This window comes from Dicentrarchus labrax, unplaced genomic scaffold (genome assembly GCF_905237075.1).
Source record: "Dicentrarchus labrax unplaced genomic scaffold, dlabrax2021, whole genome shotgun sequence".
NCBI classification, from domain to species: domain Eukaryota; kingdom Metazoa; phylum Chordata; class Actinopteri; family Moronidae; genus Dicentrarchus; species Dicentrarchus labrax.
In genome coordinates this window covers 18542039-18594468 of record NW_026136707.1, presented here as the reverse complement: position 1 = coordinate 18594468, position 52430 = coordinate 18542039, and the positions used below count along the sequence as shown (strand labels likewise).

At 39.5% G+C, this 52430-nt stretch overlaps 3 protein-coding genes across 5 annotated transcripts; 1 reads left to right on the top strand and 2 right to left on the bottom strand.

Annotated features, from left to right (window-relative positions):
- The first annotated feature begins 892 nt into the window (after positions 1-892).
- Positions 893-8432, top strand: zgc:110410 (uncharacterized protein LOC553618 homolog). Its single transcript, XM_051406859.1, has 11 exons — positions 893-967; positions 1942-2064; positions 2385-2553; positions 2953-3031; positions 3488-3541; positions 3827-3917; positions 4065-4102; positions 4734-4821; positions 6543-6632; positions 7225-7272; positions 7837-8432. The coding sequence occupies exons 2-11, from the start codon at positions 1960-1962 to the stop codon at positions 7987-7989; spliced, it is 915 nt and encodes a 304-aa protein (XP_051262819.1). The 5' UTR covers positions 893-967; positions 1942-1959; the 3' UTR covers positions 7990-8432.
- A 104-nt stretch (positions 8433-8536) lies between these two features.
- Positions 8537-41201, bottom strand: LOC127367186 (ankyrin repeat and IBR domain-containing protein 1). 3 transcript variants are annotated; one of them, XM_051406841.1, is made up of 20 exons: positions 41031-41201; positions 37313-37586; positions 36422-36722; positions 34796-34978; positions 33918-34035; positions 30483-30691; positions 26987-27075; positions 26705-26849; positions 25973-26139; positions 24374-24462; positions 23511-23641; positions 20253-20387; positions 19005-19091; positions 18613-18679; positions 17816-17961; positions 17156-17334; positions 16956-17007; positions 13251-13362; positions 12526-12569; positions 8537-11816 (listed from the first exon to the last, which is right to left on the bottom strand). In XM_051406841.1, the coding sequence occupies exons 2-20, from the start codon at positions 37498-37500 to the stop codon at positions 10908-10910; spliced, it is 3351 nt and encodes a 1116-aa protein (XP_051262801.1). In that variant the 5' UTR covers positions 37501-37586; positions 41031-41201; the 3' UTR covers positions 8537-10907. The 3 variants fall into 3 exon arrangements, with proteins under 3 accessions (XP_051262801.1, XP_051262803.1, XP_051262802.1); XM_051406843.1 differs by lacking the exon at positions 41031-41201 and adding an exon at positions 40533-40550; XM_051406842.1 differs by lacking the exon at positions 41031-41201 and adding an exon at positions 37757-37829.
- A 955-nt stretch (positions 41202-42156) lies between these two features.
- eomesb (eomesodermin homolog b) lies at positions 42157-47627 on the bottom strand. The gene is made up of 7 exons (XM_051406850.1): positions 47534-47627; positions 45546-46242; positions 45171-45325; positions 44729-44850; positions 44118-44276; positions 43751-43812; positions 42157-43483 (listed from the first exon to the last, which is right to left on the bottom strand). The coding sequence occupies exons 2-7, from the start codon at positions 46067-46069 to the stop codon at positions 42697-42699; spliced, it is 1809 nt and encodes a 602-aa protein (XP_051262810.1). The 5' UTR covers positions 46070-46242; positions 47534-47627; the 3' UTR covers positions 42157-42696.
- Positions 47628-52430: the final 4803 nt, after the last annotated feature.

The window sequence follows — 52430 nt, the reverse complement described above, 5'->3', positions numbered from 1 at the left end:
TTTTGGCAACATTATACCATAAAACCTTACCTTCAACTGCTGACACACTCATTGCTGCATTGCTGATTGTTTGTACATAAGGTACAAGGTCTGTTGGATTCTTTGATTGTTAATCCATACTATGAATAAAGAAGCAGTATTTAATTATGTATCTGAGGCATAATCACTTTAAATATCACATTAAAACACTAATTGTTTAGTGTAATCAAGGCTAAGAAGTGGAAATTACCATTTACTTGAGCACTTTGCTTTTCTTCATAGAAAATGGTTTCATCCTGGACTAGTTTGTAATTCATGGAGGAATTCTTCACTAGATCCTTTCAGTAGCGATTCTCCACGGAGAGGCATTAAGACTGTGTTGACCCATATTACATATATTTTTGGCATACAGTAGGACTATAGCTATTCTCTGACTCAATACCCATAATCCCTTTGTGTAGGTTGGATTGATGCCGTTCATCATTCACTTGTCTCTCTCTCACTGGCTGGTTGCTATCAATTTGTAACCCAGGTGAGTCAGGAAGGTCATGTGACTCACAGGATTTCAAAGGGTGCCATTGTGCTGTATTTGCCCTTTCTTCTAAAACAAGATGAAATGTTACAGGCTTATCACGCATAGCAGGCTAATGGTGTATCATTACAGGGAATTGAAATGTAATTCAACTTTGGTGAAGTGTGTGAAAGCACCAGTATTAAATGGTTCTGAAGGCCTGTGTGGATATGTATTAGTAAAAGAAAAAGGTAAAGACACAATTTGCTCTGACAAAGTGCCAGCCTGGTTGGTTTAATGACATTTTAAGAACTTCATCTGAATATCCCATTGAGCCTAATGAGGGATACAGCCTTTCCCCTGGAGCTAAAGTCCTGTCTCTGTGGGAACCAACTGATAGCAGGTAGACTTTGCCCTGTAGGTGAACTAACACTACAGGAAGAGTTGCAGGGCAAATTCTGGGCCGTCACAGCAGAGGTAAGACGCATTTTAATGGATTAGAGCTGTAATAATTCATTTATGTGAACAAGACCCAAATCAAACAACAATTGATCACTTGTTGAAAACTTGAAAAACATGGGGGGGTGCTTTTGAAAGAGCTTTATTCATCCTATCTCAGAAGTGATGTTCAAGCCTTCCTGGCTATGTAGGTGAACGAAACAAAACTTGATATCAGTCAAATATCTGAAAGTATTTTTAAAGATATTTTAACTTTGTTCTGTCCATGACAGGTTTTAGTTTTGGGGAGCTGAGTTTACGAACTTGAAGTAGGAACTGAAAGACAAAATGTGGTTGTAGATGGCAGATGATTTGTCACTGCCAAGAGTTCAAAAGTTGTTACTAATAACTGGTATAGATAGTGATAGTGTATTATTTATTAAGCCAGAGAATTTACAACAAATTTATATGCATTGATAATATATTATATTATATAATATATTAATATATCCTTGATACTGGACTCAGTTCTTAATCTACAAGCAGTATAGTTATTGCTTCACCACAGTTTCTTATCATACAGAGTTGGCCGTTGTGAGGCTAACTATAACTTAATTTCTTTAATGATTAATGCAAAACCGAGGACCTTACTTTGTTTCTCTTATGTCTTCACTATGTATAAAATAGGATCCCTGAGTTGACTGTATGTCTGTTCTTCTTGATGACAACTGCCTTTCCTTTGAGATCAATTAACCACAACCTATTTGGCCATTAAATATACATACAGCTCTATTAAATGGAGACTTAAGGCCATAATTATGAATGTTAGTCATGGATGGCTCTCTGTGTTTGTGTGATGCATCATTTTGTAATTACACATTTATTTGTTCCACACTGACATTGCCCCAATTACCATCACTGATGAAAGCGCTGACGGGGCTCAATAAGAATACTTTTGTGTCTCAGCCATGACCTTAACTTACTTGTAACTTTGACATTTCTTTTCTGCTCAGTTGCCAGGTTTTGGTGGAATGGAGCAAACTAAAGACAGCAACAATGGTGGTTATGGAGCTAACCCTCCTCCGTACAATCCTCAGGACTATGGACACAGTTCTTACACAGGCATGAGCTATCAGGTTAGTTGAAATATTAGAACATTTTTGTTGGCCCACATGAGAAAAGAGAGGCGGTGAGCTGAGTTTTTTTTCCTATTCAGTTTGTCAAACTTTTAGCATTAGCCACACACACACACACACACACACACACACACACACCCACACACACACACTACCAGCCTTTGATCATCCTAAATCCTTCTTAAAACAATTTTGATTACACATGATTGATTTTCTTTCATTAATGCACTTCAAAAAGAACACAATTCATGATTTATGCTCAAAAGCAGAATTTTCTAGAAGTTTCACCTGTTGTGTTTTTGTTGGTTTGGATGAACCAGGTAGGGAATGGGAATGTTGCAGTGGTCTCCCCTCCTGGCAACTATGATAACATGGTCCAGCCTGAGGAACTGACAGCAGCTGGAGGCAACCAGCAGTACGGTCACGCTCCACCTGACTACTCTCAGGGCATAGAGGATAGTAGCTTCAGTGATGCTGCCATACGAAGAGGTGAGGACTGTAGGGAGTGAGGAATGGGCGCAGGGAGAAACAGAAATCGAGAGAAGCTAATATATTTTTTGTTTGCATAGTCAGAATTGAAAAAGGGATACGCAATATTTACTCCCTCATTTGCTTTGCAGGGTTTTCTCGAAATTGATTTGAAATTGAAAATTGTTTTCTGATCTCTGCTGTACCCTGCCTTAGCTCGTCACCTCCCACGCAACACAAATCATTTTAAATGAGAGGATGAAATGCAGTTTTGATGAAAACAGAGCCATTCTGAAATGTTATGCGGCACAAACAACCCTATCAACGGCTATCTTTATCAGTCTGTTTCCATTTGTTTTTGTTGTTGTCTATATTTCTCCTGTCTGTCTACCTTTCTATGTGTCTGTATCCTTCTTTCAGGATTCATAAGGAAAGTCTACTTGACCTTGATGATTCAGCTGCTTGTGACTGTCGGGATCATCTGCACTTTTCTTTACTGGTGAGGCACCATTATACAAGAGAATTCCCTCCAAAAAGAGATGAATCCATGTCAGGAACCTATTCATCTATCCACATTTAGTGTAGTCTGTCAGCATGTAAAAGCACCCAACATCACACAGGAGCACAAGTACCATAGTTGTCCCCAAAAACTTGCATGCAACCCAGCACTGCTTAAATCATCACAAATATGTGAGATGAGACAAGATGGTAGAGAATAAAAGTGAAAATTCTGCCACATTATATTTTTGCTTGCAGTAATTTGAAAGCTTTATGTATTTTGTGTAATGGATGTGGTTGAACACATCTGCAGTCATTTCTTTTCATGAATTGTATTCAGCTCCCATGTGCACAATGCCCTGTCCTCTGTTAATATTTAATATAATAATTTTACTGCCACTATGAAATAAATGGTCCCTCTATTAAACACTCCTTTCTTTTTTTTGTTGAATAACAGGTACGATCTCAGGAGATGGACATGGGAAAACTTCTGGTTCACCTACTCCATGATGTAAGCTGTCAAACCATTCAGTTAGATTGTCTAGACGCTGCACACTTTATTCTTTTACTCATTTGACCACCTACAGATCTCCTGGTGGTGAGTTACTCTCCTGGAACTCCATGGAAGTAAATCACAAACTGTCACCCCAGTCTGACTCTCAATCCAAGAAACTGCCAGCTACACTGTGCATAAATAATGCACTCAGTGGATTCACATATTGAACACAGTGCTTTTTTCTGTTCATAGCCTGTTTATTTGCTATTTACGATACACTCTATATTCTCTGTGAAACAGGGGAGTGACGATAGTGCTCATTGTGGTCTTGTCCTGCTGTGACAACATCCGCCGTCGAGTCCCCCTCAATTTCATCGCCCTGGGCCTGTTTGTGAGTAGAAGCAGTACTAGCCAGGCATCAAATTAAACCCCCACCACACCTGCTCTATTTCACAGATTTTTTGTCATGTATTTACTTTCCATTTGTCTCTCCCTCTCCCCCCTTCTCTCTCTCTTTCACTCTCTCTCTCTCACTCAGACTGTTGCAGAGGGCCTGATGCTTGGCTCTGTGGCAGTGTGAGTGTTTGTTTCCAAGGATAAATCCCCACCTGATGCTGACTCATTTACACAATAATATCCCTATTTGATGCATATCTGGTAGCGTTTTGGATGCCAGCTATGAAGCCATCAAACCCGATAAGATGTTATCAGTGCTGGTTTACTAAATTAGAATGGTTTTTCAGCTGAAGAAAAATCAGAAGCATTACAAATAGTTAAAAACCAATTTTTCTGTACCGGTGCCTGTGTAAACACGAGTTACTGTTTCCATCTGTGAGACATTTCTTTTTTAGCAGCTTGTCACTGTGACAGAAAAAGGCATCAGTTGAAGCCTGGCTATCAATAATACATTGAAATTATCATATTTATAGGACATTGCCGTAACTGAAGCTGTACTGTAACTGCAATGAAATAAGCAATACATTATGCAATGCACGTCCAGAGGGGGGTCCCTGCCATCAGACACATTATACAGACTATTAAATGTAAAAATATCAAATTTCTTATAAGAAAGTAATGTTTCCCTTTTAGGGTAGAACACAACCCTACTGTTCATGTACTATATGCACTCTGCCTGCTGACTAGTAGTAGACATGATACTGTGGGGTGTCTTTCCCACTGCATATCTGTTTGATATTTCTGTCTGCAGGTACTTTGAAGCCGAAGCAGTTCTGTGGGCTGTGGGGGCAACAGCGCTGGTGTCCTTCGCCTTGACTCTGTTTGCTATGCAGTCAAAGGTATGATCTGTCACACACTCTGAACTCAGTTTGCACGGCAGCCAAAAGTGAAATTTCATAAACTGTGGCGACTTCTGCTATGCAGTCAGTGGTGAATGTCCATATTCTGAGCTGTGTTTCCTGTGCAGTTAAAGGAAAAGTGTTAAGCTGAGTGGTTGGCCAGGCTTTCTCATGCAGTGTTTGCTATATGCTGTCACCAGCAAAGGTTTAAAACTCTGATGAGTTTGCTGTCCATGATTACTGCTGAGATCAGTGTATTTGTCAATCAAGTTAATTCCTCATGTCCAGTGGTGGGACAGAGTTAAGCCTCTGGGCTGTCCTCATGCTGGCTGAGGTTCATACCATAAATCTTGAGTTCAGAAATGGCCTGCAGCCTTTTGTCATTTGCTAAATACCTCCTATCTTGTATTTCCTTCCACTCTAATAAAGCAAACACACAAGATTAATCTTTCAAAAGTCCCTTTCAGGGATACATGATGCTCGTCCATTGAGATATATTTTAATATTGAAAAGGTAATTTCTGGTGCGTTTTGTGCAGAGGCATGCACATACACTTAAAAGGCAGAAAATCCAGTTGACTTGCATTCTTGATTTCTCATTAAGAATCTAATCTAAAAATTACAACAGTAATTGAGCAGCTCTGATATTAAAGTGGACCCTAAAGTAGATTCTCCTCCCAGATCATTTCATCATTTTATTCTTTGCAAAAAGTACAGACACAAAGTGTCCATTGATGTCACTCACTTCATATAAAATAGCTTTGCTTGTGTAAGTGACATTCAAAAGTTGCAATGGTTTATTCAACTTTTAGAATCACTTCATTGGCAGTTTGGCATGCTGCTTCAATAAAAGGCTCATATTCAGAACAAAAGTAATCATACAGTCAGTGGGGCAAAAAATTAGACAAGTGAAATAGATGTAGGCCAAATTCAAATTGCATTTAGAGTCCTTATTAATTGCCTCTAAATGGAGTTTGGCATTTCACACATTTTGCCACTTATTTCATCTGAAGGAGCTGCAGACATTTATTTCTACTGCTATGATTGGATAAGACAAGGCAAGCAGGTGTCTAATGATTATACTGAGAATATATCTCTCCTTAAATGCTCTCTGCTCATTAACCCGTAGAAAGAAGCTTTGAAGTTGCTTGTAGAATGGGAATACTGTGATATGAATAGAAAAAGTGGCCGTAACCGTAGCCGTTTTGTTTTATTTTTTATTTCATCGTCTTCATTTTGCAGAATCCAGCACCTCTTGCTCTGCAGATCACACTGTGTGCAGAGCTTTTTTGTCTCTGTCACTGTGATATAAATGTCATACAGGCAGCCTTGCGTGTTCAGCTCATAGCTTGTCAGGTGATCAGTATTAGTGATTATCCTGTAGTCCTGCAATCTTTTTTCAGTCTATCTGAAAAGGGCATGCAGGCCAAAAGGCCACCTCACCTCTCCTCCTCCGTGCCTGCGTTGCAGCTTGCTGATTAATTATCCTGCATCATTATATCCAGGATCGTTAGGATTTTCTTGTGTGTTGGACTGCAATGTGTCTTCATCATTTAGTAATCTGTGGCGCCTCACAGCACAGCTGCAATGCAGACGACCTTGAGCGCCCTGGCTTTTATGGCAATGATGAGTGTAAAAGAGAGATGTTCTATCTACAGTTTTCTGTTTAAAAGGCTCATCACATTCACTGTCTCTCTCTTCTTCTCACTTTTCTGGCACCAGTGGGACTTCACCGGAGCAAATGGGAGCCTGTGGGTGTTTGCCTGGACCATCTTTTCATTTGCCATGCTTTGTGCAATCCTCCGATCGCAGGTAAATCAAGGAGCCACTGTGTTTACACCCATGTTTGCAGTGAGAACATGTTTGAAATGAATTGCAGTGGTGTGCAGTTAGAGGCAGATAGTACGGCCTCATAGCTTTTATCCACAGGATGTACTGGCAATGACCTGTGCCCTGAGCAGACTACAAAGGAGAGCGTGCACTCTCAAACCTCTCAGGAGTTGCTGCTGTAGACTGTGGTGGCTTTTAGTGTTTAAGGAAGGAATTTGCAGAAATAAGAATACTATTGATTTTAAACTGCTATTTTTACACAACCACAACTGGACTGGAAAATAAAATAAACAAAGCATAGCGAAAAAGCATAGTGTTCACCCATTATCAGCCTTTACTATCATATTTACTTTTTCTGCTACTGGGTTATACAGTGAGGCTGAATTATTGTGTCCACACAAAGCCAGCTGTATCATTATACTTAGATAGAAAAAACCAATTCATTCTAAATGGTAAAATAGTTTTTTTTAGCAACATATTACCCATACCCATATTTGATTTGTGAAAGAAGTAATCAAACATGAATAAAAAGTCAATAATTCTGCTGATTTTGTGTTTCTGATTCTTTCCACAGTATCTTTACATCCTGTACGCCTGCCTGGGAACCTTGCTGTTTTCTTTAGTAAGTACACTCAGACAGAATATGTTTTTCTGCAACACAGGTAGATTTGAAACTGAAAATGACCTTTTAAAATGAAAGAAACCATCATTAAAGATGGCTTAATGTCAAGTGAGCGAATGCGATGTACAAGGCCCAGGCAGCCTGCCTCCAGTGACTGTCACAGTAGTTAGTGTATAGAGAGAGACTCTGATGTCCTCATGCCCTTTAATTTCAATTATGCACCGCTTAACAGCAGTAGGCTTCATTTTCACAGCCACCTCTCTGCGTGCCTTTGGCATTAACAGCAAATGTTGTGACCCATCCAGTCAGCTGGTGGAACAAACTGCGACTGCACACAGAGCTGAACAGGCTGTCAGCAGCAAGTCACAACACATTTTCAGCTGCACAACTCTGACTACACGATTATTTACATGGCCTTTTTATCTGCACAGTCCCCTCTCTCAAAGATAAAGAAATACTGCCCATGTTTTCTTTCACACCGATTCTTGTAACCGGCTCTCTGTCTCTTTCATCACACTAACACGCTGTCTTCAGTGTTGAAGCATCTCATCTCTCTTTCTGCAGTATTTGGTGTTTGATACCCAACTTATCCTGGGTGGGAAACACAGGAAGTATGAAGTCTCTCCTGAGGAGTACGTGTTTGCTGCACTCAACCTCTATTTGGACATTGTCTCCCTGTTCCTCCTGCTGCTGCAGCTCATCAGGCTCTGCCGCTAACACTCAACCTCCATGACAAGTCTCCCTACTGTTCAGTACATCATGTATCTAGATTCACAGCCCACAAACATCATACTTACATAAGCAGAGATGAATGTGATGTGTTTGTATGCACAGCAATATGCTGTGTACAAAATGTTTTGCTATATTTTAGATTTTTATACCACACTAGCATGTATTTTTACTTATAATTCATGTGTTTAGCTTTAACTCAAGTGCTAATTTCAATTTTCTGTGGCAAGAAACTGAAACTTTAAAGTAAATTCAAAGTGTCTGATCAATTACTAGTACTTTGCAGTAATATTATAATGTGCAAAGTAGTTCAGACATCCTGTGATCTGTGCCACATTGATACAGTTTTGCTGTTGGGAAGATCACATTGTCATTTGTTCTGTAGTTAAACCAGAAACCAAACCAACTCCATTAAAGGACATCATTCGTCAGTCCTAACACTCCCATAAAAGTGGGTGCTGTGATTTCTTTCTCTTCAATATATAATGTTTTCTTAGAATGTAGGTATCTCAATAACAATAATAAAAAAAACCCATTAAAACTCAACACAGTTTATTGGCATTACACATCAAACATTTTTCATATAAAGAGGGAATGTATCAAGTATAGACTATGAAAGTGCAAATAGCATTTCAAGGATTAGTTGCTTTACAATAGAAAACCTCAATGAGTTACAAAATGTTATGTCATTTTAAAATAAATCACCTGGACAGTATTGGTGAAATACAAAGGAAGTACAAATTCCATTATACCCATTCCATGCACAGCAAACTGTTACACAAAAAGGGCCACATATGTTATATCCTGTTTAACCCACATACATTAACCAAGCTCACCTAACCCTATGGCACTCAGTTTCACAACTTCAAGACACTTATTAAAGTAATCACTATCCTTAGGTTTAATGTGGCTCTATACGTCTGCTAGAAAAAAAAAAGCTAACTTACTTCAGTCAGACATTAGTCTGTGCAAAAACATAATTAGGTCTTACAGGTAAAACACTGATCAATGTGTTTCATTTTATATTGGTTATTCACAATCCATCTTCTTTAATGGATCAGATTTATTTTAAATAAATACCTACTTTATATTGCAACTTTCCTCCATTTTAGTGTCTTCAGATAAGATACATGATACACATACAGTAGGTCAACTCATTCCAAAGTCAATACAGTGATTTTAGTTTCTAAACCACAGAAAAACCAACTGTTTCAAAATGCGGGTCAAGAAGCCCTTCTGCACACAAAAATGAAAGAAATAAAAAATATTTGGAAAAGATTTGAAATTTGACATTAACCCATTATACCAAATCATATAAAATCAGTGTTAACTATTAACATAATACTACTAGAACCAACAAAAAGCCTCATGCTACAAATATTTTGATGGAAAAAAAAAGAAATTAAGATCTCATATTTGCCCACTATAAACTTTATGAGAGAAATAACTTTAAGGTAACAGGTGTTTGTTTTGTTTACACTGTAAATACTGTGTAATTAGCACTCAGAAAAACGTGTGAAAAATAATTAAATAATGGTGATTGACATAAAGGCACTATATCTCTAAATGCGTAGAGAACCGTTTCAAAGACATGGTCCCCCCCATGTGTTTGAGATGCAATACACATTCATGAATTCTCCATGCATTACCCTGCAGCCCGGGACATCTGCAGAGCTCTAACAAGGCTTTGCTTACATTAACACTTAAATAGAACCCAGAGATAAATTACAGTGACTTGGGCTTGATTAATTAATTCACCAAAGTCTGAATGTGATTGCCTGATTATCTCTTTCACTGGCCTTTCCCACAGTGTATAAACAAGACCACTCACTGTCTACTTAGTCTGTCATGCTCCACAGTCAGCTGCAGTACTCAAACATTAATTTAAGCAACAATGGGATTCAGAACATACTGAACTGAATGTCACTGAGCAGCCACTCTGGGCCTGTCAACGTTTGTGGTTTTTGAAGATCACAAGACGTTTCCCATTGAAAGTGAGACTGAGGCTTTGGGATGAATAACCATTGTCTTCTCAATTTTGAAATGTTTTTGAGCAGGCCACCAACTTTTCTTTAGAAGAATAATGAATCTAAATTGTTTTGTGTGAATGTTTCACTAAACGAAGTACTAAACCATTGTGGTCTTTCACTACAGATTTAAACAGCACACCACAGCTTTTAGATAGTGAGATTTGAAAATATATCTCAGCCGCAATCTCAAACAAAAATATGGCTCGAGACTTTCACATTTAAGTTTAGCTGAGTTGTTGAGATTGTAATAAGCAGGCACAACTTGCTTTGAATCCACTTGGTGACTGCAAATTGTGCTTTTTGCTCGTCAGTGTTTGGCACCTATAAAGTAGGCAGATTTGGACAGGTGCAAGAGACAACTTTCCAGCCTGTACCCCACAGATTGAATGCTGGAGCTAGATATTAATCTGCTCATATGTACAGTTGAAAAACCTCCCTCAGACCTGATTCAGACACATACAGTAGGCTTTTACTCCAGTGGAGGAAAAAACAAATACCTGCACTACGCTTAAGTCTCTTAATCTCTTATGTCCTTTAAAATTGTTTTCAGAGAAAGCAACATATTCACTGCACAATTATTTTAGGAAACATATCCTTGAAAATTGTAATGACATGTAATCTTTCCTACAGTTAGTACTTTCTTTGCAGGAGGGCTGGTTGTTGGGGGACTGACAATACAGTAAATGCATATAACCGATCTAACTGCAATACTACACTAAATACTTCTTCCCCCACTTTCCAATGAACACATTCTTCATCCTGTATACATACCATCTGAACAGCTACAACAAATATTCCTCAACTATATTCAATTTGCAATCTATAGTGTTTTTTTGGCCTTTCCAAAAAAGCTCCCTCCCATCTCAGCCAATCACTTCATACCAAGTGCACTTGGTCCTCCCACTCAGACGAGCTGGTGCTGGCCAGCTGATCGGATATGGAGTCACACTGCGGAGTGTCGACATGGCCTCCCCGTTTGGCATGGTCTCCACTTGCGTCAAGGGTGGCCATGTAAGGTAGTGGGATGGTGTCAAGCCCCACTAGATCTAACTGGGTCGGCCTCTCAGGTACAGCACACTCCTTCTCCTCCATGTTGCTCAGTCTCTGTGAGCAGAAACCCACATCTGCCATCACTTCCTGAGGTTTCCTGTTTTCAGCTAGGACGGCCCCGCCTTTCTCATCATCCTGCAGGCACCCACCTCCGCCTGCATGGAGTGCGCTGAGGTTTGAGTCAGTGTCAGAGGAGGTTGAAGGGACCAGGGTGATACCTTGAGGATTCATGTCGTGGAACCAAGCCATGATGTTGCCTAGCAGGTTAGCATTTGCTGCCAACATGGAGGACGAAGATGGGTCGTGGCTGCCGCATGTTGTCGAATCTATCGTGTCACTGGAAGAGGAGAAGAGGCCTGTTGATGAGTTGCTGCCACCCTGAGCCACTGGTATTGGCACAGAAGCCCTGTAGACACGGTGGTGACTGTCACAGTGCTGTACAGAGGTGTGGACACCAGTGGCAGCGGAGTACTGACTGCTGATGTTGCCAAGTCGAGCCAAGTTATCTCCCAGCTCCAGCAGTTCTGAGCTGCTTAGGGAAGCTCTGGAGAGGACCTCTACACCTGGAGTACTCTGTTCAAGCCTAGAAGGCAGGGAGGTGCCGATAGCACCAAGTGAGGCTTCGTTGGCTAGGACGTCATGGCTGGACCCACTCCCTGCCATCCCTGAGTCCTGGAGTGACAGCTGAATGGCCAGTAGAATATTAGGGTCATCGTCATCCAAAGAACCTAGACCCTGCAAGACACAGTACACAGTGTCAGCGATGCAGGATGAACTAATATCATCCAGTTACAGAGTACCAGCAGCGTCACACCTGCAGTTCAAGTCCAACCTTCCCAACCTATAGGACAGTAAGGTCAAAGCAGCAGCAGGCTAGGACTGCAGGTGTAGACATGCTGTGTGTCACCTGCAGACAAGAAAAATAATAGCTGCTGCTGTTTGCTGTGTGCGTTTGAGGTTTTACATTTTAAAAAACAATGGTAAAAGATAAGGCTTGTGATATTGTGTATTTTTATTGTGGTCAAACAAAAGGAATAGCTGTGTTTGTCTTTCAGTATGTACTTTCCCAACTGTGGCCGTCATCCCCGAGCCTATTCACAATTATTAAGTATTATTTTTTTTAAAAAGGCAAAAAACAAAAAAGAATCATTATCATCTCAAACAGCTACGAACTGTAGTTTTAGCAAACACTAGGAGATTTTCAGCTGCTGTGTCCATTTTGATAGGAAAATGTCACCCAGTGAATGGTGTGGCTCACTGATAAATACATATTTTGTACATTCATTAAATCGGTTTATTTTACTAGACGGATGACAGGTGAGTCCATACTCCTTATTCATCATAATTTGACCAGTAATTCTGTTTTCTTTTCTTTTACATTGTCTGAAAAGTTTCAAACGCTGTAAGCCTTGAGTTGAGGTAAAAATGATAACTGTGCACTCACCGTCAGAGGACCTTGTCGACGTCCACCTCCAACATCCTGTGTGTCTTTGTAGAAAAAGAAATTGATAAAGACGCCCACAGTCAAAATATTGTCATTATACTGAATCGCTACAGCAGTACTTCGACAGCAATTTAACCCATTGATAATTACCACTTTTAGGAAAGTCATCTTAGTTTTAGCGAAGAGTGAAAAAATTATCAAGTAATAGCAACCTCGCAGAGTACATGGTTTCAGCATTTTTCCCAGAAATTCACTTATTTAGTATCTTAAATTAATTAATCCTTGGCACAACAGAACCCATTGCCTGGCTTCAAAACTGCAAACCCCATCCATCTTTCACTACACACAGCCAAAAACAAAGCAGCACGGTGATGGACAAGACTGATGGATTAGAAATATTGGCTTATTGAACTTGAGCAGTTGTGATTTTCCAAAGTTCGGGCCTGTACCCTAATTTGGGTTGTGTATCAATCAGTGTATCACTATCTGAGAGAGGATGGCTGGATCAATGTAGTTTAATTTAATGGATATGTATCATTTTATCATTGATTATAAAAGTTGGCATGTGCACTAGATTACATTTACATATTCATGTTATCTTTTTTTTTTTTGTTCATCACCGATGTTTTATTACAAAAAGGCAAAACTGTGCTATAAAGAAAGTCCATCACTAAGAAAAAGATTAGAAACTCCTGAGAGACAGTCTTGTATGTCTACTCCAGTACCTGAAATGCTGTCACTGTGGTCATCAGGGTCGGGTGTGTTGCTACGGAGACTGGACATGTCACCTCGCCTCCGCTGCCTATGTCTCCGTCTGTACTGGAACTCTGCGTACTCCTTAAAAAGATTTTTTTTAAAAACACTTCGATTAACACTATTGCTTCATTTAAAGAAATGCTCTTATCCTGCCGTTCTCCTGTCAGAATGTCCCTATCTCTCATTATCAACATATCACAGCTGCACATTTTCCTTGATTTATATTTCATTTGTTTTGATACTAAACATTTCATAGGTCAAATCTGTAACTTTGATTCAAGTTGTGAAGCAGTCTGCTTTGCTTTTGCTGTTCCAGGAAAGATCAGCACCTAGAGACTTATTCAAGCCCTTTCATCTCCAAACCAAGCCCTCAGTCATTAGGCGCCAGTCTAGAGCACATACTCACTGGAAGGGAATTAGAAATTAAGCACTAAAATTCAGATGTTTGGAAATTCTACATGTTTAATAAAGGCAAACCTGAAAGTTATGTTATTAAAAAGTAAAGTAAATAAAATACTTATTTACTGAGTGAATTACAAATACATGTTTAGTCCAGGTTATAAATTATGTAAACCTCTACATTTAACTAGCCTAAAAGCAGTCTTACTTCATACTGCATGTTCTCTGCATTGTAAGATAATAATATCTTCGATTATCATGACAAACAAAAAAAGTCTAATTTGATATTTCTGGCACATTGTCACTCCAGGGAGGTTAAATGATGTAGAATCAATTAACACAGACTGTTTCACACAGCCTATCTAAATCAAATTACAAAAAGAGCACTATAGTGCAGTAGGTGTGTACGCATACGTGCGTGTTTCTAATTATAGGATATCTATGTGCGTGTGACGGTTCCTTGTATTAATTTAACAATGCTGTTATCAATGACTGAGATCCAATGATATGATGGCATCAAATAATGATTGATATAATGCAGCCTAAAAGATATCCAGTAAAACAAAGTGTAGGAGGAAGCATATACCTAGTTTAGCCATGTCCTGCATATATATTCTGTCAAACGGAAAACAATACAGTGCATGCATCTGTCATCTTAGTTTAACTTCAAACCAGTCTGAAGTTATTTTGGAAATAAATTCTAGAAAGTAGCAATCTTAATTTCAGGGTTCTTCTCCAACCAGATGGTACCTGTAGTGATAAACCGCAAACTGAATGTAAATTTGAATGTCACTACCAGCCAGTCCATAAGATAGCCCTAAATGCATTGCTCCTATATACTTTGGTTTTAGATGAACATGAAAAGGTTAGATACACTGAATTTTAATATCTGCATATCAATACCTCGGGAAATAATAATAAACTGCTTTCCCCATTCAATCATCTCATACATTTGCAGAAGTCATTGAGTCAGATTCATATAATCAGAAGCCTGTCACCCAAACTCTGTCTTTCATGTTTCCACCGCTCTAAAAATAGCCCACTATGAAGTGATCTGCCGGCATTGTAAGAACCATGGTGCAGACCATCTGTAGCTGTGCCTGTGAGGCAGTCATCAGGCTTTGATTATTACTATGGTGCCCCCATTAACTACTGCAGCTGAGAGACAGAGGCTCTTAATTAGGGGACAAAAAAAAATAAAAAATAACTTTTTTAGAATGGCATGGTGTTCAGCATCTGGTGGCTACATTTAACTTCCTCTTAGACACACGCCCAAAATAATTTATTGACATGCTGATAGAATATTGCAGGCTTGTCTGTTATTTAAAAGGGGGGTAGAGGTGAGAGGAGCGTATCAGCCGAGTTTTACAATGATAATTTGTTCTTTTGAATATAATATATTATCTTTATAGTGTGTGCCTTGTTTAATTCAATATATTCTTGTGGCTTGTATACTTAAACGGTCGTATGTGCGTCAGTTGGTTTGTATACCACATTCGTCTTAAGAATCAGTTACCGTATGTTATAGCACAGTGCAGTAAACAAATAGATACACATAAGGGTCTGACAAAGATGATGGTCAACAAAACTAAATAGATAAATAGTACTAAGACCAACAGTGTGGTAGAACATAAACATACATAAATTTCCTATGTGGAACGGCAGAGAGGAATGATGTCTGTTTCAAAAAGCTGACTGCTCCTTCACTTTTCTTGTGTGTTCAGACTAACAACCAGTGAGTGGTCAGATAACCTGAAACATCATGTCATGTAGGCTTAATATTTTTATAATCGTGAGACAACAGAGGATCTGTCTGGATTACGTAGGAACTGATTTCTGTTACTTTGTCAAAGTACTACATACAAGAAAAAATGCCACATTTTATGATTAGCAGAATTCTAAACAAAAAACACCTGAACTCATTACAGACATCCTGTGCCTGTGTCTGGATTAAAAAGAATGTCCAGTTGTGGCTGTTCACTCAGTAAACTTTAAGTGAACAGAGGCTTAAAAAAGCTTTACCTATGCCTCACTGCATGGTGCTGAGCAGGCAGAGGATTTTCAAAATTAATTTATCAAACTGACAGACTGATCTTGTCATTGGTTTTCCTGTCAGTCGGAAAATGCCTGCTTTATGCTGTTAAAAGATGTGCACAATACCCCGAGAGGCTTAGGTTTGATGTAAGATTTGCATTTTTGTGTCGTGTTTTTAACACTTCAGAAGGACGCAAGACTAAGAGCCTGAGGAGTGATGGAGCTGTTGAGCTGAGTGTTTCAGATGAAAAGACTGTATGTTTAAGAACTGCTGCAGTCTAGTAACTAAACAGTAATGGAAACTAGTAACTGCAGTGTATTGACTTATGCACTAGGACTGAGTGCATGCATCAAGCTGTACAGAAAAAGGAGGCAGGCCAATAATCAAACCATTATGTGGTTGACAGTTTTATGACTTTAAAAGTTAACTACAAACGCCTGTCGCTAATGCACAATGATTGGGAGCAACCTGCTAAGGTGTTTGCCAGAGAACTGTACTTTAAATCATTCCAACTCGGTGCACAGGGGAACACTGAACCATCTGGCTTGCTCCAGTGTGTTGAATAACATGGTGATCTTTGAGTCATCGTGGTTTGTCAGTACTGCTACACAGCATTATTAAAAAGATATAGATATACACACTGGCTTTATAAAATGAAATATAATGTAGGGATGCATAATTTAACTATATTATAATCATGATATCATTTTCTACTATTAATTAAACCTGATTAGGTGTGATATGCCTAGTGGCAGCATTAGTGCATCAAATCAAGCACTCCCTATTGACAGGTAAACAGGCTGACCAATCTGACAGGTATCTGTTTCAAGTACACTGATTAACCAGTTTCAGCCTCAGACATGGTTATTTTCCAGTATACTATTGATGTTAGACTTATTAAATCATATGTCAAAGGCAGTTTTCTGTCACTGTATCATGCTGAAGTGCAATTAAATTTTTAGTCAATCCATCTATGATTGTGATCTGAATATTTAGTAATACAACTGTGATTATTTTAGCCATAACCAGGCACCTCTAATCTGTTCATATACATTATCAGACATGTAAAATCCCAAATAAAAAAATATGCATTTGAGTTGAAATCTTACATCTGTCAGGAAATAAAGTACAGTTTCAAAAGACACATGCACATTTGGTTTGAGTGTGGGGTTCAAACAACACATTTGACATTATAACTAACAAGCCCTCACTGGAAACTAATGAAGCCTTGTTCTGTTACCTCAGGTGATGCAAAGCCTAAATATTCCCAGTCCCACGTTCCGCCAGCAAAACTGTGAGTGAGGAAGAGACATTTTTGTCAGTACAAGAATGTTAGTAATTGTTGAAAAGTCCCTTTTTAATCACTTTTGATCATTTCAAACTACAGTGCTGTTATACCATACTTTTCACTGTAAAGTGAGCTGCATGTCTATATGTTACCTGCGCCTGGGGGCCTCAGGAGAGTCATTGGGGGCCACTCCTCTGGCTACTGAGGCCAGGAACTCCTGCCTCTTCTGCTGTACCAGACACGCCGCACGGATGATCTTGTGGCGTGGTGTCCGCAGATAAGGCCGGTTAACCTTTTGTGCTAGGTCCTCAGTCACCATCTCCAAGTCAGTCTGAGGACAGAAAGAGAGCTAGCTGGAAGATTTTTTTTTTTTTTTTTAACTGAATGAACTATGAATACACAATTTTAAGTTTAACTTTGTCTCATAAAATAATCTGTTCCAAAACTGAGTTGTTCAAGGACAAAGTGACTTTAGAAGTAGTCCTACAAGTGAGCTACTTTTAGGGCTACTGTAACTACTTTACAAGCCTTCAAGACCTTATGTAAGACCTATGGGAGCCTTGCCCATACATTTTACAGTATTTAAAAGGCCACCACATAAAAGATAGAAGGTAAGTACATTACTTCTCTATACCAGCATTCATAAATTTCATAACAGTAGATCTTTATCTAAAAGCTGAGATGTGCAGGTATAACTAGAGCAGATTGTGAAGATCTTGAAGTAGAAAGCTTTCACCCCACACCTCTAATTGCCCATATTAAACTGGCTGCTGTGAACATTTGTCTTTTTTCTGAAGAAGTAGGACTGAAACCTGCATAAGCTCGTAGATCTCTTTCTTTGTGCTTTTGGGCTCCAAAAAGAACCCATATGGATAAGAGCACTTGAGGATGCGGCGAGTCTTTAGTAGTTCTAGGACCGCATCTTCAATGAATGTAGTGTCAGGTGGGCCTCCGTCCCCTGGGGAGAGAGAGAGAGAGAGAGAGAGTGAGAGTCAGATAACAAAAATGAGTATCTGCTTTACTTTTGAAGAATACACCCCTTATTCCAGCCTAAGTTAAATGAAAATCTCCCTTTTACAGCTTGTGAAGGTAAAACAACCAAGGTAAGTGCCATGCTCAAATTGTGATATGCTCTTTTGAAAACAAGAAAACGTCACATCTGAATCCACAATAGTAATTGCAATTTTTGGACAATTAGCCCTGTTTGCAAATGTTTTGTGCAAGATGAATTTTGCAAACTTTGAACTGAGCCAGGCTCATGAATTTCTGCATCAGTTGGCCCTCAGATGTATGTAAGTAACACCACTGCAATCTGAATCTAGTGAAATTGTGTATCAGAACAAAACTTGGCTATGCTAAACAGGTTGTACTTGCCTGTACAGATGGGGCTTTGAAGGACTCTAGAGAAAGACAGCTTTCTGCTAACTTGGACATGCCTGCTGAATAATAACTATGCCATAACTTTCACTGTTGTAAATACATTATTAAAACACCTTTGTGTGTTTCTCCCTCCTGCCTACTTCCAAAAGCTTAATATCAGAGGACGAGATTAAGATGTGTCTGAATGTGTAATGAAGATGGACACTGTTATGGCAGACTGCACACTCACTTCCACTCAGGGCTCGACTGAGCTGCTCCATCTTCTCTTTGGCTGTTTTTAACAGGCGCTGCTCTAGCTATTATGAGGAAGACAGAAGCTGTTACGTTTTATTGTTGAGTGAATGTCTTGAGATGACTGCCCGACAAATTAAACAAATGCCAGAATATGAGGCGAAATAAATTAAGAAAGGTGGAAGCAGCAGACTTCATTCATATTGTAGCTGTACAGAATATAGAAAAATACCACTTTCATCATATTACAGTATATTGCATTAGATAGCCCATTTAAGAGGTCATGTGCCAGGTTTACACTAGATGACAAGTCCCGACTGGTTACATCCATGTCTGTTTGTATACTATGCAAAGCAGACATCATTGGAAGGCAAAGCCAGGCGTGTTTACCTGATAGCTGTGCTCATGGTTCTTGAAGCGTGTGTAGTAGTGCATAAAACGGTCGAGTTCCTGAAAGCTCTTGTGCTTCTTCTCCGCCTGCAAAACCCGTGATGAGACAGCAGTCACAGTCAATAAACTCCTAAACATGTTTTTCCCCCTCACAGAGGAAAGTGTAGGTACTCTGGTTGAGAGCAGTCAAAGTAAGTGAGTAGTGTCACAGGTGAAATCAGTACTCATGATTGGGAGGAATGCAAAAGATGACGGAGAATGACCTTTTTCACCTTTGTTGAAGGTAGGTGGGATTGATTGTGGATGCTCCACGGTCAAGAGTCTAGACAAAGCTTGTGTGTGTATTTGTGCGTTTTCCATCTTGCTTATGTAAGCTCCATAGACTCAAGTGTTTTCCTGTTAGAGTGTATGAGCACAAAAAGACAAGTACTGTTCATGGCTGTTTGCATATGTATATATGTGTGTGTGTTTGGATCAACATGCTAATACAATCCTGTATGTTGTATTCATGTATATATCATGTATTCATCAGTTATATCAATATTATAATGTTAAGTGTGCTGTGGTAATCCATTAGTCCTATGTTTAAAGGACATCCATTGGTTTTACACAATTTGAAGGTCTTGAGGAGTGCATATGTCAAAAAAGTTATACAACTATTTTCATTTATGCAGTAGTACTTCTGCAGCTCCAGATAGAGCCATGTGAAGTCTGATAAATTGCCTCAAGCGATGTCACCTTAGTCAGCATTGATTTGGGAGGAAGATTACAACTTTGAAAATCCTTATCTCTGCTTGAGGCTAGACGCTTCCAGCTACATTACCAACAACTAGCATTTTCAATCCAACTGTCGGTGGACAAGATGCATTGTGGGTAATGTAGGTGCTAAGCTTTGACACAGAAGGAAGATGTTTGGAATACAAAAAGACAATATCTTTTGTTCTGCTGCATTGATTTTGAGTCCAACAGTGTTAACATTTAGAACTAAAATATAATATAAAACAGCTCAAGCTCTGCTCCCTCCAGCATATTTGCTATATGAAAGAACACAGGGTTCCCACTTGAAGAACTCATCACATTGACTCGACTCGTAGCTGCAAGTCTGTTCTGCTTTAAAATGTGATACCGCACAGCTTATCCAAGCAACAGTCAAGCTTCAAACAAAATACACACCTAAATGTATGTAGGCTAGAAGATTGGAGTGACATATTTCCAGGATATTTGGTTTTAATCAATGTTGAGGTGTACCTCTTCAGTCATCTCCTTTGACTGCTCCTCCACTTGCTGGATGACCTCGTAGCGGGTGCAACGATAGTAGCCTCCTGTTGATGAGCTGTGCTTTTTCCACTCCTCCAGACAGATCCAGCAGAAGTCATACTTACACTAAAGGACAAGAATGGTAATATAATACGCTCTGGTCAGCCGTTGCATCCAAAACTGGATAGCCAAATACTAATGCTAAAAGAATATCACTGTATACCTTATAACTGCCATCAGAGAACACAAGTGGTATGTGAAATGATAGCTAAAATCAACCCTCTCCCCCCACACACACGCAGTTGGTTTATTTTAAGCTGATTATTCCTGCCAAAGTAAAAAGACTGATAAAACATCACAACTCAGCTGAGGTAATTTAACTCCTAATATTGTTAAGCATGTACCTTTAAGAATATGACAGCTGAACCGATTCAGAAAGGAAAAAATCTGTTTGTATATACCATAACACTTTTATTAAAAGCAGGGTCCAAAATAGAAGCAGGTCTCCTTTACTAGCCTGGTGTGGCTACATGTTTTGACAAATAAACACAGCTCTCAATTAAAGGGCCTGCTCTGGACTTTATAGGAGTTCTTTGGATGTATGAAAGTACCTGGTCGCTGGCTTGAGGGAGTTTTAAGCTGCTTAGATCGCCTACACGCATATACATGTTTAAAGCTTGCTACCCATCGTTAGATCAGTTCGATTCTCCACAATTCAATCCTTCAGTTCAAGTATCAAATTGTTAAATGAATGATTGGTAATATTAATACTATTAAATAAACAATTTGCTGAGCAAGAGTTTTGTGCGAAAGGATTAAAGGCCTGTCTCATAGAGGCCTGTTTCAAATAAAGGCTGGTTGAGTTCAGTGATTAAATCAAATAAAAGCCTGGCCTATTAATTGATGTTTTACGCTACTTTTTACCACTCTTAACATCATAACAGAATTATAATTAAGGATATCTTTAAGAGTCCCTTAATCTAGGACTTGTCTTTTTTTGTTTACAAATGGCAGAGTTTAAAAGAAGTCACATGCAGTTGTTTGAATCCTGCAGTGAATCCTTGTAGCCTGCTGCCACTAGAAGGCACTCAGACAACATTTGAGATCAGCAAGTCCCAATGGGTGTTGTAGAACAACAAAACCCTACAGCCACTCCAATCCGCAGCCTATTTTGGTGCAAGTGATTTCTTTCCCTGTGCCACAAGTACTTCTGTGGGTGACAAGTTAGCCAGAGCAAGACAAAACCCTAAAGGCTAACACCTCAGTTGTCCTGAAAATAACATGCTTACCTGACACTTCAGAAAAATCAATACAAAATGAAAGAGTGGGAGGGAGGATGAATGGAAGGACAGAGACACACAAAAAGACAGCGTGTGAAATGGAGAGATTTAAGATAAAAAAAGTGTGAAGCCAGACCGGAGGGAAGGAAATGGCAATGAAAAGACAAAGAAATGTTCCTTGGCAACACGGAGTCCTGCGTTTCCAAGCAACAGGGGTGAAGCCATTTCTTACCAGGTAATAACCGGTCAAGAGGCTGGGCCCTCCATGGCCTCTCAGCTTGTGAAAGCTGCTCCCTTCCTCCCAAACTAATCTCCATCTCTAGTCAGACTCTTTAACCAGGGTGGAGACAGTGAAAGTGCTGTCACAGAGACAAAAGGAGCCTGGTAGTGTGACTGCACTGTGTTCCTTTCATGGCCTGCCCTCCAGCAACAGTGGTAGCAACAGAGACACTGTCAGGCAACACGACTATGTGATTATCAGTCTCACACTCTCCCTCCACTGACTGGCTCAATCACCTCTGTATTAGTCTCTTTAGTCCATCTCAATAAGAGACATGTCACTGACTAACTACTGGACACATTGGATGTTTGATGGATTGTTCATGAGCATGATAGTATCCTAAGCTGCCACTTCTAATAAACAAATAATATTTTATGATGATAGCAAAACATGGCTGATAGCAGCTTGAATGTGATTAGACACGTTTTCACCTTCACAATTGCATTACAGTAACAGAGAGCTTCTTACTTGCTCATGTCTAGAGAATAACGTGATTAGCGCACACAACAACTTTTTGGTACTCAATTATTTATCCATAAATATTATATCAGATGGGTCCAAGGTGTAAATTATAACCTGACAGACTGTTGTAGAAATATGACAGCCACTGGAAAGTCTGGTGTAATGAGCGAAGAAGAATTGCCCAAAAGAAACATAACCAAGAGCAAATTCATCAAGAGCGTTGTGAGATGTTTGTTAAAAGTTAAGGAGGATCCAAAGAACAATCCAAAATAGTGCTACAACACAACAACCTGTCCTACAGGAAAATATTTAATTAGCCACTACTTTAGATCTTTTGTTTTAATAAAGCTTCAGAAGTTTAAAGGTAGCAGCTTTTTAAAGAGTTTCTCACTATGTCACAACAACCATCTGTGTGCTTCTAAAATTATATGTGTGCCGTAACTGAGCCTTCAACTTCCCTTCCCTCCCACCCAAGCCTCAGTTAAAGCCTTGGGGAACCTAACTTTTACATTGAGGCATGGAGGAAAATAAAGACGGTCACCAGAACCATTAGAATTCCCCCCGTGAGGATAATGAATATCTTGACAAGGACCAAAGTGTTGCCTTTTAGATAGTGATGCAGTTGCACAATGCAGTTATGCCTTATAATGTTACTATGCTTAAGGGTGTCTCAGTACACAAACTTAATTATTCCACCTAATGTTTTGTTTACACTGATGACAGTTCATAGCCTAAATACTTGTCAATCATATCACTGCAGTCAGTCATGTAAACTATTCTTACACTTATACACCAATGCCCACCCTCCCGCTAACTAATAATTGAGATATTAAAGCAATATACAAACATGGAGCCAAATTTTTAAGCGACTCTGGCGCCTACATAAAATGTAGTCATGTCAAAAGAGGTCATTATGCATAATGACAATAAAACAATTTCTTAAGCTGCTTAAAGGTTCTAAATACAATTTAACCCATTTAACTGATCAAAATCCCTGTGCTGACCACTAAGCTAAGGTCACATGTGCCTGAAACAAAAATATTTGGGCAATTTATTTATGTTTAAATGTTTAAGTGTGAAACCTGGGAATTGTTCATTTAGGTAGTTTGCCCAATCAGAACACAATCTACTCATTAATAACTGAAAACATACTGGTCAGAACAACCTCTGAAATGAAAGAATCACCTAATTACAAATTGAATTAGTAAGACAGGTAAGTCAACGTACCTTAGCACACTGCATGTGGTTGCAGCCCTCATTTTTCTGGATTGGGGACTTGCAGTTGGCGCAGGGTTTGGCGTTAGAGAGCAACCATAAGCAGTTGGCTGCATCCTCGTAAGCTTCGCTCACACCAGCCACTTCAATAGGAGAAGGGGGAGGTAAACAGAACAAATAAAGGCATAATGAGACAGAATGAGAATGGCTATTAACACAGCATTGAAACAGACCACTGCACTGAGTGGGAAATTGTCCTGCCTGACTAATGTGCATTGCTTATATATTTTGTTAACATCTCCCAAGATGCTCATGTACCCCCCCAACCCCCAACAAAACACACACAAACAGAATAATTGGCTATTATCAAAGCACCTCTGATGTGCTGTTTGAAATGCCAAGATAAAACAGAATCTGGGGAAATCGAAGGGGAAGATAGTTCCACAACAAAATAATTGCTTTTATCTTTCAACTGTCACATCAACAAAGTGGCACTTTGGAGCGACTTGGGCCATCTTAAATCATCTATTAGATTGCCCACAGTCCAATTACTGCTTCTAAACATTGTGAACTTTCAATGAGTGGGTTGTTCATTTTAATTAATAATTTATCATCAACATGGTGGATTTTAATTGGCTTAGCACTAAACTGTTTGTAATTACTGGGGTTGAGTTTGAGGCAGTTAAGTTTTAAATCAATCACTTGACTTCAACCCGAAAAAGGCCAAAGAAAGGGGGGATAGGTTGGTTAAAACAAGTTTAATTCAGAATGCTGTACAGTTTTTTAAATTCAGCTGTAACACCGACAGCTGTAGCTGTAACATGTTTGAAACACACCCAAAAACTAGATATACGTAAATTAATATCAATACTCACATTCCTCAGGTCTCATCTCATTGACTTTCTGTAGCCACAACTTCCAGGTCTCACAGTCGCAGGGCTCATGGGCCTCGCCTTGACATTCCCTGGAATAAACGCAGAGAGAGTAAGGTGACGCAGACAGTTGAAATTACCATTTAAAGCTCCCATTCTGTCCCTGGGCTATACATAAAATTAGGACAAATGATGAACACACAAATCACAGTGCTGTCAGAGATGCTGTCAAAACTGTCAACCACAATCAATTGGCCATATCTGTTTTTCACCAATATGCCTTCCTCGTGTCGAGGGAACTATAAAAGTTGGACCTGTGTTGCATTCACTTCCAATGTAATGTCAACTCTTGAGTAAACCTGACAAGTCAACCTAATGGCCACTTTCAAGAAGCACATAGTGAGATGAGGTGCAGTGAGGCATGCAGTGTAGGTTGGGGTGTGGTGGAGATGGTGATATGGCAGTGGGGGAGCTGCTAGGGCATTCTTCAGGGCTCTGGAGTATGAATACATAGGACTGAAGGTGGAGGAGCACACAGCATTTGGGCCCTTCTGCCCTTGAGCTAGCTGTTATGCCAACACATACACAGAGAGATAACATGAGTAGCTACAAATACATGTACAAAGAAAATGAATGGATACCCATGCAAACAAACAAACACATACAAACATCATTTGGAACGCAAGGGCACAGTTCGTCATGTGCATATGGGCGTATACAGTATTAAAAAAAGTTTCACACACGTTTGTAATTTCCACATTTCGGACAGATTAAATTTGTTTTGTGCACCAATCTGCACAAATATTCTATGATGACAAAATGGTTAAGCAATTTAACAGAATTTGTGTATATTTACTACAAGTTAAAGGAATAGTTCAACATTTTGGAAAATACACTTAAAGGCAGGTTTCAGTCATTCTAAAGAAAGATAGTTAATTGATGAGTAAATGGTACATGATAAATGGACTGTACTTATATAGCGCCTTTCTAGTCTTTCGACCACACGCTGTACACTACATGCCACACTCACCCCATTCACACACATTCATACACCGATGGCAGTGGCTGCCATGCAAGGTGCCAACTGCTCAACAGAACGGAAACTAATCATTCATACAAACTCAAACACCGATGCACAGTATGGGGAGCAATTTGGGGTTCAGTGTCTTGCTCAAGGACACTTTGACACACAGTGAGAAAAACCGGGGATCGAACGTCCAACCTTCCGATTAGTGGACGCTCCGCTCTACCTCTGAGCCACAGCTGCTGTGCAGAGTACAATTCCCTGGACGTCAAATGCTGACACTTTGGTATATAGTAAATGGAAAACAAACAAAGTGGCTCGGAGCAAGACACACAACACAACAGATGGCATTCATGCTCTCAGTTTGTCTTTGGGAATGAGACTCAAGAATCAAGACTGACCCCACATTTAATATATAATATATATATATATATATATAATAGTATAATATGAATCTCATGTCTGGGCTTCTAATCAGACTAATCAAAACGTCAAAAAAGTCAAAATTTAAACTACAATACACATAATTACAGAAATGTTCACATTTTCACGTATATGTTGTAGTACTCATTACTGACCAGCAGAAGAGGTGGCCTTTGCCACAATCTACAGCAGGAGCACGAAGTAGGGGAAAGCTAAATGGGTCTGAGGAGGAGGTCCCAGGGCCCTGGGTGTTTAGTCTCACTGCCCTTTCACACCCTGCCTCAGGACACCAGCGGATTGCTGGATTGTTCTCTACAAATGCCTGTCAACAGAAGAAACAGAGAATATTAAAATCAATCTGCAATTCAAAAGGGTTAGGGTTATTTTAGTTAGGGTAAGTCTTTCACTTATTTCTAACACATCATTTTCTGTTACCGGTTTGAAAGTTTCAACCAGACGAGATCAGTGAAACAATCCTTTTCTGCTTGCTGCCAATTTACTTTTTAAAGGTTGCAAAAGTGCACTTACAAGTGACTTTGAAATCTAAAAAGACATGAATGAAGCTAATGAAGTAGGGGGGATCTGGCAAAAATTAATAAAAGAAAAAAAAAATCTGTTTCCAAGTAAAAACCACTTAATTTTGGATTTATTCAGTTCAACTAAACTATACAGTTTAGCTTTCAAGTTCAAGAATATCTCTCTATTCTCATCAATGTTTGCCCTCTTTGTGTCCTTCCATGTCAGCCAACTAGTGTCTATATTCAGTTAAGCCTTTACTCTGAAGGGAAATTCAATCGCAGGAGCCATGTGTTTATCTCTGAAGGTGGCAGTATTATCTCAATATTATGTTGGGAGGCACATCTCTCTTTTTCTTTTCATCTCAGTACCTTGATGTCAAACTGGAGGTAACGCTTGTCCATCTCTCTCGATACCACACTCTCAATGACTTCCACAGGCACTAGCTGGTAGCATTCAAAGGCTGGGCAGAAGATGTTGTGGGCTTCACCCTCCTGGATCTTTAGATTTAGAAACCTGAGGAAACATACCGGTACATACATTGCAGACAATGAAATTAAGTATATACAGAAAAATGGTGAAGATTAGAGTTAATTAGAGAGAAATGAGGTACACACTGATCTGACCCGCAGGCCAGAAAAAATATGACTTACCCTTCCCAGCATCCTCTGCAGAACTCGTGGCCGCAGGACATGTTAACAGGTTCCTCGAAGACGGAGATGGAAGACATACAGATACCACACTGTGACACAAAAGAAAAGAGATACAATTTGTCTTAGGGCCACAGTAAAAATAGTCTCAAATCAGTCTAGATAAATAAAGCCTGCCATAAAACACAATTTTCTGGTTTCTAATTCTTAAAACTCTGTTTCAGAAGGCCCTACAGTACTCGTTATTACAGCACGATTTAAATGAAAACACATACGGCCTTGGAATCTTGAGAATAGGCAAACTGGGCCATCTTTTCAAAATGTGGTGTAGGTGGCCTAATTTTTAATATTCAATGGGATGAGGTTAGGAAAACTATGCTTTAATAAGATGATATGTCAGTGTATGTTAACTACACACAATGGTGGTCTTTGATTTATGAAAAAACACTGCCAAAGGCCTGCCCAAGCCAAGATGATGACCTCCCATTACCACAAATCTCACAGCTTACTATTTTGTCTTCTCACATCTACAGAAACTTTACACAAAAAGATACAAGCAGTAACAAATCACACACACACACACACACACACACACACACACACACACACACACACACACACACACACACACACACACACACACACACACACACACACACACACACACACACACACACACACACACACACACGCCTTGTTACAGTGAAAGACTGACCCTAACAAAAGACATAAAGGAGGCAGTGTGCTTCAACAATGTAAGTATTGATTTGCGAAAGAGCAGAATGTGATATAATCAACTGTAACCTTTAAACGGGCCCTTGAGTAGACCCAGTCGATTGGCACAGTGCAGTTCAAGGCAGGTCCTTTCAGAGCCATGACAAAAGATACTGTCAGACAAACACAACCTATAATTTCTCATAAAGTACTTTATAAATCAAGTCTGTCAGCTTTTACTATTGTCAATCAACAGTAAAGTCCACATACCTAAACAAAAAAGGACAAATCACCAGTTCAACAATTCATCCAAAACGATTCCTGGTCCCCAATATCAGCTGTCGAAAACATTCTAGAAATGTCTAATGCATAACCTTTGTAGCAGGGATTTACTGAAAGCATCAGCTTTCCACCATTATTGTGTATATCATTTTCAAATATACGTTATAGCCAAGGAAATGCCGTTGCGACAAGTCACAACAAGAGCTATGTTAAAAAGCTTATGATATAGTTTTCTACACTGAAATCTAAAGGTGGAAATAAACTGATAAATCACCTGGATATTTTTTTAAGAAATAACTTCAGCAACAATTACAAGACAAGACTTTGCCTTTTCATGCTCCCGGCCTCTTCTGGGACGCCCTGATTGTTATCAAATACACTTGATACCTTCACTGGCAGTCTTCTATAGTAAGTGGTCAAACAAGACAAACTCCCAGCAGTGTAAAGGACATCTCACATTCCCTTACACAATTTCCATCTTGACAACTGCTCACAAAGAAGACTGCTAAGGATAATGTCAGAAATCTCAGACAAGGTCAGGATAATGGGAGGGCAATTAAGGAAGGGGGGTGTCGACCCTCTTGCAGCAAGGGATCAAAAAAGGCTCCATATTAACCTTGTAGACATTCAGGTTCACCTTCCATGCAGGGTTTACGTTTGCCGGCAAATGCAGGCTTTTGGCCGATATCATGTGTAGTTGTCTAAATATAATACTAATACTAATAAATACATATTTTCATTAACAGCATACTAAATAGCCTTATATTGTGTGACCTAAAATATATGTTTCAAGGACAACTTAAATGGAAACTTATATGCAAACATGTTTTTTGCCTCTACTGTCATTGAGAGATTCACCAAGTAGTCTCTGTCTGAAGCCTATGTGTAAGTATGTGTGTTCTTCACTTTTCACGACAATCATTCATCCAGTTGACTTCACACTTGGTGAGTGTATTTCTGGGGACCTAAGGAAGTGTAGTGTCGGATTTGGTGCAATTTGGACATGGGACATGTTCAACATGAATAAACTTTGAATAAACAAGCGAACTGCTCTCTTTGAAGCAGCAGGGCTTCAGTGCAGCACAGAGCCTCACTCCTGCCAGCTGCTGACAGTGCTGTCAGCTGAAAAGTCGATCACACAGCATGGTAGAGGAAGATATGAAAAAAGACGTAGTGACGCTATTGTCTGTTTAAACAGGAGTTCAGCCAACTTTCCTGCATGTACTGTAACACCGAGGCTGGGAGCAAGAAAGTGAGAACAGTTCATCTACGATGTGCTGTTCATCCCTCTCTGTTTCTGTCACAGTTATGTATTTAGGTCACAGCGTTTGTGTTTTTTGTGTATTATTGATGTTTAAACGTTGGCTATTATATGGCTATTTAAAACAGATGTCCTGTAGTTGTTATATTTGGCCCGAATACTGGAATATTAATGGCTTTATCGGCTGGCAAAAATAAAAGTCTAGTGTAAACTTTGCTTCCATGACATTTTGACAGCAACGGCTCTATGAGCTACAGTTGTTGCAAGCTAACAAAATTCCTGTTTCATCTTTGTTATAGTTACAAGGTGCTCAACTTTTAATTTGCAAACAGCACTTGATACCAGTTAACATTAGCTGTAGAATGAAAACAATCACCAGCAGCTACAGTGACACTTATAGCCTTGCATAAACATGGCCAGTTCAGTATTTCCTCTGCTCTGTAGATTCAGCATCCTGTCAAGGGTGTAGCACGGTGAGCGTGACATTTCCACATTGAACAAGCAAATCTGGAGGTCTCAGTTTGATTACTAATTCATTCATGTTTGACACAGAAGCAGAAGGTTGCAATGGGATGTTCTGTCAACTTATTTTTGATAGTTTCACTAATTGGCCTATGGACAGCTGAATTTTGTACACTAATAACATTTATACAGTATTTTAATATTCTCTCATGTTCAGAGCTTGAGCTTCAGCCCCAATTAACAAACCACTTGTTCTCCTAGGAGTAAAGGAAGTCCTACTTGTGTTCATGATTGTAGGGAGACCACTGGCATGAATGCTAATGGCTGGTAGCAATATAATGCTGGGAAGTAATGCAACATTATGCAGAAAGACAGGTGTGGCAGTGAAAATTTAAAGGACTCAGCAGAAACACTTCAGGAAATCTGTGCCACCGTAGGGACTTGATTTAAATAAACATTAGTGTACAGTTTTTATGAGTACACTTCCAGTTATTCTCAGTCCTATACTGCTGTAGCAGCTTTTTGGCCGGGAAAACATGCAGCTCGCTGGGGCTCAAATGGTTCTTCACTACTTAGTACAGTTAAATGATAGACATCACTAAAATAATTAAAGTTTTCTTCAACCTTTAAACCTGCAATTTCTGAAAACTAAAATAGAGTTTGAAGGCATCTGCCCAACTTCTTTTTGGTCAAACACCACTTCAATCTGAATTGTGGGACTTAGCATCAATTATATTAAGGAAGATCTATGGCTGAAGGGAACCCAGAGACATCTCTCACCAGAGAAGACTCCTCATCCGTAGGCATGAGACTGATTTGGTCTGGGGAGGTGATGGAGGAGCGGGTGGTGCGTGGCGTCCGAGGAGAGGGCAAGGTGTCCCAGGCATTGTAGCCACTTGGAGGAGGGTTGTGCATCTGTACCCCTGAGCGTTGGCAGCATTCCTCAGCATTACTCATCCAGGCCTCTAAGAGCTTCTCTCTGTCCCAATCTGATGCAAAAAAGTGCAGACATACTTAACAAGAGGTAAATGCTAAGAATTTATTTTTTTTAAACAAAAACAAAAGCACCTAATGTTTTTTTATGTATATATCTACACGCCCCATGTGATAAGCATACAAACCATGCATAGTTCCAGCTTAATTGTGTATTTTGTGATATTTTATGGATCATGAAAGTCTGTCACCATTCAATCTGATGAAACAAGACTCAACTAAATTCTCATTTCATTCACGCAAAATGTATTCACATAAAAACATTTTTTCCAGTCCATCCTGTCTTATATTTGTACGAATTGGTATTAAGCACATGCTGAATCCATCAAAGCCCACACAAATTCAACTTCTGTGCCAACACTAGTACCTAAGCCTTTCAAACCGCTAACAACATAGACCTGCTGCCATCTGGTTTTCTGTTTTAGAATAGCTGTTCAATCTCACATTAGCACAAGAACAGGTTTGAGAGGTTTTCAGTATAAATATTGTATGACTTAAGGACTGTGCCTGAATCCAAATTTTCTCTGACGAAATAGTACGCTCCTAAAATAAGGAACATGACCCGGTCAACTGTGCAATTAGGTCATTATCAGCCCCGAGACACGTTTCACCACCAATCAAATGCCTCAGACTCTAAATGGCCTCGTTTAGATAATGAATATTGCAACTTTTCCCCCCATCTCCATTCAATTAAAACCCATCAATGAATATGACCCTATCGTCATGCTTTTGGCCATTAAAAAGAAGTCTGAAATTAAAAGTCTTCACATTGAGTCTTAAATATCCAAAATTAGCAGGGAAATACACATTTTCAGAAGCACAGACAGATTAACAGGCTGGCAGTTCAATAGGAAAGCACCAATAATTGTGATAAGAAAACTGAAAAAGACTAATATGGAAATACATAAGTTAGGAAGTGTGGAAATGTTTTAAAGGTTTCAGAAGAAATCAATTATATATAAATCCCAAAAAACTTCTCTCCATGAGATTACCAAAAATCCTGAAATGTCCCATCCCTATTAAACAGACAGACAGCATTCCCAAGATAGAGGTGAATATATATAGCAAGAATCTGGGGTCACTGTCCCCTCTAAGCTCCCAAAAGTATGTCTAATATGTAGCCCACACATCTCAACAGCCAGCCACTCAGCCCACTGAATTAATGAATGGAGTATTTAAAAGACTGAAAATCAACCCTAAACTGTGACATTTTTTGAAGTACTCTACTAACTTAATCTAAGACAAGTTAAATTAAGAGGGGTAATGGTTTTCAAAGGCTGTTTTGAACATGTGAAGTTTGTCATACACATTATCTTAGCTAGATTAAGTGAAGTTAGTAGGACAATTGGTAGCTTAAGGCTGCAGATCAAATCAAAACCTTGACACTGTTACTCAGTACATGGCCAAGACTATGTTTTACGAGCATCAGTGGAGTAATTCAGGCCAGGTGACTGATGTCTGCGGACATGAAGAATGTAGCTACATGAAATTCTTTCACAAGCTTTCATTGATTTAGCCTGCTGCTAACATACACCTCTTGGATGCATGCGTCGATGGGTGTAAAGCCATCAATGTGATGGCTTTACATCGACAGGACAGAATCATACCATCAGAATCATCTGTACTGTATTCCTGCTGATCTGTGTGGATGTGTACATAATGTTTGTTTGAAGAATATTTTAGTCTATATTTTTAATGTTTGCTTCAATTACCTATGTTTAGTGTATGGCTTGTATTTAATGTGTATGTGTATAATGTTTGTTTTAGAAAGTGGATGTATTATACACTCATACCCTTTATACAGCTTATAAATTGGCATTTAAATTCATAGCTACCAAAACTTCACGCAACACATTTAAGGCAACTTAAAAATCTACTCACTTAATCTCACACTTTCCATTTCTTCTCTGATTAAATCTACACTGCAAAGACAAACTGTTTGCTTGAAAGCAAACACTTAAATTTGCAAACATACTCATTTGCTTTGCTAACATTTTACATTACTTAAAGTACCAGTGTGTAGGATTCAATGGCAGTGAAACTGGAGATTGCAACCAATGAAATAGAGCCTTCTCTTCCAAGCATGAAGAGAAACTACGGTGCCCATGAAACGTGCAAAAAACGCAGAAGGCCCTGTCTAGAGTCTGTTTTGGGGTACAGTAGAAACATGGCGCTTCAAAATGGCTGACTCCGTAGAACAGGAATCACTCGCACTATATATATATATATATATATATATATATATATATATATATATATATATATATATATATATATAACGGCTCATTCTACAATAATAAAAACACAACGATTCTTATATTCCATTTCTGCCAACAGGTCCACCTAAATGTTACACACTGGACCTCAGTGTCAGCATGCTATAATGTATCTCTGATGGACAGATGTTAAGCTACCGTCTATTTAGGAAAATAAGTTAACAAGTATTACATACTTTTAGTCATGATGTATGATGTAGACCTGCTCAAGCAAGCACCATTCCACTGCACACTATTAAACAGAATGAGACTGAACAAAGTCTAGTAATAAACAAGGGCAAATGTGGGAGATACAACTCTTTTCCGATGGTAATACAAACCTACATTTGCAACAGCAATATAGGCAAAAATATATGTATAGATATTAATCCATGGTTCAGTCTTTTTGTGTACTTGTGTGTTGTGTTGTGGACAGTTTTATTTACAGTAAATGCCAAGTGTGTAAGTACTGCAATTTGTGGATGTACCAGTGTATTTGGTGGAAAGGACAAGCTCACTATAATAGCATTTAGAGCATGTGACAATGACACTCTCTACTGTGAGCAATACAAGTGAAATAAAAAAGGCTGTTCACATCTTGCCACTGATTGTGAGGAAGCGTTAAGTTTATTTGAGATATGGCCTCTCTAATCCCTAAACAATTTAACACAAGACAAATTTAAGAATATTTTTTTAAAGCATAGCTCTGTTTGAAAAGCAATACTTGTGTATAGCCTTGAATTTTGGTGCATTTTTTTCATTTTAGCTTTTTTGCCGTTGTTGCATAGTGTACAAAAAAGAAACATGGGGAGAGAACACAATATGACATACAACAATGGTCCCTAGCCAGAATCAAACATGAGATCTTGCAGATATTTAGGATCTGCTTTAATTACTAGGCTACCATTTTAAGGACCAGCAGATACCGCATGTGTGCGATTTCGTGAGTGTGTGTGTTTAATAGTACCATGGGCACGTAGCAGCGCCTCTGCAGTGAAAAGAGGGGCCTGCAGCATGTCAGCTGTCTCCACTATCAGCATGTCCTTCAACCTCCGTAGATCCTGAGGCCGCAGGCCCTCATACAGCTAGAGAGGAGGGCATGGGAGAGGAAAGAACAGAGACGAGAGGAGTAATGGAGGGTAATGACAAGAAGAGAATACAAGAGGAGAGAATGAAGGAAGGTAAGGTGGCAAAAAATGAATAGGGCAGGTTAGCAGAAAAAAGTAATGAAAGATTTGAGGGAGTGACAGAGGGTGAAATCAGGGGAAGGAAGGAAGAGAACAAGTATTAAAAAAAATCAAATATAGACGATTCCTGACGCATGAGTCAGGCCCAATGAGCTAACACACTGATGATGATAGGAGTCACATGCCTTGTGACAGATTATTTTGTTTGACTCCTTTGTGTGTTTGTTTGTGTCTAACCAAAGCATCTGCAATGTGAAGTGTGTGTGTGTGTGGGGGGGGGGGACTAAACACACTAAACACTGGACTTATAGTCTCTGATTCCAAGAGAAAACAGCAGACCTACAAACTCTATGAAAATTTCCGCTCTTACAAAATATATCCCTCCTATTAAATACTTAATTAACCTTAAGCATAGAGATTATCATTTAAAAAAGTTGCTCAAGGAAAAATAAGTGTTACAATTAAACCTGAGTGGGTCTAGGGCCGCTTACTCAAAAGAGTTTATCTGAAACAACAACAACAACAACAACAACAGCTATAGCTTCATTAGATTTTTTTGATAGGGACTATATAGAAGTTTGGTATTGGTAATGCTGTAGGCGACAGCAGTTGAGGGTGACAAATTAAGAGCTGTATCTCTTTGTATGTTATTCTGTACCTCTCTTCGGTCAAGGGCTGCGTACTCCGCCTCTATACCCTCTGCCTCGGGGGCAAGAGAGAAGACCATCTGCGACTCCAGGCACAGGGCCAACTCCTTGTGGTGCTGCTTCTCTGCACAGTCACATGGAGTCTCGCGGTTTTCATTCTCCGCAAACAGGTCTGCTTCTCTCTGCACCAGGAACTGAGAGGGTGAAAACAAGAGGAAAATCTGGCTTTCAATAATGGGGCAGGCTATACAATTATTGCAGAAATGCTAATCCCAATTATTCTTATATATACTGTACTGTGATCATTACTTACAATTTCTGTTTCAGAACCCCTAAGTAATTTGCACTTAATACATTTTCACTCCGTCACTTTTAGAGGAACAGTCTTTCTGAAAAGTAGCAACAGAAAGAAAGTGTCCTTCTGATTTTTTATATTGTGGCACGAAAAATTTAACTAAGTGCTCTTTCAAAATGGCAATGGCTGTGCAGGACCACTTAAAGAAAAAAGTGTTCCCACAAGTATGAATATGCAATTTGAGCTTCCCTAGCATTTGTTAAATTAATTCTTTTCCACTTTGCTTTTTACTACATTTTCCAAAGTTCTATTTAGGCTTTCTCTCTTTCTATCATAACAGAACTGCCTGCATCTAAACTCTGCAAATACACATATTTATATATATTTATTTATTTAGCACACTAGGAGTGTGGCTATTTTGTCCCTGGACAGATGTTACAAAGTCAAACTAAAATCAGAATATAAGATTGAAATTACAAGGTTATTAAGATATTAAGATCACCCGTAAGCATGCAAGACAATTATAAAAACATAAGAAAACAGTTCATAGAAACATCATACTGGACACCATTATACTACTTTTTCAGGTACTATTTAAAACACTCAACCCAGAGGCTCATAATGCAAAAGAAACATACAAAACAATAAAATAAGGGATATTAATCTTAGTAGTATATAGATTAAATAAGACAAGATTGCTTTAAATTTCATTTTCAGAGGAAATAAAATTAAAGAAAAAAACAATACACTACAACTATTAATTATGAATCATAGAAATGCATGATACAATGCACCACAATTTGATTATCTACACTCAGTTGCAAAACCGTACTTTAATCCATCTGATAATTGTGGTTGTTCGTATTCTATCCTAAATCCTTCATCATGGGGATTACACAGCTAGGTTCTATACAAAATCCATTTCAAAATTAAACTCAGACATTTACAAAGGCAGATATTAAGAGACACAGATAATTTATATCTGTGATGCTTCCTGCCCCAGGGATTAATAAAAGTGTTTTGTGCAGCATGGCATCTTCCCAAAACTCACAAGAGAGTGGTTTGATCTAACTTAACATAATGGATGTGATCATGCAAATTATTGTCAGCCACTATTCTACAAGTTTTTATAGTAGAAAAGGGCAGACATTGAATAATTTCTGTTAACATCAGGGTTACTCTGACCCCTTTTATCTTCCTTCCACTCAAATAACTTCCTGTTCTAGAGACGCTCTTCAGTTTGAATCTATGGAGCCTTTGATCTATACCTAAAGTGTCATACTTGAGAATATTCTACATTAGCCTTTACAGAAAAATATCCACAGGATTTTGGGAATCTCACCTCAACACAAGTCTTCATGCCCGAGGCAGCAGCATAGTGCAGGCAGGTGTTTTTCTTGTTGTCAATGGCATTGATATCCGCTCTCTCATACTCTCCGTGGTCCAGCTTTGCTCCGGTCCATGCCAGGATGATCTGTAGACATTCTGCCCGACGCTGTTTGTCTTCATATGGCCGTGAGATCCGGGGTTGCAGTGCTCCCTCGGATGTCATGATCTGGGGCCCCATGCAGAGAAGGTGCAGAGATGTCTCATTGTGTACATTACGCTTGTTAGGATTCCCATCTTTGCTTAGGAGAAAATACCTAAAAGAATAAGACAGGGGCAAGAGGAAGAGTTATTTCAAACATTTGCTCAATGGCCCCTATCTGGCAGTGTGTATAAATATCTGGGGCAAGCGAGCACATTTTAGTTTAACTTATTTCAGCTTTGGTCAAGAACGTATCTTAGTAGGGTTTACAATTATTAGCCTGTATTGTTTTGTTTTTCTATGCAAAATTAGCTTGGAGATAGATTGTGGGATGGGAAGCTCTTCAAGCCCCATCCTATTCCACCCCAGCATGTTGCATTCCTGAGAGCTGCTAACAGATGGCTATGTGGAGAGACAGATGGGACAGAGACATATAGAGACAAAACATGAAATATTTTCTTTTACAATGCAGCAATACAGTACTAGATGGGACCAGCTGATCAGCAACACAGTCCTATAAAATAAACAATGACACTTGAAATGTCACATAAGAAATATGAATAATGATTGAATTAATGAATATCTATCAACCCTTAAGACAGACATTTCCCCCTCACTGACAACAGCCAGTCCAAAAAAATGCAACTCTGAATTTGTACATTATGTCTGCTGGCTTGTTTGATTTTATCTGGGCCGTATTCTGACCTGAGTAGGCGTGTCATGGCGTGCCGGGCAGCATAGTGCAGTGGAGTGTTGTGCTGGTAGGACTCTCCGTATGTAGAGTTAGGATCCAGAGCCTCCTTGAACTGCTGGTTGCTCTCATACAGTTGGCAGGCCAGCACCTCGTCCCCATTGATGAGAGCCTTGCGGAACTTGGTCGCTGTGTTTCCCATCTCTTCCCCTAACGTAGGTTCAAGGTCTCACTGACTCAAGTTGTCTTCAGTCTCTTCACGTCCAAAAGGCCAGCATACTGAATGTCCTGAAGAAAAGTAGAAAAATAGGGGTTAAGTTCCTTTATGGCTGAGTCCAACAAGGACAAAGAAAAAAATGGTGACGGTGGTTGTCTGTCATTAAAAGCTTAAGCTGATTCTTCCCATAAGCCAAAAATATTTTCACCACTATTTCAAGAAAAGCAACCCTGCGTCTTACTGAGTATTACCACTCCCTCTGGATCACAAGGACGAGAGTTGCATCTCCAAGGTTGCTCAGGCTGCTCTGCCACAAGCCCCTGTGTCAGCATCCCCAATGCACTGTAAACTACTTTCCTGGGTTTCTCTTTTTATTTTTTGTTTTGAATAACGAAACATAGCGCCAACAAAGCTCAAACAGAGAGGAGGACAAGACTTCCTCTGGCATCACCAGGAGTTTCCGCCTCTCCGTGCCAATGCTGCCCATCCCACTGAGGCCAGGAGTCATTGTGAAGCAAGATATCCACTACTCAAGAGCAACATGCAGCGAGTCAGCATTTCGCCTCCACCAGAGCACCATATGGTCATGTCTGTTTAAGCAATGTGATGCTTTTATGTATTTTTGGTCAGCTACACAAAAGACTATCTCCTATAGCATAAATGAATTTCCCCATGCAACTCATTGCCTTGATGTAGGCAAGTTATGTACACAACAGAGGGAAAAATTGTTCCCTGAAAACATTTCAAGTGTGCACACCAAATGCCCGACATATTCACTCTCCAAGAAATGGTACACAAATGTCGACAATCCACTTGCAGGAAAATTGACTATTATTTATGTAAACAGAATCAAGATTATTCTAATCTTTACACAATATCAGTAATCTAAAACTACATAAGTGACTGTGTGTGTCACGGATAGGAGTGGAAAAGCTGGGAATGCCAGCTCATTTTCATAATGTTTGGTCAGTTTCTAGTAAAACGTATTACTCACTGTAATTTGGGGAATTTTCAACATCATACTCAAACAACAAGAACAGATTAAGTAGTGAAAGAAAAAGAAAAAAAAAACATGTACATACATGTAGACAATCAGACTGCTGTTGTGACTTAAGTTATTTAATGCTACCAAAGCAACAGTTATACACTCATTTGCTATAACTGATGTCTTTTACAACAGTCCTACAAGAAATCCTACTTTCATGAAGGTTATGATGTTCTGTTTCTGTTGAAAATGTTTTAGAGAGGTGCTGCTGATTCAACTTTAGCTAGGTGTGCCTAAAAAACTGGCAACTGAATGTATATCTTTAGTAAAGTTATCAGGTGCTCACATGTTACAATCAGTAACAGTACAGAAGCAGATACCCATTTAGTTTAAAATATGGCTATAATTTCCATCCTGCCCTGTTTGAAATCCTGTATGAGAACATACATTTTGGAACGGAGGCCGGTCGGACTAAAGGATGGGACATCAGCTCCTCCTCACTCTACTCTCTGTAACAGACTTGTAATAATGGCAAGTTCACACTACATGATTTCAGCCCTGATTTCCCACACGCAGAGAGGTTTGGGAAATCGCGACAACTGCCCCTAGATCAGAAGCAAATCGGCACTTGCTCCTGTGAGGTTGATCACCATGTGCGAACTGTTCAAAGAGCTTGCTGATGCCCGTAAAATATCTAGCAGGCAAAATATCTGGTCATGTCGGATGCCAAGGGCTACAGCCAGTGAAAGGAGCTTCTCTCCAGCACCAGGCAGGAAGCAGCAAACTAGGTAGTTCCCTTGGTAACAGATGAAACAACGAGGCTAGGCGAGTTGAGGCGACAAAATGTACAGTTTGTATGGTATACAGTTTATCTTTATGGATTATTTTGATGCCAAATTGATAAAAAGAATGTCGACACATAAAGCACTTTAGGTTGTGTTTTTTATGTTTGTTGCGGACACGTAAGGAGTCGTTCAAATGTAATATTTCTTCTTCTTGTCACCACTACAGAATCACTAGGTAACAGCTAAAGTAGGATAAGGTTGTCTGACACTGACTGTTAATTATTAGCTTGACTAATGGTTTAATAAAATATGTACTGATTACAACTTATTATACGCAATTTCAAATGGCAGTATGCTGTAAATGGTTGCCCTTTGTGCATGTTTTTAAATTACTTTCCTAATTAAACATGATGTGCTTGGTATTTCAAGACTCCTGATTAAAAGACTGATTGTAATGTAGTGTTGACAGTACAGTGATCTCACGACAAGTCATGTAGTATGGCCCCCTCCAAAAAACAACATTTACATCAAATGTGATGTGAGACACAAACACTGTCACACTACCAGGCAGGCTACTAGGGGTTATCTAGTTAAACAAAAACTTTAAACAGATGCAGTGTTTAGACCTGTAATGTGTAGAGCCATCACAATGTGGAACAAGTTAGCAGCTATCCTAATTGAAGCATCCAGTAAGGCAAGTTAAAGATTTCTTTAAATACACAATAATAATCCTAATGTTATTTACTGACCTGAACAACTAAGAAGAACTGTAACTGGATGTGTTGAGATGTTTAGTTTTATTTTACTTGCCTTTTACTGGTCTGTATATGGTCTCATTTTAATTTTGTTTTAACACGTGTCTTGTTTTCTATTTATGTTTTGTTGTGTGTGGACCCCAGGGAGAGTAGCTGTATCCAAGAATAAAGACTACATTACACACACAGACACACACACACACACACACACACACACACACATACACACACACACATACACCACTAACGTATTAGACAAGTATACACCATTTACATAATGAAAACCAGGTGGCACTAGCTAACTTGCCTTGCATCACTAAATCTGTGTCAAGCTTGTGCCATGTAAGGGCAGACAGCCTCATAACCACAGAGGGAAAGACAAACAGACAATGTCCCACCCTAGTGAACACTTGTAAACACTTTATCTTGGGTTATATAACCTCATAGATGGTAACACATAGTGCTCGATAAATATATAACTAATTAACCTACCTGACAATTGTTAACGGGACTTCTCCACGACAGCGCCAAGCAACATCTAACAGTGGCGGCTATGGGAATAAAAATGTAACAGTTTGTCTGCGCAGCTTGCCACTTGTCACTAAACTCCTTCATGCAGGCCTTTCCCCATGTTGTGTGGTGTTTACCGTTTGCGCTAGCTCCGACCGACGGCAGTATGTTGTGTTAATGAACGCTTTGTTACATGTCTGCTTCATGAAAAACACTCACCTGCCAACTGACCTTAGATAACGTGAGCTGCAAGCCTTGCCGTTTGTTAAAAGAGACTATTTTAATCACAATACACAATACTGCTTGCTAGCTGTGTGTTATTCAAAAACATAAAAACATCATGACGCTACCATCTGCGTTGGCTAACGTCAGTGCATACGATAGGGGGTCAGCTAGCAAGCTAACCGCGCTGCTAGCCAACTTAGCTAGCACAGTTGATAAACTCACAGTAAACAATGAGTAACAAGTATTCAGACTTACACAGATGGTACATCTCGTTGTTGTATGCCCTTTCTTCTCAATTAACTGTCACTCGCTAGCGCAATAAACAAAGGGTTTTTCTTGTTAAGTGAGGCAACCCATAAATAATGTGTGCACTCGGCGCAGTGATGTTGTTCCTGTCAACTCTCCGTTGACTCTCCGTTGGCTGCTACGGGGGTTGCCAGGTTTCAGCACAACCCCCGAAACAGGCGGAGAGGGATATGGTTTATTTTGTAAAACGATGGCATTGTGTGTGGGGCTGGATACTGAACATACTGCTAAGACACACACCGACGCAACTGATTACGTTTTAGATCCTGAGGTTACAACATTGGAATTTTTTGCACATGTAAAGTGTGTGTTTTTTTGTTCTGTTTTTTTGGAAAACCCCTTTATCCTGGTTTTCATATATTAATTGTGCCTGTTTGTAGAGGAAGACAGGAATATGAAGGACTTACAAACCTATCCAATTCAACGTGTGCCAAATCTAGAGATTCTCATTGACAGAAAAAATAAGTATACATATATATCCATATTTCTTTAATTAAAAATAAGAATAAAAAACTGTTATGGTCTAATTATTATTAATTACTGGATACAATGGAAATTGAACTGAGTGAGTGTTATGTCAAATATACTGAAGTTCCATCTCAACTCAACAGGCTACTGTGGTGACTGATTGTATTGCTGTGAGTATAATAAAATGCCACTAGAGTGCGACAGAGTCCACGAGAAAAAAAATACTGCTTTTGATTGACATGAAGTTGTGCTTTTTATCCTTTGAACGGTCCCGTTTTAATCTTAATAAGAACGTTTGAATGGGTGTTGACTTTGCATTTGTTGTACATGACAAAAGACAACAAATAGCAGTCTAAAAGTTGTGTCAGCTGAATGTAAGTGGCGGTATCATCCATCACACTCCTGTGCTTGCTGTGGTTCTTATGTGTAATGAACCAATCATAATGTATATAGCATCAAACATAACCTTGTGAGTAATTACAGACAGTCTTTAACTGATGCATTTATACTTCAAACAAATGCAATATTAAATGTGAATCCCAGCCTATCATATGTACAGTATGCTCTACGGACAAAGGTGCATTAACTTGAAATAATCACTCTGATATTCAATAGAACACATATGTCTTTTATTATCAAATATCTCAACATTGCCATGAAGGTATGTACAGCATATTATCCTCACATTGATGAGTGCACAAATTTCATATCAACAGGCCATCAATAAATAATCTGTAAACACATAACCTCAATGTGAAGGCAGACACAGTAATGTATGCACAATGAAACATACATAACACTGTTAGAAAATATGGGGCATCTTAAACAAATGCTTTGGCACTTTCAAAATTCCAGATACAGTTACAGAAATGGGTTGTTCAAAAATATAAAGATGGACTGTATAGAACGGATGGAATAAGGATGCCGATGCTTATCACACACCACATACACACCTTGACTTTTGATTCTTTGATATTTCCTGTGACCACATAATTAAAAAAAACAAACAACCATTTAGACAAAACTAATTCCAAATTCTGGGTGTCCACATAACAAAAAAGAAAAATAATATTTCTTATTCATGGTGGCAGATGAAGAACAAACAAAAGGACAAAATAAGATACAAATACAATTTCAGGGTTCACATTCAAGGGTTTGTGTAAAAGGAATAGTAAGCTGCCATGCCTTTGGATGAGAGGGCTTCTTTGCTATAGGAGCTACTGTTGGTGGCAGCAGAGGCCAAGTCCTCACACTTGATGTCAGCAGGTGAGTCTTCTGTGCTGGGACCATTCAGAGACAAGCGCCTTCGTTTGCAGGCTGTGGAATAAGATTCGGCCTTGTCTAGGGACAGAGCTGATGACTGTGTCTCTGTCCAGGAGGAGATCAGGCCTGCACTGCCGTTCACCTCCTCTTCTATCTGTGGTTTAACTTTGTTTGAGTCCTCTGGGAAACCAGCAGTGGGACTGGGTCTAGGAGACCAAGGCAAGCTAGGTGTAACCTTTCTCTGGTATGCTGCTCTGGACCCCCACCCTGCAGACATGGTGGTGAAAGGAGAGTCTGGGTAGTAGCTGAGAGCGTGAGATGTTTGCATGGACAAGGATTTGATCCCATAAGGAAGCAGGGAGCTTGAGTATTCCCCCTCATAGGGTGTGAGATCTAGCTTGTTGTTTGTGTTTGTGCCATTTCCTCCTTGCTGCATTGAGGTGACAAACCACCTCTGCGAAGCTCCGTCTTCTGTCTGATGTGAGAGGAGGCTGTTAGTCTGTGGCACTGCTCTCTCGCTGTTGTAGAAGCGACTCTGGGGGAGGTTGTTGACAAACTGGTCCTGGAAGAGGGGCTGCATGGTGTAGCGGGCGCTGGGGACAATCTGGTGGGCACGGGGAGAGTCGGTTGGAGATGGGGTGAGGCGGTCATGCTCTGGAGCTGTGTACATACTGAAAAAGTACATGTACTTATGAACTTGAGGTCAAGGAAAGTCTGTGAAAAAAATCGTGGTGTGAAAATGTCTTTCAAAATGAGCAAGATTCACACGCGAAAACAGATTCACAGATGTGAAACAACAGAAAACAGAAAATTACAACACAGTAAGACAGTGGGTGCAATACAACATATTATTTGATATTCCTGTGCTGTAAAATTGTGATATTCATACTAATTTATAACCGGTAAGCAATGCATGACAATTGAAGTAAAATACTCACGAATCATAATTATCTCTGAACCCTTTGGCGAACGGATTGTGATCAATTTTCAGCTGTGTGATCTAAAAGGGAAGAATAAGGTTGGTAAGTGAAGAAAAAGAAATAATACATGTAAAGAAGCATCATGCAGTTACATCTTTATTAACCATATACATGTCAAATTATACAAAGAAATGGCACACAGCTGATTAACATTAAAAATTAAATTCATGTCCATTCAAAGAGTTTTAACGAATACAAATTACAAATGGATCAAAACAATATGTAACATGCAATTTATACGTACAAAGCAGGAATATTGGTCTAAGCAGTCTATATAATAATAGAAACCATATCATGGCACAAAGGAGAAGTTTTTCATGCTTACATCAGTGTTCTGGTAGGCAGTGACAGCTATAAACTGGGTCTCTGGAAAGGTGTAGCTCTGGGTCTTTACGTCACTCCCAATGTCCTCCACCCCATCCTCCGTCACCTCCACGATGTGCAGTCTTGGCTGGTACTTATGCAGCGATTGCAGGACAATCATCTGCAAATGAACAATAAAAAATAAAAATAAATAAATCATCCATTATTTTTTTTAAATTAAGCACTAAATTGTAATTTTCGAAACGGAATTTGTGCGTGCGTAATTTTCTACAAAAGGTTAGAACTACTGGCACAAAAACGATTCTGCCTTAAACAATAGCGTCATCGATTTAACACAGTGTAATTCATTTTATTTCGTTTGCACACCTTTTGTTGAGAAAAAAAGCTAAAGCATCATGTGAGAGCCTGTAAATGAATTTCCTTCCAAACATGAATTTAATAAAATTGAAAATGACCCCCAGCTGTGCTCCTGGTTTATGTAACACTATTGTGTAATACTTACGTAAAACTATTATGCAACGAAAAATTGTGCTGAAATTTTAATACAATTTATTTAAATCCTCGGAGGTGGTTAAAGGCGTTTAGCTTTATTTATTTACTGGTTTGGCATACCTGTGAAGTATTGTGACTGGTTCCTTTGTTGTTGGTGAGCTTCAGTTTGCTGAAGGAGATTTCTTGTCTCATCCAGTGGGCCCCCGTGTTTGGAGATTCTGGGTGGATGTAGACTTTGTTCCCTGAAATAAACACTAACATCAACCTCCTGTAGTCAGCCCTAAGCAGACAATTTGGGCTACATTCTCTAATGGTCTTGCCTAGAGGGGTTTTAAATTGCACACCCATATGTCAAAAGATATGCATTAAAAAAACATAATATTGTATCGAATTATTTAATTCTTGCAAATAAAAATAGAAAATCTGCCAATTAGGCAGAGATAATCTTACTATTTTCCTATTTCAGTTAGTTGAAAGTTTCTTTAAAATATTATGGTAAATTATACATATATGACACAAAATTCAATGTGAACAATTGTCAAATATCGACCTGTTTCAGTACCTTGGCTACTGTTGTCCGCCTTCCCACAGGTGACCCACTTGCCACCTTGAAATCTCCAGTGGTTCGGATCCGCCAGCACCACCTCCACAAACACATTGTAGTGCGCTGTCAGGTTGAGACCAGCTATGTTAAAACTGAGGAACGGGAACATCCGTCTGCAAACACAAAACAAAAAAAAATCAAATATAGATTTAATAATAGGTATTGGAATATAAACAATATCTTTTATCATGCTTAAGGCCCAAGGACATCAGATCTTTCTTACAGAAAATAAAAATGCCACCCACGTGAACTGAGGTATGGTTTCATTTCCCATATCACAATCATTCTTAGGTAAAGTTACATCCTCTTCATTGTCTTTTCCTGCCAACTCACCTGCCCTGCTTGGTGATGATCATCTCGGTCTGGTGCCGGTGGAACTTGAGCCACAGTGGCCGGTTGCAGAGGTAGACCTGGGCCCTCATCCCCGGGCCGCCGCCGGGTAGAGTAATGTTGCTAAGAGCGGACCCTGAGCCAGTGTAGGGCGGGTAGATGCAGCCGGGGCTCTGCCCGAGCTGGTAAGCCGAGCTGAAGTGAGTGCGGCCGGCGGTGGAGGGGGGAAACCCCGCGGGAGGCAACACGGAGCCCAAGTGGAGAGATGCGGAGTACCTGCCAGCGCTGGACGGGGTGTACACCGTCCCACTGTGGGTATAAGGGATGAAAGAGCAAGGGTTCGGCGTTTCGGGGCTTTGTTTAGAAGCCGTGGGACTGATGTAGTACCGGTCAGCACCCATCCCATGCTCTGTGTACCTGCTGCCAGCAGTCGGGTCTTCCCCATCCACAGCCGGAGACTTGCATCTCTCATCCACCACTTCCTTCGTAGAAGAGAAGGTGCTGCTCTCTCCTTCTCCGCCGAGCATGGTTTCTTTTCTCGTTTTGACAGTGTGATAGAGGCCGATTGCGTTCTTCGATTCCAAATTAGACTGCTTTTTCAAGGGGCGGTCTTCCTTCACCTCAGGAATCACAAAAGGTATTTTTAAGCCCGGTGTCTTCTGATAAAAAAAAAACTTCTTCTGGCAGCATCCAGTGCAGGCTGAATTCAGACAGAAACAGATCATTGTTAAGAGCAGCCTAGTCACTGGGCTACCTGAGTCCCCAGCACCTGGCAGGCCTAGTGCAAGTGTCAGGCTGGCAACGTGTGCGTAAAAGAGTTGGGATGGGGGTGGAAAGTGTCAGTCATATCAAAGCTGAAACAATCTCTGTGGGCGTATCAGGGTGTGGCTGTGAATTTCAGTCATTGTTTTTAAGAATTCGTGGCTTTACAGTAATTAAAAGAAGTCATCTTTTCTGGGTGCTCTTCTACTTTTCATTTCTCTCTTTCAAAATCACGTGTAGGAAAAATATTCCATCAAAATCACTGCAATAAAACGCGATATTCAGGTCAAAAGTTCAGATATAATAACTATGACGGATTTGTAACTAATGCAACAGTCCTGAGTCGGTCAGTGGCCCGTGGTTAAAGACCAAAAATACATTAGAACTGTTGACCTGGATGTCAGCAGTTCATTTCAGTTCTGTTTGGGTGATAGTGGAGGGGAATCGCCTCCAGGTGAAAGTGCATTTCTTGTAAATCATATGACAAACTTGAAGTAAAGCACAGATTTTTGGGGGTAGTTTCTGTGGTGTAAAACTGAAGTGAAAGCACTCCCCCGATTCATGAAATTCATGGCACATTCTCAGTCGAATGTACCCAAAACCCCACACAAAACAATCAAGTCCTATATCGTATTTTCATATTTTATAACAAGACAACCCCACGTTTGTAGCCTATATAAAAAAAACTAAGAACAATCAAAATGTTAAAAATACCGTTAGAAATTATTTATCTTTGGAATAATATTTTTGAGGGTGGTAAAAACAGTAATAACAAATTTAGTTCGTTTTTAAGGAATTAGCCAGCGTGCTGGTAATCCTATATATTATTATTCAGAGTTAATGAATTTGCATTCATTCAGTTGTGGTGCGGCTCCGCGTCCCAACGGGATACCCGGCGTGAAAAGGGGAAATAGCCAATTATTTTTCCGTTTGAAGAAACCTGTGATGTTTCATGGATCAGACAGTCCGATGTGAGAAACGACAACAAACAAATCTAAACGATCCTATCGAGTAAAAAAAGAATAAAGAAATACAGATAGATTGTCAAATAAAATTATTTCCCATGCGTTAATTCCCGGTAAATTTCTTTTAAAAAAAAAAACTGGATTGAGTCATGTTTTAATTTATAATTTATTACAATAGTAAATGAAACAAATTGGAGTAATACCACGTACATATTCAAATGCAAAAACCCCATGTAAAATATATTAAAGTATATATAAACTTACCAAGCGGTTCTCCCTCTTGTTTCTGTGTGCAAATCAAGTCTCAGACACAAGAAAATGATTGCAACTCAATAGAAACTATCTCAGTCAACATCAACACGCGAAATAACCTGCGAGGCTGAGTCCATACCAGTACATGACATGATGGTGTGTTTGGGTTGAGGAGGGAGTGTCAGAGGAGGCGGACTGATCGGAGTGTAGAGGCGCACTCCCGCTTTCACCGCTGCTGCTTACTGACGCACAGATAGCAGCCTATTACCAGATTCTCCTCTGATCTCCAGGGGAGGGACAGGGGATCCTCAGCATCACAGCCAAGGTGTATAAGAGCGAGGCTGCTCCCTAGAGCCATCTGTGAATTGTTTACATCTCATCGTCCTCAAAAAGACATCCCCAGAATAACACTGAGGGATTAGAATGTGTTTGTGAGAGGGGGGTCAATAGAGCAGGTAGTGTTCACCTTTAATTGTTACATAACCTAGATCCCTCCTGTCCTCTCCTGAGTCATTCCTGTGTGAAGGCTTTGTAGAACCCTGATGTCGACGGATCAAACACTCTCCTGTTTGAACAGAAAGAGAAAATAGCATGAATGTGCAGATTTCTGAAAGGTGGTGCAGATCTGGAGTTGGCCTCCTGATTACAGTTTTAAAAACGTTTAGCTTATTGACAAAATGTGCCTCAAAGGTGCATACAAACAGCAGTATGAAAGGTGCTGATAATCTGAAATACAAGAAGAACCCAGGTAAGTCAGAGAGATAGAGAGGAAACCATTGTGATACTTTCTACAAGAACATGTTGTACAAAATGTGTCAGACTGTGAAATAATAACTTGCAAAGTAAACATGCTCACTGACAATAAGACACAAAATATAAAACAACACAATTCTTTAATTTTCAAGTCAGTTTTGATATAATAGCTGCCCATGTGGAACCTGTCATGACTGAAACTCAGCTGTATCGACTAGTACAGATATACAATCAATATGATCCCCCGTAACAAATAGGACGGTTACATTGCTGCTCTGTGATTTTGCACTTATTGGTCTGCAATGAGTAAACTCTCTGAAGAAACAGATCTGTCTTCCTGTTTATCACCAGTGACACTGACGTAGAGAAACAGAAGACAATTTATTTCAAATATGCTTATATCTTCACACCAATGAAAAAGTACGGTGCTGATGATGAATGCTGCCCATTAGCTGCTCCAATATACATATTTGTCATCTTGTTTGAGGTACAAAGAATTCGCAGATGATTTTGTCTCTTAAAGGTGCTCATATCAGACTGTTTCCTCCAAGATTATTTCTACTTCTTCAGTTCAAAGGAAACCAAATTCCGACTTTAATTGTGCTGAATCACTGTGTTAATGGGGCACCTTTTAGCAGCTTAGAGACCAGCTCTTCTCTTAAGACCAGACGATGCTCAGCTGCTGCTTGCTTTCTTGAAGAAACGTTTACATGATAAAGACAGTGAGAGGATTAATGAAGCAGCTCGCCACCTGTGAAATAAACACACTGCACATCAAACAGGACAGATTCATTATTTGGGTAAACTATTTGAACGGCGAACAGTCTACAAACATCTCGGCTGATAAACTAATTGAGTGGTTTGATTATATCAGGAAGTCATGAATAGAGAGCAAGGCGCATGTGGTTTCAGTGCTCCTAAATAAAACAAGAAGTATTTCCCCCTGCTTCTCTGTTTCCCCTTTCTAATATGTGATAGGCTTTTCTGTGCTGCAGTGTGTATGTAAATGTGTTATGTATCAGATGTAATAAAGTGCTCAAGAGTCAATTTGTATTGGACTGAAATCCAAGCACATTCAACTCTCTCTCTCTTCGTCTAGCTTTCTCTTTCTTTATTTAACTACTCATTTGACACACACAAAAACACATATGGTCACATGCTTTGATGGTAAAACCAGTGAGTCAGAAGTGAGAACGTGTAGAGTGTCGAAAAGTTTCTATATAAGCTTCTGTTTGTCCCAGCAGCACAGGGGCTCGCACACTCACTCACACATTAAGCTCACTGTAAAAAATGTATTTATTCTGAAATATCCCACCTGCCTCCTCCAGTCAAAAATATGTTTTGTTCCTTTACTTGGATGTTTGAGCTTCACTGTGCAGAATGATGTATGTGCAGAGTCTGACACCTGAAGGCTGTTTTCACTTTATCTAGGGTTACAATATGCAGCTTTGCACAAGTGTGATGTTGAAACTGCCAGTGCACATACACAGAGAATGGATTTTTTAAATCATATGTCCAGAAGTTTAACTCTAGAAATAAGCATTTGGATATTTATAGATTCTGGATGTAGACACAAGTTATTATTTAAAACAGAGCATTTTTAGAGGACCTACAACATGTCTGAAAGGAGATCTTTAAAATGAACTTTCGAAGCATTTGCCCTGTTTGGATTCTATCGCTCTGTTCAGTTTAAACTTGTTGCTTATATACCACTTTTTTTTTTAATTCTACCTTGAACCTTAAATGAGCTTATCTTATAACCACAAACATACCAAAAAGAAGAAAAAAAGCACTACTACTATACTACTATAAATCACATAATGCTGTTTGGTTATCATGTGTTTACTGGGCAGCCACGCTGCATAATGGCCTCACTCCTCTCTCTGTCACGCTCGATGAGCAGCTTCCCCTAGCTGTGCCTGCTTTTTGACACGTCTAAAGGGCTGTTTCTGACATCTTGCCATCCTGCCGGCCACCCCTCCTGCAGTGCTCATGCCAGGCAGGAGGAAAAAGCTGGTGACCTGGCCATCGCTGCCCTGCCCTAGGCCACTGCCATCCTGCTGGCAGCAGAAGGTCTGTTGGTCTGAAGCCATGCCAGGAACTCTGCCCGCCGCAGCTTGTGATGTCACGACAGACACGTTCTCAAATGACAGTTCTGAATGGTTCTGAAGGTTTGCCTTTCTCACTTCCTGGGAAATGCCCCCTCAATAACTTACAGGCATACAAACCTAATTAGTTAACCTTTAATTGAAAGTTATGTCTTTCTCTCCTCCTAGCTGATTAGATGCCTTCACAAAACACGCAGGAAACCAGAAACACGTCCTCCTATTTTCCAATATAAATAATAATATAAATATTTCCAATTAAAATTAAAAAAGTCATCTTTTTGTTAATTAGTTATCAGTGAACAAAGAAAAAAGTTTATTGGTGCAAAGGTTTTCTTTCCAGATCAAAACTAAACATTAATGCTCTGATACAGAAGAAGTGTTTTGAAATCTGTATGTATATATGTATGTAGTGGGTGTAATAATATACATTTGTAAATGGAAAAAATGGAAGCAGTCACCATGTACATATCACTAGAACACTTTGATAAATAACTGATATAACAAATACGACTGGGATCCTTATTCCACAAACTAATGGTCACCAATGAGAGACGTTTTTTTTTTTTTTGTTATTTTTTTTTGGTTTTTTTACAGCAGGGCTTCAAATGGCAGAAGGTGAGGGCCTCTAGTGACCCACTTCCTTGTCTCCCCCCCACGCTTACATTTATGGTTTGGTCCTACATCCTGTTAAGAGTAGCAGCAGGAGTGGACCATCACATTTGGTGCTCAGCGTGGGGGCAGTTGGTGAGCTGTCATGTTCCAGCCATCCCATTGAGATACACTTCTGCCTCTCCGTGAAGATTTGGTGTTTTCTCATTTGCATTTGCTAATGAGATCCTGTTTGCATAACTTTATATTGGAAGGCTATCTCTCCGAATATCTCTTTTCAAATACAGGAGGCGGATTAAGTCCTATTTATTTAACCACTATTAACCAATTAGTCCCATTGAGATTATGGATGTCTTTTTCAGGAGAGATCTGAACCAAGAGAGCAAAATTCTGGTAATGCAATGTTGCATACAAATACAAATACACATTCTGAAAATACTTGTTAGTTAGACTAAAATTGTAGGTATTTGTGAGTGGTCTTCACATTATTTTAGTTTTGGATTTTCAAGTTTAATGCAGCACAGAATCCACTTTTGTATTCTGAGGTATCACCCACACTGTGAGTCACTAGTGGAGCAACAGTTCTAACAACTTCACAGTACTGTAAAAGCTCTTGTGCTGGCATTCAACAGAGGCAATGGATAGGTTCATGCAATCGTTTATTTCTTGATTTTTTCTGTCTTTGCTACAAGAGAGCATACAGTTTCACTGATGACCAAGTGTCGGCCCTCGCACCCTGGTCACCCTGATCACAACTTCACACAAAGCTAGAAGCTTTCCTCAGCCAAGACCCATCACTCCCAAAATTAAGGGAAGTTCTCAAAGTCATAGGCCAATCAGGGCCTGTTTAGAGCACTTCCTTGTTATCACCCAATCTGTACTGTCAAGAGTTCCTGCCCACCAATCTGCCAGTGTCAGCAGTTCCCAAAAACAATCCCAATTCGATCTAAGATCACAGTAAAGAGCGATAGCATGGATAAAACCAAGTTGGTCGTCAGAGACTATTGCGTTTAAGGCCATATAACAAGTGATATGAACTAACCCTTAAGAAGCTTTGAATGTGGGCTGGGGTTAAGTTACAAAGCAGGATGGAGAACGGGAATTCCAATGACTTCTAATGCACCATCTGCCATTCATTTGCATACTTACTGACCTCCCTAAATATATGATAGATAATATTGTATATAGTAGGTGAAGTATTCCCTCTCTCCCGACCTTGTCATAATCTTTATAAATATATATAAAGAATACAAATTAAATGGTGTCTCAATCACTGTAATGTACCAATTATGTAATTATACTGCTATGTTAAAAAACTATGTTTTTTCTCATACAGAGAGTACATGGAAATTTGATAGACCTATATGTTGACCCAGCAGTAACAAAGCCTCAATATAATAACCTAACAATAGCAATAGAACAAATACATTCTCTGTATT

What these genes read in the sequence shown, in the direction of transcription:
- zgc:110410 (XM_051406859.1), top strand. Translation starts at nt 1,960, where the DNA reads ATGGAGCAAACTAAAGACAGCAACAATGGTGGTTATGGAGCTAACCCT. An exon ending in TCATCGCCCTGGGCCTGTTT is followed by an intron (nt 3,918 to 4,064) that starts GTGAGTAGAAGC and finishes TCTCTCACTCAG; the next exon opens with ACTGTTGCAGAGGGCCTGAT. An exon ending in ATGCTTGGCTCTGTGGCAGT is followed by an intron (nt 4,103 to 4,733) that starts GTGAGTGTTTGT and finishes TTCTGTCTGCAG; the next exon opens with GTACTTTGAAGCCGAAGCAG.
- LOC127367186 (XM_051406841.1), bottom strand. Translation starts at nt 37,500, where the DNA reads ATGGGAAACACAGCGACCAAGTTCCGCAAGGCTCTCATCAATGGGGAC. An exon ending in CAGTCGAGCCCTGAGTGGAA is followed by an intron (nt 17,962 to 18,612) that starts GTGAGTGTGCAG and finishes CTCTCTCCCCAG; the next exon opens with GGGACGGAGGCCCACCTGAC. An exon ending in CCTGAGGCCCCCAGGCGCAG is followed by an intron (nt 17,008 to 17,155) that starts GTAACATATAGA and finishes CCTCACTCACAG; the next exon opens with TTTTGCTGGCGGAACGTGGG.
- eomesb (XM_051406850.1), bottom strand. Translation starts at nt 46,069, where the DNA reads ATGCTCGGCGGAGAAGGAGAGAGCAGCACCTTCTCTTCTACGAAGGAA. An exon ending in ATCATCACCAAGCAGGGCAG is followed by an intron (nt 45,326 to 45,545) that starts GTGAGTTGGCAG and finishes TTGTGTTTGCAG; the next exon opens with ACGGATGTTCCCGTTCCTCA. An exon ending in CCAGTCACAATACTTCACAG is followed by an intron (nt 44,277 to 44,728) that starts GTATGCCAAACC and finishes GTTCATTTGCAG; the next exon opens with ATGATTGTCCTGCAATCGCT.